Source organism: Lygodium microphyllum, chromosome 2 (genome assembly GCF_053477565.2).
Source record: "Lygodium microphyllum isolate KBCC chromosome 2, Lygodium_microphyllum_v1.1.10, whole genome shotgun sequence".
In the NCBI taxonomy this organism is placed as follows: domain Eukaryota; kingdom Viridiplantae; phylum Streptophyta; class Polypodiopsida; order Schizaeales; family Lygodiaceae; genus Lygodium; species Lygodium microphyllum.
This window is the reverse complement of record NC_141136.1, coordinates 13,327,743-13,399,831: the sequence shown is the minus strand read 5'-3', so window position 1 is coordinate 13,399,831 and position 72,089 is coordinate 13,327,743. Positions and strand designations below refer to the sequence as shown.

The 72,089-nt window shown below is 40.1% G+C and overlaps 1 protein-coding gene and 1 pseudogene across 1 annotated transcript; one reads left to right on the top strand and one right to left on the bottom strand.

Moving 5' to 3' along the window:
• Positions 1-25,536: 25,536 nt before the first annotated feature.
• Positions 25,537-61,508, bottom strand: LOC148039496 (DUF309 domain protein). The gene is made up of 3 exons (XM_087690327.1): positions 60,993-61,508; positions 26,418-26,565; positions 25,537-26,017 (listed from the first exon to the last, which is right to left on the bottom strand). The coding sequence occupies exons 1-3, from the start codon at positions 61,506-61,508 to the stop codon at positions 25,779-25,781; spliced, it is 903 nt and encodes a 300-aa protein (XP_087546453.1). The 3' UTR covers positions 25,537-25,778.
• Positions 28,400-34,515, top strand: LOC148039497 (uncharacterized; annotated as a pseudogene).
• Positions 61,509-72,089: the final 10,581 nt, after the last annotated feature.

The following is a 72,089-nucleotide window of genomic DNA, read 5'->3' as shown; positions in this document are numbered from 1 at the left end:
AGAGAAGAGACCAAGCACAAGCAACACTGATAGAGTAGGAAGCTCAATGCATAACCATCCAAGATGCATACAAACCTGACAAACCTATGACAACAGAGATAGGTGCCTACCCCAATAGGCGTATCAAATCAGCCCACTATAGACTAACTGCAAATATAAAGCTCTCAAGAGAGCAAATGCATGTAACTATCCCACAAGCTCAAGCTCAAGTGTAAATAAGACTTTGTGTATATCCAAATATACCAAGAGGCTCCCACTGGAAGTGAAATCAGATGCAAAGAGAGCAAGCAACGCTCTAATACATCGAATACATAGCATTAGACATGCCAAGTCCCAGTAGGGTACATCCGGAGCATAAATCTCAAGCTATCTCAGACCTGTAAAGCATAAGCCTGAAAGCATTCAAAGAGCATGTAACTGATAACCAAATGTAATGCCCAATAGATCCAAAATGCTCAAATACATATGAAGACAAAGCTCCAAGTAACTATCAAGCATGGGCAAACCAAGTGGCATCCATATCTAACCAAGCATAAATGCAAGAAGCCTAAATGTCAAGCAGTGACAATAGGCATAAACCGGTCCAAAATATGCCAACTGAAGCCAAATCCCAGTGATGATGACCAAGGCAGAGCCTATTCCAAGCTCAAAAGCATTCTGGAACCAAGAAGAAGCATTTGACAACCTCCAAATACATCGGTATGATCATTCAAACCTCCAGTAAGCACCTTGTATCCATGAACCAATACATACACCAAGTAAATGAGCTTCAGTCCACTATATTATAGCAAGTAATTTAATGTTAAATGAATCTCAAACGGTGCTCAAATCTACTCCAAATCAATCCCAAAGCATAAACATAGCATCCCATAACATCCGGGCATCATCGGGCATCAATAGGCATCAAACAGAAAATGCCAAGAAGTATCAAACAGTAGATGTCAAGTGCTACCCTGTTTTGACAGTCCTGGAACTGTGTATACAACAAGGGCTGCAGGGGAAAGCACTCAAACCAATCACCGGGAGTCAAGCACTAATGTCGGGGAGTCCAACAATGATCAGGAAGGTTGCCAAGAGTGCCGAGAAGCCGAGGAAGAGCAAGAAAATGCCAGGAGCACGTCAACCCAGCCCCCTAAAAATTCACCGCAATTTGCGCTGGCTATTCCTGGGGGCTGGGGGGTCTTCAACAGTCCTCGAGGGCACTTGGCAATGTCGAGGGGGCTCAAATGCAGTCCGGGAAGAAGCCAATGAAGGTCCGGAAGCTTAGGGAGGAAATGGGAAATCAAAACATACCTGCAAATGAAGGTGCCATGACTGCCATTGAAGCTCGAGTTGAAGCTCTTCAAGTCCCGGCTAAAGAGAATGTCGGGCAAGCTCCAATGCATTTGCTATGATACCAGTTGAAAGGGAAGTGGAACCCAGGAGAAAGAAGCTTGGCAGTGAGAGCTATGGCGGATAGAGAGCAAGAGTCAAGAGAGAGAGAGACTCAAAAGTGGAAACTCCAACAACCACAATGTGTGGATGGGTCTTCCTTTATTCAAACTATCACTAAAAGAATAAAGAATAAGTGACTGTGACGGGCACCCACCACCTGCAGTGTGTAGTGGCAGGTACTGTCAGTGTAGTAATACACGGGTGGCTAGGCGGAGGCACCTTTACCCCCAACAAAAAGGAACTTTCAAAATTTCATTTTCCTTGTTCTTGATTAAAAAATCAATTACCTCGTATCTATTAATCATTTTGCATTGAAAACAAAGCACCACACTCCCATAACTAACTCCTTTTTTAATATAAAATTTGGCTGAAAAAGACTTTTTGAATTAGGAGAGAGAAGGAATCTGAGTATATATTTGTAGATAATATAAAAAATGTAAAACAAGATTGCAAAAGTGGAGAGAGAAGAGGATTATTTTACTATTCTTCTCTCCCCTTTTCCTTGTTTTAAGGAGGAGAGAGAGGGGGGGCTAAAAGGCCCATTTGTAAGTTTAATTTTTTCCTAATGTAGACTACAATTTGGAATTGGTACTCCTTTTGTGCTTCATTGATGTATGTCATATCCTAGCTTTGACTAAAAGCCTTATTTTAGTTGGACATTGGATGATAATAGGTACCATGTATCTTTTGTTGTCTTTGCATGGAAGATCACTCACAGTACTCTTGTTTTTACTAAAGGTGCCAAGGTTGGCAACCTCTATCCCTTGCTTGTCTCTGGGTCTGCTAACCATGTTTTGACAAATTCCTCTTCCACCTGTATATTTATGCCATCATTGCCTTGGATACATGTCTTTGAAATGAATAAAAAGAATGAAAGTACGTACTCATTTATTTTATCTTCTACATGTTGATTACTCATGTTTTGATTCTTGTAATCATTGTCTTTATGGCTGGCAGAGACATGTAACTCTCATAAAAAGTCTAGTTCCACATACATAGGTGAGTTGTTGGATTCTTGTGTATTTAGATGTTTGTGATCCCATGTCATATAAGTCATTAAATAACATGAAATACTTTGTTATATTCATAAATGATTATTTGCATAAGGTTTGTGACTATCCTATTAAGTAAAATTTGGATGTTTTACTTGTAGGGATTTCTTGTTATGGTTGACAACTAGTCTCAACATAGGTTGAAATGCCTAGATCCAACAATGGGAATGAATATGCCTCTAAGGCATTTGAGTATCTTCATGATGAGAGGAATATCAAATGTCAATTGATCACTCCATACACCCCTCCCTAGAATGGTATTGCAAAGTGTATGAATATGACTATTTAGAAAAGATTCTATAGTATACTTAGTCAGGTAGGCTTACCATGGTATTTTTGGATTGAGGTAGTTACTACTATTATTCATCTCATTAATAAATCCACATACACTACTCTTGGTGGTAGAGTTGTAGAGGAGGTTCGATCTAGTGAACCCCCTCATATGCATACTTATGACTCTTTGAATATGAGACTTTCTACTATATTTCCAAAGACAAGTGCAATAAGTTGGATTCAAAAGTTTATCTTTCTTAGATATAGTGATGCTAATAAGATGGGCTATCACCTTTGGGATCTATAGGCTCAAAAGGATATCCACAACCATGATGTTATATTTTATGAATAAGAATATCTATATGAGACTAGGGTAGGTGATTGAGGTATGTAGGGTGCCTATTGTAGTAGCTAATGATAATATAGTGACCCAAGATCTGCCTATTGTGCAGAATCATGATGTTGGACAGAAAGGACATGGCATACATGCCCCACAGCTAGTCTTAGATATTCCCCTAGAACTGTTGAGATATCAGCTCCATTCGTGATATGCCAGGGTGACCATTGTGCATTTATGTCACCACTTGTCAGTTGTAGATGCGGTTGGTACACCGCCCATGAATAATAGCTAGATGATAGCCATCCTTATCTACTCTAGTTCATGGCTCAGTTAGTATGCCACCTTAGTTATTTGAGTTTGGTTTGAGACCCATATATAGGGTTCTTCTGTTTCTTTGTATTTGAGTTCTTTTTGGCTTACACAACTAAGAAGAGGAAAACTGTTTTCAGCATCCACCTGTGTGTGTATTCCCCCATTGTGCAAGCAAGAAAGCTACAAGTGAGACTCCTTCCTTCTCTCCCACAATCTTGACCTCATATCCTCCTAATCATTTTGAGCCCTCTATATATTATATCATGCGATAGATATTGGTGAGTCTTTCACTTATGAGGAGGTTATATGCAAAGGTAATAGTCCCTCTTGGAATGTCACAAATCGCGTGATGAGGGTACTTGCTTAAATTACTATGCCAAATATATATATAATACACAAGAGAAAGCTCACTCAAGAATTAGAGACCAAAACTTTTTCTTGCTAGTTTTTCTTTCTTCTTTGTCACACAATATAATGTAGACAAACTATTGACTCATCTATCCAAGCACTCTATCATCAATATTTGCATGTGTTGAGGTTGCCATCTCAATACTCCACCTCAAGCTTAACCGCATCTCTACACCCAATGTCCTTGTGAAAAATGTTAGATATCTAATCTTATGTGCTCAATCTCTCCTACAAGTACCTTTTCTCTCACAAAATGGTAATACACCTCAATGTGTTTTGTCCTAGCATGGAATATTAAGTTTCTAGATAAGTATATATTACTCACGTTGTCACAATGAATGACAACTAGACTATCTCCCTACACATCTAAATTACTAATTAACTTTTTCATCCATGCCACCTCACATGCTGTCATAACAGCATCTCTATACTCAACCTCGATACTTGATAAAGCAATTGTTGGTTGCTTTTTGTTGCTCTAAGTAACTGCTACACTACCAAGGGAAAACATGAATCTACTAGTAGATCTTCTACATCTATATACCCAAATACCTACACATCCTTACTTGCCTCATAAAAAAGTCCATAATGCAAGATAGGCTTTACATATCTTAGTATACATCTAACTACATCCAAATGAGGCTCCCTAGATACCTATATAAATTGACCCACAAGTCCAATAGCATAGCTTGATTTTGGCCTTGTGATAGCTATGTTGATCAAACTAAAAGAGGGTTACATGCCATCATATCATACTTGGATAACATATCCAATCTACATTACCTTTGGAATAGCCATAGACGATCAGCACATTTGATCACATTAATAGCAATAAAGTATCTTAGTTCACCCAAGCCTTTCATCTCAAACTTTTTCTTCAAAAGGTCCTTGACATTAGCAATCCCATTATCACTATCACATGTAATAATCAAGTCATCCACATAGATGGCTATGATGATCATACTTGCATCACCCTTTCTCACATAAAGTGAGTGATCTACATCAAAAATGTAAAATCCAATGTTGACAAGATATTCTCCTATTTTCTCATATCATGCTTTAGGTACTTTAGCTTATAGAGTGTGTTCTTTAGCATGCATGCATATGTAGGATGCTCTATATCCTCATAACTTGCTAGCTACTCCATATACATCTCTTCTTATGAAAATTACCATGCAAAGAAGGTATTTTTTACATCCATTTGTTGTAAGCTCCAATCTTTGGTAATTATCAAAGCAACCACACATCTAACAATTGCCATCCTAATAACTAGACTAAATGTCTCTTCATAATCTATGCTATATGTTTGTGCATAGCCTTTTGCAAGAAGCCTGGTCTTATACCTACTAATATTTACATTCATGTTTTGTTTTATAGACCCACTTAAAACCAATAGCTTTATTTCTATGGTACTATATCCCAAGTTACATTGGCCTCTAATACAACCATCTCCTAATCCATTGCTACATCCCAATGAGCATGGCTAGTATATCACAATTTGCATGGTGGGGAGACTTACTTGAGCTACTATGCCAAATGCACACATCATACACACAAGAGAAAGCCCACTCAAGAACACAAGAGAGATGGAGTCCAAAATATTTTCTTGCTAGTTTCTCCTTCTTCTTTCACACACAATACAATGCACACAAAGTATAGATAAGATAGAACAAAAAGAAAAGTATCCTGCTAAGTCAAATAGTACATAATTGACTATAATAATCACTGGTGCTATAACTATGTTAGCTATAGGTAGATGTAGCAAACTAAATATAATAAGTGATAAGTTAGTGGCCATGTGAAGATCATAATGTCCACTGACGTGCTAAGTGTGGATGTGTGGACCCATCCAACCAAGCGGCCCATCATCAATGTCCACACATGTTGAGCTTTCCATCTCAACACTCCCCCTCAAGCTCAATTGTATCTTTGTAACTCCATGTAAGCTTCAAAGTTTTTGAACCTTCTCTATACCCAATGTCTTTGTGAAAATGTTAGCTATCTAATCTTGTGTACTAACATATACCAAGTCAATCTCATTTGCAAGTGCATTCTCTCTCACAAAGTGGTAATGGACCTCAATGTGTTTTGTCCTAGCATGGAACATTGGATTCCTAGCTAGCTGTATATTGCTTGTTGTCACAGTGATGACAACTAGACCATCTCCCTACACATCTAAATCACCCAATAACTTCTGTAGCCATACCAGCTCACATGTTGCAATAGCAGCACCTCTGTACTCAACCTTTGTACTCAATAAAGCAACTATAGATTGCTTTTTACTACTCCACGTAACTATTTTCCGACCAAGGAAAAAATGAATCCATTGGTAGGTCTTCAATTAAACATGTCTCCATCTATATATCTAAATACATATATGTCCTTACCTACCTCATAAAAAATTTCATATTGTAAAGTGGACTTCACATGTCTCCATATACATCTAACTACATCCAAACAAGGCTTTTTAAGCATCTACATAAACTAATTGACAAGGCCAAAAACATAATTCTAAGTCTAACCTTGTGATATTCATGAAAAGAAGACTCTCTACTATTCTCCTAAACATCATAGGGTCTTCTATCTCATCCCCAATATCAACACAACTTCACATTTTGCTCCAATGGCATTGAAAGAGGCTTACATACTGTCATACCATACTTAGACAACATATCCAAGTCATACTACCTTTGGAGAAGCCATATACCATCATCACATTTGATTACCTCGATACCAAGAAAGTATCTTAGCTCACCCAAATCCTTCATCTCAAACTTCTTATTTAAATAGTTCTTGACTTCTGCAATCCCACTATCACTGTCACATGTAATTATCAAGTCATCAACATAGATGACTATGATAACTAAATCCATATCTCCCTTTCTCACATAAAGTGAGTGATCAACATCAGAACATAAAAGCCAGCATTTATAAGATACTCTTTGATCTTGTTATACCATGCTTTAGATACTTGCTTCAGTCCATAGAGCACCTTTTTTAACATGTACACATATGTGGGATACTCTAAATCTTTATAACCTGCTAGCTATTCCATATATATCTCTTTTTGCAATTCACCATGCAAGAAGGTATTCTTGGCATCCATTTGCTGCAAACTCCAGACTTTGGCTCTACTACCCAGGCAATTACATATCTAAGAGTTTCCATCCTAGCAATTGGATTGAATGTATGTGCATAATCCATGTCATATATTTGAGCATAGTCTTTTGTAACCAACCTAGCCTTATACCTACTAATAGAATAATTTACATTATGTTTAATTTTGTAGATCCACTTATGTCCAATAGCTTTCTCACCCTTAGGCAATGGTACTAAATCCTAAGTCTTATTGGCTTCTAATGCAACCATCTCCTCATCCATTGTTGCATCCTAATGAGCATGACTAATAGCCTTCTCAAAAATAATTAGGCCCAACATCCTCAATCACCTTTACTATATAAGCATAATGATGAGCCACATAACCTTCAAAATTAAATCTTTTAATAGGATATTTGACCTTGCTAAACTTGCATACCACTAGATCACTTACTAGAGCCTTTACATTACCATGTACTCTCTATGCACCTTGTATCTTGATTGTTCAAGGAATACCAAGCTCATTATCCAAACTCTCAAAACCATTGAAATCTCCATCAAATCCCAAATGACTAGCAAATGTATCATTACCATCTGACACTTTCTTTTTCCCTTTATCTTTACTTGCAACACTAGTAGATGCACCTGAAGATGTGGGACTGGTCCTTAGTCTCCCAGACTAATGGCTAACTGTAGATGTAGTACCATATGATATTTTTGATCCACTAAGGCTCGATGATTCTTGCTTTTCTTTCTGCACATAACTGTCATCATCATCATCTAATGTATCACCATTAAATTCATACTAATGGCTTATCTCATCAAACATAACATCTCTGCTCACTCTGAACTCACATTTGTGACAGGATTATAACAACGATACTCTTTCTTCTCTAAAGAGTATCTAATAAAAATGTATTTTTTATACTTTGGATCAATCTTCTTTGTCACAGCTCATATGGCACATGAATATATACAATACAACCAAACACTTTCAAGTGTAATACATTCAACTTCTTGTCTGAAAAGCATTCTTCCAGGATCATCCCATGAGTTGCATCTTTGGGGGTTTTTTTCATAATAAAGACAATAGTATGAATAGCTTCAAACCCAAAATGTTTTGGAAAATTCTTTTCATCCATCAATGCCCATACAACTTCTGCAATGTCTATATTTCCTTTCAACAAGTCCATTTTGCTGTGGGATATACATGCACAAGTAGATTGTCTCTTTAATCCATAAGACCTCAAAAGTCACTTAACTTATTAGAGAGGTACTCTTCCCCTCCATCAAATCTCAAATACTTAACTTTCAAGCCTATTTTGTTTCAATAGTAGCCTTAAAAGTTTTGAAGTGCTCAAATACATCACTCTTTTTCTTCATGAAATATACCCATAGATTTTTTGAACAGTCATCAATAAATGATCAAATATTTACTGCCACCAAGAGATATATTTTGTGTAGGCTCCCAAACATCTGTATACATGGCATCAAGTACATTCTTGCTCACATCTCTATGATGCAAAAAAGGTTGTCTGCCTACTATCCAAACTGACATGCTTCACGTACTTTATGAAATTCTATAACTCTAAAATAAAAAAACTCTATAACCAACCCTTTGGATTGTATTAATTTCAACAATTTGCACATTTGAATATCTAATATGTTTGTGCCATATTTCAATGTCTGAAACCATTCCTTTGTCTTTAGCATTCATAGTAGGAATTCTAGAATCTAAAGTGAACATGCTGCCAACTCTACTTCCTTTTACGACCGACCTACTACACTTTTCATTAAAGTTTTTTACAAAATAATATTTTTTATTAAATTGAACTTGTAACCCTTGCTCTACCATTTGACTAACAAATGCTAAAATCTTGGTGATGGATGACACATATAATACATCTGACTAACTCTTTGTTTGGCCATCATACAAGGATAAGAGAACTTTTTCAATGTGAAACTAGGTGGTATAAATCATCACCTGTCTACACATAACCTGGATTTTGTAAATCTTGCATCTCTCTAAATCATTTAGCATAACTAATCATATGATTAGATGCATCTAAATCAACATACCATATATCATCATGTGTTCTCTTTCTTGTAACAGCATTCATCATATGTTGTATAACAAACAAATGCTCATTGTTGTCTTCATTCGATCATGAAGATGATGCATAGTTTCATTGCTTTAATTTATCACTGTGGATATCATCCTTCTTAGCATAACAATGGGCTACAATATGACATATTTTTTCATAATAATGACAAATAATACGAGAACTACCAGAACCTCTATTCTACCATCTGCCTCTTTCCATAATCCCCCTACCTCTAAAGTTTTCACGGCCTCCTAAAAGCTGCATTTCACCAAACTATTGATTCAACCTATTTTATTGGTTATCACCAACACATCCCATACTATGGTCTCTTAAAGAGGAGTTATCATGTCCCCTTCCTGAATTTGAGTAAAATCCTTGGACCTATTCATCATTTGTTTCAAATGATTCACCTTGCATGTTGATCTCTTCAATCAACATGAGAGAGACCACCTCATCTCAAAAATTAGAAACGGCTTCCATACATACACAGAAGTAACAAAGGATCTCTAGGCTTTCTCATCATTAAGGCCACCCAAAGTAGATGAAACCAAATCATCATCATCAGATATTCCATCAATAGCTACTAAGCCATCTGGAATACTTCTCACTTTCAAAACATACCCATTTATAGATATATTTCATTTCTTCAAAGTATTCAATTGTTGCATGAGTTGAATATTTCATGCCTTTGTATTTACTAAAAACATATTCTTAAATATTGTCCAAGGTACATGTGAAGTTTTTGCATTTCGGATATACCCCAACATAGTGTTGTCAATGACTGCAAATAGCCAATACATCACCTTTTTGTATTTTGTATTCCATTCTTTCCACACCTTTAATTCTTCTACAGTCGTAGGATTACTTAGCTCTAGCTCCTTTTCTTCACCTAAAACAAACTCGTAAAGGCATTTTCCAATAAGAAAGTTTATCATACAAAACTTCTATGATGGATAATTATTCTTGTCCAGCTTGTTAATGATGGGATTTGCACTGTTCTTTATCATTTTCACAAAATTGATTATAAACATTAGGCAAGTCTTCTGCAATCTTTTACAACAAGTACATAGCAAGATACCAAATAGCCTCTTTCACTAATTGCTCAATAGTATATATAATCTTCAATCTATTTGCAAATAAAACATAAATGTTTACTTCTTGGCAAACACCTCAAACACAACCAAAACCTAGTATATCTTGAAACTACTATCCAAAACCTTAATGATCTGAAATGAGGCCTGAAACGATCTCAAATGGCGTAAAAAGCAATGGATAATTTACATAGGGCTTATCTGCAAATATACAATGCTCTAGTTGCTCTTCCTTACTTTCAATGCCTCCACATACTCTATCAAAGAGAAAGATTGGAAGAATGGGAGAGCTTCTTACCCATTGCTTGCTTGCTCAAATCTTTGTTTCTTCTCCTTCACTTCAGCCTTCAAAACTAGCCCCTCTCAGTGGAACCACTTTGATATCATATCACGAATCACATGGTGGAGGGACTTGCTTAAGCTATCATGCCAAGCACACACCATACACACAAGAGAAAGCTCACTTAAGAACACAATAAGAGATGACTGAGAAAAATATGCCCAAGCATTTTTTTGTTAGAGGCCATTTATACTATTGCCTACATTATGAATAGGTCTCCCACAACTACAGTTCATGGTATGACTCTTGAAAAATGTTTTATAGGCAAGAAACCTGATGTATCACACTTGAAAGTATTTGGCTATATTGCATATGTTCATGTGCTTGATGAGTTAATGAAGAAATTAGATCCTAAGGATGAAAAATGTATTTTCATTAGATACTCTACTGAGCAGAATGGATATCATTTTTGTAATTCTATTAGTGGTGAGTTTCAAGTAAGCATATATATTATCTTTAATGAGATGAGCAATTGGTATGCATCTACTAGAGATATATTTGATGATGTTGATGATCATAATGTAGTCATGTATGTACAGAAAAGCAAGAATCATGGGCTCTTAGTGGATCGGAGACATCATCTAATAGTAGATCTACATCAAGTCCTTAGTCTTTCACAGACTAAGGAGTAGTTCCACGTCTTCAAGTGTATCTACTAGTGTTACAAGTAATGACAAAGGAAAGAAGAAAGTGCTAGATGATAATAATGCATTTACTAGTCATGTAGTTCTTGATGTTGATTCTAGTGGTTTAGAGAGTTTAGACTATGAGCTTGATATCTCTTCAGTCATAACACCAGGTGTAAAGAGAGCATATGGTAATGTAAAGGCTCCATTGAGTGATTCAGTGTTACATAGATCTAGTAGGTTGAGAATTCATGTTAAAAGGTTTAGTTTTGAGGGCTATGCATCTCACCATTATGCATATATGATCAAGATAGTTGAGAATATTGAGTCCATTTATTTTGAGGAGGTTGTTGTATTGAGATAGCAAGCTCAACACATATAGACATTGAAGATGGACCACCTAGTTAGATGGGTCTACACATCTACACTTAGCACGTTAGTGGTCATTTACGATCCTCACAGGTCACTGACTTATCACTTATTATATTTGGTTTATTGCACCTATCTACAATTGGCATAATTATAGTATCAATCGATTCGTATAGTCGATTGTTCACTCTTTGAGTTAGTAGGCCACTTTCTTTTATGTTGTATCTTATCTATAGTTTGTGTACATTGTATTGTGTATAAAAGAATAAGAAGAAACCAACAAGAAAACATGTTAGCCTTCATCCAATCCCCTTGCAACTTCTACAATATGTATGTTTTTCCTTTCTGCAATCCCATTTTGTTGTGGGGTATACCTACATGTAAACTTTGTTTATCCCATGAGACTTTAAAACGTCACTAAACTCATTAGAGAGGTATTTTCCCTCTCTATCTAATCTCAAATAGTTAACTTTTAATCCTGTTTTTGTTTCAATAACAGCCTTGAAAGTTTTAAAGTGCTCAAACACTTCACTCTTTTTCTTCATGAAATATAAAAGTTTTCTAGAGCAATCATCAAAATGAATGTAACAAAATTACTACCACCGAGAGATACATTTTGGGTAGACCCCCAAATATCTCTATGCATAATAGCAAGTATATTCTTGCTTATGTCTCGATCATGCAAAAAGGGTTGTCTTGCTTGCTTTCTAAACTAACATGCTTTATAAACTTTATGCAATTCTACAACTCTGAATGTAGGCATACCTATAACCAATCTTTTGGATCGTATTAATTTCAACCTTTGTAGATTTGCATGTCTCATACATTTGTATTATATTTCAATGTCTGCAACCACAACTTTGCCTTTAACATACATAGCATTATTTATAGCAAAGATTCCAACATCCAAAGTCTCATACATTTGTATTATATTTCAATGTCTACAACCACAACTTTGCCTTTAACATACATCGCAACATTTATAGTAACAAATATTCCAGCATCCAAAGTAAACATGTGACCAACTCTACTTTCTTTTGCAATTAACATGCACTTATTGTTAAATTGTTCAACAAAACAACCCTTTTCATTAAATCTAACCTGTAGCCCTTACTCTATCATTTGACCAATAGGTACCAAATTCTTTTTTATAAATGACACATATAAAACATCTGACAAATACTTTTTCTAACCATCATGCAAGGACAAAGGGACTTTTCCAAATGTGAAATCACATGACACGAATTATCACCTGTCTCTACATAACTCGGACTTGGTAAATCCATCATCTCTCCAAACCATTCAACATAGCTAGTCATATGATTAGTTGCACCAAAATCAATATACCATAAGATGATCCATAATTTCCTTGCTGGTCTTGTCATTATGAATGTCATTCTTCTTATTAAAAAAATGGGCCGCAATATGACATATTGTTCCATAGTAATGATAAATAATTCTTGAATTATTAGAACCTCTATTATGCCATACATCTCTTCTTCTAGAGCTCCCCCTACCGCTAAAATTACCATGGCCTCTTCAAATATGCATATAACCAAACTATTGATTTAACCTATTTTGCTAGTTGTTACGACTAACACATCCCACACCATGGCCTCTTAAAGAGGATCTACCACATCCCCTTCATGAACTTGAGTAAAAAGCTCAAAATTATTTACCACTTCTTTCAACTGATTCACCTTGCATGTTGATCTCTTCAATGATCATGAGAGAGACTAACTCATCAAATTTTAGAAATGGCTTCTATATATATATAAAAATAACAAATGCTTTAGAGGCCTTCTCATTAAGGCCACCCAAAGTAGATGAAACCAAATCATCATCATTAGATATTACATCAATAGTTACTAAGACATCTGCAATGCTTTCTCACCTTCAAAACATAATCATTTACAAACATGTTTCCTTTCTTCAAGATATTTGACTCTTACTTCAGTTGAATCTTCTGTACTTTTGTATTTACTAAAAACATATTTTCAAAGATTGTCCAAGTTGCATGTGAAGTTTTTACATTTTTTATATGCCCCAACATAGTGTTATCGGTGATGACTACAAATATCCAAAATATTACCTCTTTATATTTTGCATTCCATTCTTTCTATGTCTTTAAATATTCTGGAATCACAGGATTACTTAGCTTTGGTTTCTTTTCTTCACCTAAAACAAACTAGAAGAGGTCTTTTCTAATAAGAAAGTTTGTCATACAAAACTTCCATGATGACTAGTTATTATTATCTAGCTTCTCAATAATAGGATTTCCATTTATCAATCATTATGAAAAAAATGAGTATTAAATAGCAACCAAGTCTTCTACAACCTTTCACAAAATGTATACAGCAATACGTAGGTAGCCTTTTTCACTGATTGCTCAACAATACATGTAATCTATAATATGTTTGCATATAAACATTGTATTTATTTCCTTAAGAAAACCTCACAACTTACAGATCTGAAAAATGTAACGTGTATGCTTGAGAATGGCCGACATAATGGAGATTACACTATACCCTAAAACTGATGTTCACAACCATATGGAGCTAAAACGAGGCTTGAAATGGCCTTCAGTGGCCAAAAGCATAGTTAAAAAGCTCTAAAGGATCTACTTGTAGAATATACACCATTCTACTTACACACCAATCTCACAATAATCTAGGATTTTTACTTTGCCCTTCTCCAAGTGCCTCCACAGGCGCAATTCAAGGAAAAGAGAGAGAGAATGGAAGAGCTTCTTACCGATTGCTTTTTTGCTTGAATCCTTACTCCCTCTCCTTCACTTTAGCCTTTACAACTAGCCTCTTAGTGGTACTATTCTAATACCATGTTATGAATTGCGCGGTGGGGGACTTGCTTGAGCTACTGTGTCGAACATACATAATACACACAAGAGGAAGCTCACTCAAGAACATAAAAAGAGAAATAGAGGCCAAAATGTTTCCGTGCTGGTTTTTCTTTCTTCTTCCTCATGCAATATTATGTACACAAAGTATGGATAAAATAAAATATAAAGAAAAGTGACCTACTAAGTCAAATAGTACATAACTAACTATACTAATCGATTGGTGCAATAACTATGCCATCTATAAGTAGGTGTAACTAGCCAAATATAATAAGTGGTAAGTCAGTGGGTCATGTGAGGATCATAATGACTACAAACATGCTAAGTGTAGATGTGCAAACCATCTAACTAGGTAGCCCATCATCAATGTTCGTACATATTGAGCTTCTCATTTCAACTTGGGAGAGAGCCATGTAGTCTGAGTTTAATTCTCTCACAAAAATCATATATGGAACTTGGTTTTCTTGCCTAATTGAAGCATCATTGCCATGCAAGTGGATATACAAGTTGAAGAGTACCCTTGGTCAGCCTAAGCCAGTATTTAAGGCTAGATTGATTGCTAAGGATTCTAAGCAAGAAAAGAGAGTTGACTTTGATGAGATATTCTTTTTTTGGTTAAGATGACTACCCTATGCTTGGTATTGACATTGATTGCACACATGGATCTAGACCAAGAGAATAGTATCATAATTTTGATACATTTATGCACTCATAGGGTTACTCCTGTAGTAATAAGGATCTGTGTCTTTACACAAAGAAGGCTTGTGATGATAGTCTAATTATTTTTGTATTATATGTTGATGATATGGTGATTTCTAGGAGTACTCATGATGAGCTTGATACTTTGAAGACTCAGCTCAAGAAGAGCTCTGAGATGAAGGACATGGGATATGCATCACATGCTTGGTATGCACATTATGCACAATCGCTCTAAGCGGCTCCTCTACTTATCACAAAAGGAGTGTATTCATAAAATCCTTGAGAGGTTCCATATACAGGGTGGTAGGTTCCATATACAGGGTGGTAAGCCTATTAGCTGCCCGTTACCTTCTCATATGAAGGTTAGTCAAGTGGATTGTCCTCAATCAAATGATGAGAATGTCAAGATGGCCAAGATCTCGTATGCATCCACATTGGGTAGTTTGATATATGCCATAATAGCCACTAGACCTAGCATAGCATTTGCAATGGGAGTTGTGGCTTGTTATATGGTTACACATGGTAGGCAACATTGGGACATCGTGAAGGGTATCATAAGACATCTTAAGGGAATTACATATATGTGCATTTGCTATGGTGGCCAAGACACTAGAGCCGTGAGCTACACAAAATCCGATTATGCAAGACATGTAGATAGTAGGAAGTTCAGATGTGCATTTGCTATGGTAGCTAGGATATTAGAGTCATGGACTATATAGAATCTGATTATGTAGGATATTCAGAGAGTAGAAAGCCTGCCTCTTGCTATTTCTTAACCTTTATTGGAGATGATGTTTCTTAAATGTCTAGGGTGCAGAAATGCACAATCTTGTCTACTACCAAGACTAAGTACATTGCAGCCACTAAGCCTAGTCATCTGGTGGCAGAGACCTTGGTATGATCAAGAACATTGAGGTCCATTTTCACTACATCAACAAGATGATTGAGGACAAGCAAATAGAGCTTGCTAAGATCTTGACTAATAAGAATCTTATAGATCTGATCACTAAAAGTTTCCTCGTGGAACATTATGCCTTCCTTAGAAATATGAGAGGTGTAGGGTGAGATGACATTTATTCCTCATCCTATTGTACTTTTCAATACACTTTGTCACTTTTCTTGTTTTCTCCATACTCAAACGCATTCATCTTTAAGTGTGAGGTTGTTGGGGGTTAAAGGAGGCTGCGTGTGCCTAGCTACCTACATTTAGTTGTACTCACTATCCACACACCTATACACTGCACGTGTCAACCAGCCATTGTTGTCACTTTATTCTTTATTCTTTACATGACAATAAAATAAGGGAAGGCAGGTCACACATTGTGACTATTAGAGTTCCCACACACTGATCTCTGTCTCTTCTTTATTGGAACCTCCATAGCTATTACTATCTTCTTGCTTCCACTCATACTTCCACTCCACCTTTCATTAGGTAGAATTCCACAGTATTTGGGAGGCAGTAGACAACCAAACTATTGAGAATACTATGCTGAATTTTGAATTCAAATTATTACATAGTCTTCTTGCATAAGATCCAATCAATTAGCATATCTTTTGAGCAAACTCAAGTGAGTTCTACTTACTCGATCTAGCTGAGATTTGTTAGGAGACTTGTCCTAAAGACATTGAGATTGCATCTGTATAAGTTTCCTAACAAGCAACTCACATGGTTGACATGGACTTAGTCGGATTACAAGACCAATGACCTTGAAGGAAGCCTCACCCTAGCAAACTCATAAGGGAACTTGGAGTTGATTGTGCCTACCTAGCCTACCAGGGAAACAATGCTATTAACATCTCCTAGCACCAAAGTGCTAAAGACCCCACCACCCTAGTCAAATTCAAGGTAAAAAGTGGGTTCCTTGAGGGAGAAATTTTCATTCATCCCCTTTCTCGATCTAATGAATCTAATTGAGTCCTGAATAATTAGAGAAGAGCCAAACATAATGCCTAAAACAAGCTCAAATGTTGAAAACCTAGGGTTTTGACTCCCATGAAATTCTCAAATACAATGGATTATCGCACAATATGAATAGGAGATTGACATGGATCATGCAGGGAGAGTAGTGGAAGAAATACTAGTGGAAATGGAAATAGAAAGAATCCTAGGTCATCAAGACCTCTTACAACAATTGGCTACATGAGCATAAAGGTCTAATATGTTAGAAAAGAGATGGAGGTAGAACTAATCTAACAAATCCTTGAGCTAGTGGGAGGACCTAAGTCTAAAGAATACGTGAAGGGTGTCAAACGATCACATACAAATCTCACACCCTTGAAACTCCTCATCAAGTGACTAATCTACACAAAAATAGTTGAAAATGGTAGTGTTGTCTTAGTTGCTTCCATTTGAACTAATTAGGAGTTACATCAAGCTAGAGTCCAATAAAAACTCTCTATCTTCACCAAGCAAGTGGGCAAGTATAGAGCAAAGAATAAGAGTAGGTCTTTGAGGCTAGCAACCTCCAAGAAGCTAAAAAAAAAAGAACAAGCTTTTGGCCTATCCTTGGGAGAGAAGTGCAAGACTTGGTTTACAAGTCCTGATGACTTCAAAAAGAATACTTTCAATGTGATCAAGGACTTGTTCATAAAGTGATTCATTGAAGCTGGATATGTGGATAACCTTGTCAAGCTCATGAATGTGAGTCATTAAAAAAAAGAGAGATTACATTACAGAGCTCACATATGTGTAGACTGTATAGGAGAATTTTTGAGACACGACCACCTAATTAGAAGGTAGTAGCCATGATCTTCATACATCACATCAAAAGGTAGAAATTGTACTTTATTCTAAAACATGTGACAAATTAGTAGAGGCATATGAAGAGACCATTACGATGTGACCTATTAAAGGGAAGGAATGGTAAAGCCATTCAATTAGCAAGCATCATGACAGTTCATAGCATGCAAGTTGCCAGTTGTACTGAATGAATTGTTCCTGATGATGAGTAGGAGAAAGGAAAAGGAATAGATCTCTCTCAAGAATTAAAGCTTGCAAAACTCCAAGACATCCTAAAAGGACAGCCTACAAGGTCTAATGTCCAATGCATATGTTACGAAGGCAACCATATTTTGAGCAAAATGCCCCAAACCTCAATCAAGATCTTGCAACAATTTGTGGGAGATTTGGGTATAACACAACTAACTATCGATTGTCAATGAGACTTTTGTATCCTCGACCCTACCATCAAAGACCCTTTTCAAATGAATCAATATTTTTACTATGGTTGAGGAGCTCCCTTAGCCTATCTATACTAAATAATCATAGACAAATAATACCTAGGGCACACATATACCTAACAAGAATACTAAGACCCCTTGGACCAACCATAATGCTTCCACAAAGAGATACTCTTATTCACTATGTGGAAGATTCACTATGCAAAGAATACGATATGAACCTTTATGTTTCATATGATAAAGAGGGAAATGTAGTCCTTATGGATTATAGACTTATTCCACTGATGGCACTAAGTAAAAGAAGGGGTCATAAATTTTGAGGCATGAAACCTCACAACCTAGTAATCTCCTACGATTCTAGCCACTCTTGGCACATCTCATCTCAATGCCCAAAAAATTAGCAAGAAACCAATAGAGATAGGGTGAAACTAATATGCTATGAATACCATTCCACACATCTATGTTGATTTCCCAAAATGAAAATCTTCCACTATCAAGATAAGCATTCCATCTATGCCCTTAAGTCTTTTTGGAGTTGAACTCTTAGGCAAAGAAGTAACCCTGATTCATGTGATAACCAAAGCACAAGCAAAGAAAGTGGGAGTGTTGATACTAGGATTGAGAGACTTGGAAGCTTCTTCAATTGAACTGAAAAACAAAATGAAGAAGAAAAAGAGGTCTAAGGGAAAGATTAACTTGAAGAGTATTAGTGCAACCACACTTACAACGGGAAGACATGTCATTGATGTAGAAGTAGAAACCTCACCTAAAATTACAAAGAAAGGAAGCGCTAAGATAAGGGAATACCCTAACCCTAACTATCATATGAAAATCATGGAGAAGGTTAGATACTTGATACAAGAGGCTTAAGTAAACCCTAACAACATAGAATTAGTGTCAGATAAAGATTGTCATGATTTATTGAAAATAGAACCACCAGTCCCTAACATACCGGCAATCTATTGGAAATCTAGAATCTAACCCACCTTACAAAGGACAAGGAGCATAACTAACCATATTCTTCTACTAGATAGTGTCATAGAATTTAGAGGCTAGGAAGAACAAATCTGACAAACAAGACATTGGCTTTAGCTACCCTAGCCTCCACCCAAGTATCAACGCTAGTTTATTGATGAAGAAAACCTAGTAATTTGACACAATCTTTTGAGGCTTGGATAGATGGACCTTCAAAGTTAGTGATCAACGTAAATATGCAAGAGTCCCAGCTCAACATGTGCATACCTACCTATCTAACACTTAGCCCAGTGCCTAGAGCCTTGTAAATCAATGCTTTCTAGGAAAGTACTAGAATCCATATAGTCCTACCAATAGTGGCCTTAGGAGAGAACGTCACGAGGGATTTTTGACATTGGAACAAGTGTGGGCTTCTAATCTTACAAGCATGGGGTAGCTCCCTTGTAGAGACTGCTTGCTTCAATGTAACATTGGCCAATGGAACAAAGTTGAGACCCCTCCTAGTCTTGAAGGATTAGCCAATCAAAATTGTACATGTCTAATTTTTCATGAGCTTCATCGTAATGAGGAAAGTGGACTATGGCATTCTACTCAATAAACCATGGATGGAGAGTTCTTGAGTAATTAAAGATCGAGGTAATGGACTAATGTTTTTTGAACCAGACACAAGTAGTCCACATAGAGATGAACACTCGGAAGACTTTACCAAATCAATCTGGATGACATTTTTGTGCCACTCAAAGGTGATTCATGAAGCGTGCCTAATTATGAACCACTAACTAAGTACATTCCTTGCCCAAAGGACAAGCACATTTGGATGAATATCCTTACAACCATCAACTTGCTTTTCTTGGATGATGAGAATGATTATGAGAGAGTAGTAAAGAAAGTGAGAAAGCAAGCCTTCAACAAGGTTCTACCCTCATTACCCCTTTGCATGATGGTAGGCAATGTGATTAACAGAAAGTTTTCTGACCTAAATTTTCAAGTATCCACTAGTGGTATAGATAGTTTTCACCAAATTCCTTGAGTTCCACATGAGAGCCTTGAAGAATAACCTAGTAGTGAATTTGAAGGTGCTAAAAGAACTCCTGAAAGCTCACAAATGGAAGTGAATAAATGTGCATGAACTAAACCTCATGTACAACTATGTCCTTCTATAGGAAAAAACGGGGCTTTAGTTGATGATGAACAAAATGGATAAGCAATTCGTCCAAAGAAGGGGCCTCACATGATGAGCACACAAATGATGAATTTAAGGATGAAGCCTGAAATACTAAGACCGTCACAAAACTTGACCCCAACATTGATGTTCTCCTTAATAAGGGATTTGATTACAATATTTTGATGCATGATGCTTGGCTATAAATCGAGCAATCTCAATTGATCTCAAAAACTACAAAAATCAACCCTCGTCGGGATAAGCCACACACTTACTAGGGAAATGCAAGGTAATGATAAGCATCAAAACTAAAAGCCTCCCCAATATTTTTCTGGGCCATTGAATGTAGAGGGAGTTAGGAAGGAAACCTTATTGGGTAGAACCTTCAAATAATAGGCCAAGTGCAATGTCCACTACAACATCAGCACATGCACTTAGCCATGTACTTAACCTGACCCAACATGAAAAACATCACAATTTTCAACCAAGTTAATATTATTCCCACAAAACACAATGCACCATACATGATAATATCTCTAATGAGGGGGGGTAAATCCTTCCTTCCTCAAGGACCTACTAAAAGCATAAAATGACAAATAAAAAATTGGTGAGTAGGATACGTAAACCTAAAGACACCCAAAAGAAGTGGAATCCTAAGGCAAAAGAAGTGGATTCCTGAGGCAAAATGCAATAGCAATGAGGCTACACCTCTCACAAAATAAGCAAGTAGGTTTACTCTCTACAATCTAAACCCGATGCATTGCTGACACTAGAGACAAATTAGCACTAAGCCACTAGATGGGCCTCCAAGACCTTATGTTGTGCCCAATGTCACTATGCTAGAAACAAATGGGTCTAGCTACCCAAGCTTCAATGACCGCCATCTGCTCTTGCTTGAGCTACCAAGACATCCTCAATAACGGCTCAAATCTCTCCATGCTAGCAACAACCACTCTAATAGACCATGCAATCTTAAATGAAGATCCCTAAACCAATTCAAATCCATCCTTCATTATTACCTACAACTACTTAAGGCTGATGAACTTTTTGAACTTGAAATCAACAATATATGTGGACAGTTTACTATTGCTCTTCTTTGAGAATAACACCAAGATTGAACAAATCAAAATGGAATGGCTCCATATTTGAGCATTTCTATTCTCATTTTATTGTATAACTCTACCAAAGGACATGGTTGGCAAAAAGTTCACTTGTTGTACCCATTTATTCTTTTTAGAGTCATCCATTCTATCATGGGAATCATCGAGGGAATATTTGTGGAGCTAAAGCTGCTTGTCTCACAAACATTGCTACCACGCCTTGAGTTGTAAACTTAAATTTTTTTATTTAAATTTTTAAAAAATAAAGAAAAACAATGCATATGCAATACCCCACTTCATAGTTCAATAGACACACCTCCAAGAAGAGCACATGGATTTCTGCATGTGAATTGAAGACAAAGTGTGGTAAACCATAAACTTCAACAACCCCCAATCCTCATCAGCAGCAATCATATTGTACAATTATCCTTCCATCCATTGAGTTCCATGCACATCCAAGACCTAGACCTATTTAAGACCACTACACTGCACCAATGGATCGTGTTATGAGAATAGCACTTGACTAGCAAGGACGCCAAATCTTAACCCTTACAAGAGAAAAGTTGTTGTATACAAGTTGTACGAAGGATTCAAGGTGCAAAGAGGACTAATCAAGGTGTTGGAAATTATTTTTCCAATTTTTGTAAACTTTAAAGAGCTTAATGTATTATCTTAGGTCTTGTCCAACCGTAAGACATGTATGTAATATTTTCTAACCCATCATTTATGGGTGAAACACATCTTAATTTTACAAACATGAAGTGAGAGTTGGTATTACTCCCATACAAATTGTAAATAATTTTTTATGTTACATCCATAAGGCCCTCAATGGATGTGAGGGTTGGGGAAATCTCTATTTACTCTTACTTAAACCATGTCTACGTAGGTTAAAGTGCATGTAAAAAGGAGAAGGACTAGTCACAATCAAGAGGAAAAATATAAGAGGGTGCCCAACTTAACTAAATACTATGGAAAACCCTGGCCCTAACCCTAATGTATATACTATGTGAATCTAATATATATATTGTGTACAAGTAAATAGAGAGCTCATTCTTGTGTGCGCAATTTTTGAGTTTCTACCCTCATTCTTCTTGTCTACTATTTTGTAGTAACCATTGCTTGATAGCAAGGAAGAGAGTGAGTTAAGTCGGACACCAAGTGAGGGTGCACTGTGAGACCATTGAGGAGACCTCCATCCTTTTGGACTATAATGTGGTGAAGATAAGCATGTGATCTTTGAATCTCTAGCCTTCATTGTTCATGAGGAATGAAAAAGAGCTCTTAGAAGGTTTCGAGCAAGACTATGAACCATGTAAGAAAGATATAGTTTCAAGTCATAAGCATATTGACCTCTTGAAACAACAAGAGTCTCCATCCAATGTCCCATTGTTGAGCTCTCACTGAGCCCTATAAGGTGACAAGTCTATCGAGCACACCTAGGGTATCTTACCCTGGGTGTGCCCTATAATATGAAATTGAAAAATGTAGGCTAAGGGGTTGGGGGCAGTCCATCAAGACCATTAAAAGCCTCTGAACTTAAGAACCCAAGTATAGTGTAAATCTATCTAAGTTGACCATTGGCTCTCTTTTCTTTTCTTTTTTCTCTATTTTTGTTCTTTTAAAATAAGAACTCTTCATGATGGTACAAGAGGTTAAAGTGATTTTTCCAAATAAGCTATGCTCATTAGGTAATCTTCTCATGTCCAACTTTGCTCTCAGGTGCATTCTTGGAGGGAATTGATAGCTAGAAAGGGTGATATGACTAGTATTCATGTCTTCCAACAACTCCAAACGAAAGGTCGATAAAGCCTTGCATGTTGTACTTCTGTATCTCAACATTAACATAAAAGAAAAGATGATACATTCCTTCATCTTGCTTTACATATATTTTCTTGAGAAATTTGATAAGAAGCTGGAGGTCATTGTAGGTGGTGATGAAAGAGGAATCAAGGAAATTTTGTGAAGTTCGATACAAAGGCTTAGATTGAAGGCACCATGTCCCTTGGTTGAAACCTAAGACTATCTTCCTCCTTGTTACTTGTAACATTGAAGATCAATGAGAAGTTGTATCTCCCATATTCATATGGGTTGTAATCTCATTTATTTCCTTCAAGGGTATCACTAGACAAGTGGGATCCTCTCTTTGCTTGATTGGCACTTTATGGAAGGCAAACCAAGCATCATTGTCCACATTTAGTGCATTTTGTCTCCATGCTAGTTGCACTCCATATGCTTTCTTTGGCTTCAAAGCATATCTAATCTTTCAAGGCCTAGGGTCCTATCAATTATCAGAAGCTTCTTGACCTAATCTAATTCATTTATATACCCATTGTGAAAGCCCCTATTTGTGGTTTACAACTTCAAGCAATAGATTACTCTTAAGATACACAAGAATGGTAAGGTTAAACAAGATAGGAACATCCAACTTGACCTATGTTAATGAGAACTCCTTGACAACAACCTCCAAGTTTTCCTTTCAATTAGTTTTGCTATCCAAAGAGAGATATTCAAGACTTTCTATATGTTCGTCTCAAGTCTCTCAAAGATCATATCTTCTTATATTAATCAAGTTGAGGGGGCAATAGTGCTACTATAATGGAAGATTTAGATGATTATTATGGTTTTTCATGCACCTAGGTAAAGGTGAACGGTGGTTCTTGTCAATGGTAGGTCCTATGGATGTTTGGATCTCCCATAGGTCATTGGTAAGGCACAATATCCCACTCCCACACAACCACATATGAAGATCTTGTTTTATCTTCTTAGGTTTTGGGATTACTGGCACAACTAGGCCACAATGAATACCTTCATCTTCCATTCAACCTGTAAGGTTCAAAGTCGTTACTAAGCTTAAGAGACTTCTCCATTGACAATTGGATCATTTTCAACATGTTGTTTTCCCTAGGGAGAATTTACTTGCTTGGCATACAACAATTTCTTCTACTTCTCTATCGTGACTCTTGTTTTTCTCATGTGATTAATATAATTACCCATTATGAGAGTGAGAGAGAGAGAGAGAGAGAGAAGAACATGGGCAAATAAGCATAGCTCAATCACTAGATTGAACACACATTGACCTCTCGAGTTCGATTCCTACATGCATAGAGTCTAGTGATGCATATAACTTAGTTTGTGTGCATTCAAATTTTCAATTATCTTCCTACTTAGTACAATTTTGGATTCCTTCATACTTGGTACAAATTTGGATTCACACAATCGTGTTATTGTATTCGTAATTTATTGCATTGGATGATCGTGTCATTTATTTCCTAAGCATTTGAAGGACAATTTTATGTCCTACAGTGTTTCCACACTAGTGTTGAACACCCAGAGTCCCTGAACACAAGTCCGAAGGCTAACAAAGCAAAGATGAAGTGAGCCATGTTGTGAGCTATCGCTTGTACTTGGAGTAAGTGTAGCACACCTCACTATAGACTCGATAATGGGGCAAGGTTTAAAGGGTGATTGCGTCTGCACATCTATAGATTCGTACATGGGCGCATGCTTATCCTCCTCGACATCATGTTGAAGTATGTTTGGAAGCTCATTAGACTGATTTCATGGTGAAGACAGCCCTCTCGAGTGCGTTTTTTGATCCTCATCTTTGTCCAATGCTATAATAATCAAGGGCATAAAGAGCACAATTTAGCACTAGCTCCAGTTTTCGGGTACAAGCTCAAGCCAGAAACACAGACATGCTCAATCAAAAAGACCCGATCTCTCATATCTTGCTTTGCTTGAGATGCCTTGTCCTGAACTCTAGTCTAGAAGGTTTCCTGCCAATTAGATAAGAGCGTTTGACATCTTACTGTCTACTATTCTGATCATGCAAATATGTGATATCCTGTAGCATTCAATTGATGTGAAACCAGCTATTCCAGGTGTAGAGGCAGACACAAGCTCAAGCTAGACAAACAACCAACATGCTTGATAAAAAGACCAATCCCTAACATCTTGCTTTGCTTGAGACGTGTTTGGATGGACTTCTAGTCTCCAAATTTCCCTGTCGTTAGGTGGAAAGTTTTAGCATCTCACTGTCTATTATCATGCTGCAAACACGTTAATATGCAATCTCAGTAAATAGGACTAAAGAAACATGGAAACCATAAGAAGGTCAACTACTAGCTCTTGCCAATGATGTGACGTCTACATGTGCCATAAAGAGATCCGAACCTTTATGTTCATTGGAAATCTAGGAAGCATTTAGTAAGAGAGGCTGGTTTGTATAGCTTCATCAGCACATGGGAAGAAATTTAGGAAGCATTGTGGTAAGAGATAATGTTTTGTATAGCTTCATCAACACATGGGAAGAAATGTTATACTGCAACTATTAGCTTCAAATATACATCATACTGTATGTTATTTCAATTTCCGTAGATCATCCATACTTACATTCAGCAATGGCACTCTTACTTTCAGAGCAGGATCAAGATGGTCCTGAGACTCCAGAGCTTCAGGACCCTGAGCAATGAAATAAATGAACATTTGATTGTCACTGTCCCTCTGTATCTCATACAAAGACTGTCCGGCAGCAAAATTCCCAAGTAACTTATAAGACTGCTCGGATCCATCCATAGTTATACAAAGGTCCTCTGCACCTGATCAGGTGAGACAGTAATTAGAAACAGAAAAAGGGCATGCCAAAGTTCAAAGTCCATTCACAAATCCTATTGAGAACAAGTCCTCGAAAACAAGTCATCTCGGATGCAAAACTAATAGAAAGTTTATCAAAGTACAAGTCCACCTTTATAAAAAATCACAAACAAAGCCTCAAGAAAACTCTGAGATGGAAATGGTCTATGTGCTCTTGTGGTTTCAGTACAGCCATACTAGTCTATGTTACCTAAAATATAAAAGTGAAAGGTGGCTTAAATGGCAGTAAACACTCCAGTACCTTTGCCCTATTTCTGTCTAGCTTTTCATAAATGTAGTCTTCCATGACTCTAAATTCAGAGAAAATTTTCCAAACATTTTTCACATAGGGTATTGGCAACTCACAAGCTGCATACTCCAGCTGAGTGTCATAAATGTACTGTAAAACTTCTGTCATTTCTTGCTGAAATTGCTGGAACGGGCCTTCATTAAATCTTTGCCTACAAAGCTTTGCCAAACCCTCTCCCAACTCAGCCATTGCTCCTTTGTGATTCTGGAACATCAAATGACTACACAAACAAATTTAAAATCTTTATATATATTCAAAAGTATTTATGATCAAGGGTGTCCATCATGGACAGCATTCTATCAACAAAGACGAGCTGGCATTATTCTTAAAAAGACTACAAGACATTAAGATAATAGAACTTCAGGTAGATTATTAGCAGCAATACAAGTGACCAATTATTTCAGGCATTGTTTTTGCCATGAAAACTTTACACCCATTCTGCACTTACACTCACCACAAGAACATTCTGTTAGAATTTACCAATTCTATGGGCAGCGCCCAATGTAATTTGTGTGGTGTGGACACTTATTAAAGAGTCAATGTAAGGTGTGTACACCTAGTGTCTTAGAAACTAAAAGCAGTGACACTAGGCTCTAGAGTAAAATAAACCTAACTCTAGTTAGTTGGTGGAAGGCTGGTTAGGTCAACCCTTGACCTAAACATAAGTTATACTTTCACTCTATCTTTCATTCAAGCAAGTACACTCTACTCTTTTTAGTTCAGCTCACTCTCTTTCTGTCATTGTCTCTCCTCTCTCTCCATAGCTAGCTGCCATTTTCAAACATTTGGTATCAAAGCAACTCGTATGCGCGGATTCCATTCAGCCACCGTCAGCTGGTGCCATCCCGCCCAAGGTCCTACTGCTGCCAGCTTGGTTCTCAGCTCGAGGAAGAGTTTTCAGCTGCTGTGAGGTGCTGCTGAAGTAGAGGAGGAGCTATAGTTGAGCCATCTCTTGTCTACTCCAGATATGTCCAGTTCAGCCATCAGCTCCAAATCTGTACATTTGCTCGAGATCTGTCCAGCTCGGTCATCTGCTCCAGATCTGCAGTTTTCAGCCTGCGTGCAACCCTACACGCAGTCCAACGTGCAGTCCCACACGCAGTCTTGCACGCATCCCGAGGAGCTGGTGTTTTGGAAGAGCTGCTGCTGTTTTCAGCTCTGCCTGCCATTTTCTCAGCTCTACCCGCCATTTTCTCAGTCCTGCCCGTCAATTTCTGCAAACCCTAAAAAGTGCAAAAACCCTAAATTTCAGATTCGGGGTTTTCTCAAAATTTCTGGAATTTCCAGTCTATTTCAAACATCTCTTCTTGAATCTAAGCTTATGCTGCCCAAAAATTTGGGACTTTTGCTAATTTTTGCTCTTGGAGTTTGAATTTATAACCAATTCGAAGAAATTTCTCAATTCTTGAACATTCCCACCAAAAATGTGGGGATTTTGCCTTATTGGAAGCGCTTTGTGCAAATTGTTACCAAACTCATACACATTGCGCAATTCCTTTCACATTGGCTCAAGAAAATATGGGCTTTTCAATTTTTTGGATCCGGCACACATCACAAGGCAGATTTCAGTTGCTATTCACTACTAACACGCATCCCGAGGCGACATTTCTACAGAAATTCCAACTGTAAGATACAAATTCTTCAATTTCTTTGGAATTTTAGAAAGAAATTTGAGGCTTTTTCCCAACACGCACTCCAAGGTAAGCAACAAGCAGTACAGCAATATTTAATTGCTGTTGCAGTCAGATTGGGCAAAGAATTTTGAAAAAATTCAATAGATCTTGGTAAAAATCAATATTAAGTTGCTGTATTTTGTACTTTTGTGGGCACACATTTCGAGGCGGGTGTGGTACAGCAATATAGTGCTGTAATTTACTGGCTGAGTGTTGATTTGGTGGCATTGTGCACACTTTGGCATTTGAGTGACAATTTGGTACTCGTTTCTTAATCCCATGGAGGATTTTGGTACTCTAAGGAGTATACTCTATACTTCAGCATTGAAGTATTTGGCTGCAGATTTTTGTCTATCATTGATAGCATGGCACGTCAGGGGAATAATGATCAGAGCAACATCCTTGGTGTCCTCACTCAGGAGGACAAACTTGATGGCTTAAACTACCCACTATGGAGTTTTATGGTCCGTAACCTTCTTGTGGCGAAGGACTTGTGGGACTATGTTACAGGTGATTTGCAGCAACCAGGAGGTCTTGCACCTCAGACACCTCAGCGTAACGCTCGAGAACAAGTTACTGGTGCTACTGCTGGTGGTATTGGTGCTGCTACTACTGCTGCCCCTCCTCTCCCTCCTTTGGAAATGGGACTCAAAAGATGCACAGGCACTTTCTTTGATTGCCTTGTCAGTGAAAAGGGCAATTATTCCACACATTCGGTCTTGTAAGACCTCAAAATCAGCATGGGATGTACTTGAGCATATGTTTGCAGCACGCAATGAGGCCAAGATATCCTATCTCCGCAGAGAGTTGGCCAATGTGACCATGGATGAAGGTGATAGCATGACAGAGCACCTTACTCAAATACACGATTTGCATGAGCAGCTACTCAATGTTGATGAGGTCATTCAAGATGCTGAATTGGAAAACATCGCATTGAACTCTCTTCTAGAGTCATATCTTGGTTTCAACACCTCTTTGATGTTGTCTTTGAGGAGGGACAGCAACCCCTTACATTTGTGGAGTTGGAAGGCCTTTTGCTACAAGAGGAACAGACTCGGAAGAATGTGGCATTGCATTCAGGTGATGTGGCTATGCTTTCAAGGACAAAGGAAAAGTCAAGCAAAATGTAAAAATCAGCAAAAGGGAGATGTTGGACAGCCATCAAATAAGGTTGTCCAAGACACAGAAAAGGCTAAAAAGAAGGGGGAATGCCATTATTGCAAGAAGCCCGGTCACTATCGATGAATGCAGAAAAAGATTGGCCAAAGACAAGAAAAAGAACTCCAGTTTGGCTGTCTGAGAAACATTAGCCAGCAAATCTATTGATGATGATACTTCGGCCAACTTTGTAGAGGAGGACTATGCATTTCTCACATGCAGTTATGATTCTTCAATGGTTGATTCAACATTTAATACTGCTAAAACGCAGCAAACATGGTATTTTAACAATGGGACGTCAAAGCACATCATTTCCAAGAAGTGTTTTACCTCTTTGCATTCAGCCCCTACTGGGAAGCGTGTTACATGTGAGAACAGTAGCAGTTATGATGTATGTGGTATTGGGACAGTCACTATTACTGCTACAAATGGTTGTGATTTCATGCTTCTAGATATCTTGTTTGTACCTGGCATTACAAAGACCTTGTTGTCTATCTCAACTTTTAATAAGCATGGCTTTCAGGTCATCTTTGAGGATGACAAATGCATTGTTAGAGACAGAGAGATGGATTATGTACTTAGACTGTCTGGCACCCTGCATAAGGGTCTATTTTTGTTGGATATATATGACAGACAGTCTCACGATGCTTTAGCAGTCACTACTCTTTCCCCCGCTATGCAAAATGCGGAGCTATGGCATGCCTGCTATGGACACATGAGCTTTGGGAGTTTGATGATCCTTCAGAGGCGTCATATAGTAGATGCATTGCCTCCAATGGAGACTCCACCTCCTCATGCATGTGAGAGATGTATTTTGGGCAAGATGCATAGGTTTGCCTTCAAAAAGGATAGTACAGTGCATGTTGTCCGAAAAATATAGCTTATTCACTTTGATGTTTGTGGTCCCATGAGGACACGTGCACAGTCATCATGGGACCTTTGTTACATTTATTGATGACTACTCTCGGTATACATGGTGTATGGACTGAAGGCAAAATCCGATGTGTTCATGCATTTCAAACATCTTGTTGCAAAGCTTGAGTTGAAACTGACTTAAAAGTGCAAGACACTTCACACAAATAGAGGGGGGGAGTACACGTCTCGTGCTTTTGAGACATATTTGCTTGATCATCTTAGTTTCCAGAAACGGCGTTTCTCGTGCCCAGAAATGAGATGGCCGTTTCTAGCCGTTTCCGTTTCTGAGAAACGGCGTTTCTACCAGACAGGGGATGGGGAGGGTAAAACCCCCAAAACAGGCTGCGTTTCTTAGTCACCTGCATATTTCATCTCTCCCCCTGCTCGTTTTGGACTCTCCTACTGCTGCACCTGCTCGAACTGAAGCAATCATGCCTGAACTACTGCACATCAGCCCGTGGTCACTCAGTAACGCTGAAAGCTCTCTTCTCGAAAGATAATCTTCAGCTGTGAACATTCAGCTTGTTTTCCTGTATATTTCAGACCTGAATGTCTGCAATTTTCAGCCAAGATATATGAAATTTTTTGTCTTGCCAGTTGTGTGTGCACTATTTCAACCTTGTGTGTCATTTGTTTGTGAACATTCAGCCTGCTTCATGCAGATTTCAGACCTGAATGACTGCGATAATCAATTTTCAGCCAAGATATATGAAATTTTTTATCCTGCCAGTTGTGTGCACACTATTTCAGCCTTGTGTCATTTGTTTGTGAACATCCAGCCTGTTTTATGCAGATTTCAGACCTGAATGTCTGCAATAATCAATTTTCAGCCAAGATATATGAAATTTTTTGTTATGCCAGTTGTGTGCACACATTTCAGCCTTATGTCATTTGTTTGTGAACATTCAGCCTGTTTTCATGGCACATGTAGATTTCAAAACTAGCTTTTTGCAATTTTCAGCCAAAATATAAGAAAATTTTTGTCGTGCCAGCCATGTGCACATTATTTCAGCCTTATGTGTTATTTGTTTGATGTTTGGACAGCTTGCGGCCAAGAAAATACTCGTGATTTTAATTGGCGCCATGTTACTCTCATAACCTCATATGAGGAGTCAGGTGGATCTAAAAAGTGGAAATATATTTATTGTGGCATAGTGAAAACAGGGAGTGTCACTAGGGTCAAAGACCATCTTGCTCATATGCCAAGAAGAGACAACTCCATGTGCGAATGTGCCAAGAGATGTAAAGCTTTCTCTTGATTTATGGAGGAGGCAACGGCTTGGTCTTCCAACAGTTGGTGCAGAACAGGACCAAGACTTAGCCATAGCTCAGCAACAAGAGGGTAGCACAAGTGTGGTTGGACCGTCAAAGAGAAGTAGAGCTGCATCAAATCATGTTGCAAGTGCATCCGCTTCAACCTCGGTCTCTGATTCACGTGCAACGAGGACTCCTTTGCCTCGGCCTGATGTTTCAGGTGCTCCTAGAGGTTCATTATAGAGGGCTAGCATACATGCTGCTATGCAAAAGCAAGCCATAGCTAAGGCAACTCGAGAGTTGATGAGATTGTTCATTAGATGTGCTATTCCCTTCCATGTGGCTAAAACAAAGCAATGGAGGCGAACCATAAAAGCCATCAGCCGCATTGGATGTGAATGGGAGGGCCCATCCTCAGAGGCACTACGCACACGGGAGCTCAAGAAGGAAAAGGCATGCATTGAGGTTCAATTAGGGCCATTGAAAGATGCATGGAAGAAGTATGGGTGCATCGTTTTGTGTGATGGATGGTCTAACACCCGTAGGAGAAATGTGTATAATGTCATGGTCTCATGATATAAGGGCACTATGTTTGTGAAGGCCATTGATGCCTCTTTGCCAGGCCTTGTAGTGACAGGTGCATTTATATGGCAGCATTTGCAGTATGTCATCTTGAAAATCGAGCCTGAATATGTTATGCAGGTTGTGAACGATAATGAAAGCAATTGTGTCTCCATGGGCAGTATGTTAGAGGAGGAGTTTCCAAGCATTGTATGGACACCATGTGCTTCTCATTCCATTGATCTTTTTATTGAGAATATAGGCAAAATTCAATGGGTTGAGGCCATATACAGCACGGCCACAAGTGTGGTCAATTTTGTGAGGAAACCCAAGGTTCTTACCATATTTCGCTCATTTAGCCACCTTGAGCTCTTAAAACCCTCCACCACCAGATTTGCCTACATCTTCATTGTGCTTGAGAGATTGGTGCGCATTCGCAAGGAGTTGGTGCGCACTATATAGTCTCATGAGTTCATGCAGTGGGATGCGTATGATTATCCAAAGACCATGGCATTTTGGTGCAATGTCATGAATGATACTTGATGGAAAGATGTGGAGGCTATGGTGAGAACTCTCAATCCTATCTACACAGTGCTACGCATTACCGATATGGAGGGTAGCACTATGGGTCTTCTTTATGAGTATATGGATACGATAGGAGAGGCTCTAAAAAAATAACTTTTTGCCCTCGGACAAGTAACTCTTGAGTCTTTATTTTACAAATTGATATTGTATGTGTGAATTTTGAAATTTGAATAACTATTCTTAAGACTTGAATTGACATTTCTTCAATGTTGACATCTTAAGGACTGCTCAAATCGTAGCTGTGTGGGAGAGGAGATAGAATTGGTTTCATAGACCAATTCATGCAATCGCCCATATCTTGCATCCTCTTTGGCGAGATGATGAGCAGAGTGAGTGTGAGGAGCTAGAGGAGAAATTCATGGAGAATATGACAAAGGTGACAGGTGGCGATGTGTCAATGCTTCAAAGGATTGAGGATGATCTTTTGACATTCCGCAATGAGAGCTTGCATTTTGGTAGAGAGACTACGAAGTTGAGAGAGACTCAACTTCAGCATGTCTCATGGTGGGAAAAGTATGAAAATTGTGCACCCACATTGGTAATTTGCAACACCCCAAGATTTCTTTTAATAATTATACATAATCACATATTTGTAATTTATTATCACTGGCATTCACTGTAAAAATTACACGGCGCATCAAACAAAATCTAAGAAAGAGATAGAGATAGAGAGTACACAACAGATAAGAGGAGAATTAGAAAATTTCTTTAGCTCCAAACAACTGATACAGAGATGGCTCTGTCCACACGTGCGCTTCCACAGTGAAGCTTACATGGCGATCTAGACAAAAGATAGGTGAAGAGCTTAAGGCTAGCTGGAACAACTCTGACTGGGTGAAAGATAGATGATCAATGGTTGTGAAGGGGTTTAGCTTTTATAGCCTGTGAAGACAGTTAGGTCGGCATGACCGACCTACCATATAAGCCTCCACTAGTCAGCCAGGGAATATTTCCCAGGGGCCACTTCCGCAGCCCCCGGACCCCAAAATAGGGATCCCTTTTAACTCCCTTACCCCGCAACTCGATGCAAAGTGCCTTGAGTTGCTACCAGCTTAACTACTCAGTCCAACTCAATGATTAGACCCACAATGGTCACCTTTTTGCCATCCAATCACATAGACCTCATCTAATATACAAGTCAGGACTCAACCAATGTCCGGACCTCACATTTGGCTTCTCCTCATAATGGGGGCCTTACAACTTTGAGCACCATGGATCATTGGTGGCACCTTATGAGGGTGGGGTATTGAGCATATCTAACATTCACTGCATAGTTTGATTCTTGAAAGTTGAATCTTAGATTCTTATGGCTCCGTTTGTGTTTCTATTTGAATGATGATTTATAGAAACGCATTGCTATACGGGTTCTCTCCCAAGATTGTAGCTCATGCCCTTGTGAGAGAAATTGGAGTACTTGGGTCCTTTTCCATATAAAGAAAAGGAATAAACTTACCACTACTCAATTAAAGAGGTTGGTCTTTCGCCATTGAAATCTCCAATTGCTTGAGAAAAACCATATTCATCCGAAGCTTGCGCAGGTGATTATATTTATATTTTGCTAATAGCTTATGGTCTTTGAAGTTTGACTCTTAAATGTCAACTCTAGAATCTAAAGATGATAACTTTTTTAAATATCTATGTCAAATAAACAAAGGTAAATATTGGCAAGATCGACATAGAGAAGGTGAGGTTTGTTCCAGACATCACTCTAGAGGAGCAGGACATATATACCATGCTCTACCAGGAGATGATAGCCCCGAGCCGTACCATGCGCAACAGGACTGTTGCACAACGTCAAAGAGCTATAGATGGAGCTAGCACTTTAACTGCTCTAGCAAATTCTCTAGCAGATTCAGGGGCTTCTGATAGTTCTGGCTCATCAGCTGATGTGGATAGCGATAAGCCAGAGGAGAATCAGGATGACAACACCTCTATTGGCTTAGATGATGTTGCTACATATACTTCAGCCTTGAGCCTTGATTTTATCGTTGATGTTGAGCATTGTTGACAGTTGTCAGTTGCTTATGTTTTTTCCCATGGCTGGCCAGTGGCCGTTGTTTGAACTTTGAAGTTATCAATTCTTTGAGATCTCATAGATCTATTATCTTACTTTGATATTTGACTCTTGAGACATGTCACGACTCACATGATACATCATATGATCATTGCTATAGCTTGTGGCCTTGACTCTTGAGTCTTTAAATTGGCTTTTGTTGATGTTAGATGTATCTAGATTCTAGAATCTAGGTTGCCTTCTTTTGAAATTTGAATGATGAATGATGAATCTTGATGTATCATGTATCTACTTAGTACTATGATCTATCACCGGTGACTACTCGTATTATCATGAGTGAGGAGTGATGAGTCTCATGAATGATGAACTTGACTTTTAACTTTTAAGTTCTGATCATGATTCTTGAATGACAAATGTTATGATGTTAGTATGTTACACTTTTCTTTCAAAATATTGTAAGTTATTTTGGGTGATTTAAGATTTTTTCAATCTTGTGATTTGTAGCTTGCGAAATTGATAACTATGTGAAATTGTTGCGCAATGTGATTTGTAAAATTTAAATCATGGGTCTTGGAAGTTGGATTTTTGTGCTAAAAGTTAAGATTATTCAGTCACCAGTGACTCTAGTCTCTAGTATACTAAGTATGTGTATATATATGTATATTTAATCATAATTTATTGGTTTCTCCGAAACGTCATTTCTACCAAAATTTCAAATGGCAGAAAATCCAAAACTCCGTTTCTTTCAGTTTCTGAAACTTACGTTTTTGAAACACATAGAAACTATGTTGATCATGGTATTACGCATCAAGCCACTGTTAGAAAAACTCCTCAGCAAAATGGTCTTGCTGAAAGGAAGAATCAGACTCTTATGGAGATGGCTCGTTGTATGCTAAAAAGCAAGAGGCTATATCATAAATTTTGGCTAGAAGGCCTTCAGTGTACAAATCATGTGTTGAATCGTGCACCCACTAAGGCACTGAAGATGATCACACCGTTCGAAGCTTAGCATGGCAAGAAGCCCAAAATAGACTACTTTCGAGTGTTTGGTTGCATAGCATATGCACATGTTTTGAAAGAGCTTCGTGGGAAGCTTGATGACAAGGCTGTAAAATGCATATTTATTGGCTACAGATCGGAGAGCAAGGGCTATCACTTGTATGACCCACGTACGAAGAAAGTCTTTGTCAAGAAAATGCTGCATTTTCACATTATCAGTTTCAAATGCCAGCCACCCATGACATTGGTGATGTCTTTGAGGGTCTTTTGCCACTTACGTTGGAGTCTGTGCCTGCTGTAAATGGCAGGACAGACTTAATACAACAAGCTGTTGCTGCACCATATGCTCCCAAGAAGCAGGGTATCGATGATGGTTTGCCACATGCAATGGAAGAAGCAGTATAGCATGAAAGGGCTACTGTAAATGCAGCCAAAACAGTCCCAAGATGGCTGTTACAGACTCTCCAGGAGAGTAAAATGAATGCTCCTATACCTCAACGCACTAGAAGGGCTACCAGAAATACAGCAAATGATGCAAGGGGGGCACATTCAATTGATTTTACGGAAGTAGATGATTGTGATGAGCATGTGTTTATGAGCTCACTATTGAATGATGATGAGCCTACTTCCTTGGATGAAGCTCAACAAGATGTACATTGGATACAGGCCATGCAGGATGAGTTAGACTCTATTGCCACTAACTCTACATGGGATCTTGTGGATTTACCAGCTGGCAAGAAGGCCATTGGCACAAAATGGGTTTTTAAACTCAAACGCAAGGTTGATGGTACAATTGACAGGTATAGGTATATGCATAGCCCACAGACCATACATTGGCAAGTTATTAAGCAGATCTTCAGATATTTGCAAGGTACTCAATCACATGCATTATTATTTCCTAGGGGAGGAGACTTGCACTTACAGGCTTACAGTGATTCTGATTGGGCTGGTGATGCAGACACTAGGCAGTCTACTAGTGGACACTGTTTCTTTCTAGGCCATTCATGCATTTCATGGCTAAGCAAGAAACAGCCTACACTGGCTACCTCGTCTTGTGAGGTTGAGTACAATGTAGGGACCGGTTAGGCACGGAGATCGAGGCAGACAGTCGTTACGTGTAGTGAGAGTTGAAAGTACAATATGCTAAGGGTATGTTCACACCCGTGCACATATAAAAGGCACGATGGCCCTTTATTCCCAACAACCTCCCACCTAATGTGCCTTGAGAGGAGAAAAGAATCAGCTAAGTTTAAGTATGTACAAAGCTGAAATAAAGATATCTATCCAACTCCCATCATCTGTCGGCAATGAGCAAACCGCTCTGCTAGAAGACCCCTCATGAGAAGGTCTGCAAGGTTATCATCTGTATGCACTTTGACAGCTCAATGCTCTTGCTGTCAAGTATATCTCTAATGAAGTGATACTTCACCTATATGTGCTTTGTCTTTGCATGAAAGACAGGATTCCGTGCTAGTATGATAGCACTCTGACTATCACAATGGAGAACAGGTAACTCTGAGATGCCAAGTTTTCCCACCATACGTGAAAGCCATAAAGCCTCCTTGCATGCCTCAGTGGCAGCCACATACTCTGCCTCTGTAGTAGACAATGCAACACACTTTTGTAGCTTGGAGATCCAAGAGACAACTCCTCCTGTGAAAGTAAACACACTTTGGGGTGGATTATGAGGGACAGTGAGCTCTCTCTTTATCCCTTTGCTGTCACAAAATGCCTGAAAGGCCTTGGACACATATTCCCCACCATTGTCAGAGCGAAGACACTTAATTGTCTTATCTGTCTAATTTTCAACCAATGCCAAGAATTTTTTAAACTTATCAAGCACTTCATCCTTGCTACGAATAGGGTAAACCTATACTTTCCGTGTAGCATCATCAACAAAAGTGACAAAATATTTCTTTCCCCCTAAAGATGATTCTGGCATTTGACATACATCCAAATGTACTAACTCTAGAGGAGAAGATTTCAAAGAAAGAGACTTTTTATGTGACGTCTGTGCATGTTTGCCATAAATGCAATGATCACAATGCTCAAAATTAGCATAACGAAGGCAAGGCAAATAACCCAAACGAGAAAGCACTTTTATTCCTATTTGACTCATGTGTTCCAACCGGCCATGCCACAAAGAAACGCTTGGCTGCTAGGTCACGGCAACAACATGGTCACGCACACTAGATACATGATGTGGATACAAAATATTACTCTTGCAACCTCTAGCAATAACCCTAGATCCCTTACAGATCTTCCATTTTCCATCACCAAAGGTGGTATGAAAACCATCATCATCTAGCTACTCAGTGCTAATAAAGCTCTTCTTGAGCTGAGGTACATGCCATACATGCTGAAGTGTAAAGACAGAGCCATGCTGAAATTGTAGCTGCACACTGCCAATACCTGCAATCTCACATGCATAGTTGTCCCCAAGATGGACAGCACCATGTCGACCCCTTGTATAGGCGGAAAACCACTCACAATGAGGAGTGACATGAAAGGAAGTACCTAAATCAAGAATCCAGGTATACATATCATCATCTGCATCTGCAAGTAAAGCATGTACACCAAAGTGTGAAGAGACAAAGAGTACATCACTCCCATTGTCACTATCATGAGTGACTACATTCACCTCTTCAATTTTTACACTGCTCTTCTTAGGCTGACTGTCCTTCTTCTCTTCCTTGCTATCATCTGTCTTCTTGCCTTTTCCTTTCTCTTTCTTCCATTTGTAGCACTCACGTTTAAAGTGACCCTTCTTTCCACAATGATGGCATTCAACATCTTTGCCGCATGATTTACTGCGTCCCTTGCCATTATAATTGCCCTTTTGCTGTGATCTGCCCCTAATATGCAAAGCACTGGAAGACTTACTGGATGCATTGTTCTGCCGATTCATCTCTTCCATAAGTAGAGCACTCTCTACATCAGCATACAAAAGAATTACATTAGAATTGCTCATAGCAGTCCTGAATGTATCCCAACTCTCTAGTAGAGTGCAAAGCAAGAAAGTAGCCTTAAATTCCTTATCAATCATGAACTTCAAGGCAACCAGCTGGCTGAAAATGGAGTTAAACTCACTCAAGTGAGTAGACATTGCTGTACCTTCTTTCATACGCAAATTCATGAGCTTTTTCAGCCAATACACTTTGCTTGCAGCACTCTTATGTGCATACAGTTCTTCCAGTCTAGTCCATATAGCATATGCAGAATCCAAACCTTCAATGTTGAACAGCAAGGCATCAAAAATCGACAGCTCTATGGTTGAGCGTGCAAGCTCATTCAACTCATCCCAATCATCCCGATCCATGTCTGCGGGCTTTGCGCCTTTGGTTTTGATCGGCTTTGCCTACTTCTTTTGTAACAGGATATTGTAGCACTGCTTTTGCCAAACTGCAAAATTGTGTGCACCTTCAAGCTTCTTTATGTGCATCAGATTACTGTTGTCATTGCTGCCAGCCATGATTTTCAGCCCAAATGTGACCAAAAAAAAACCAGCAAATGCAGGCCCAAACTGTCACCCAAGTGACCAAGGTACAAGTACCAATCAGCAATAAATGACCACGCAGAAGTACAGATTTCAGATCTGTAATTAAATTTTCAGAAGCGCCAAACCATGTGCTACAGCATTATCCAACTGATTATAGCTGTTCCAAGGGCATGTGCATCACATTACATGAGAAATCCCAAAATTTCAGCTGCAATTTCTGTCGTACACGTACCCACATGCATAAAATCTGACACGAATGGTCAAAAGCCCCAAAATTTTGTGCTCAAAAGCGTCAAACACACATCTGCATTTCCTCTTCATGCATAGGACTGTCCAATTTTGCCAAAATAAAGCAATTTCAGCAAAACCCCCAAATTTTACCAAGTGTTGATGTCCAAATTGCGCGGAATTCAACCTGCATGTACATAAAATGACCAAATGCTGCACAAATTTTGCCCAAATCGCAAAAGCCCCAAATTGCACGGGGTCCAATGTGCCTCAATGTCGAGAAATTGGGTAAATTTCAGCCCAATTTGTGCATGTACATGAAAAGCCCCAAATGTCGGGGACGGTATGTCACAAATTCCTGCAATTTCGGAGATAGATATCACTGTTGCATCTTGTTCACATCAAATCGGACAAATCCCCAAATTTTCCAAGTCCTGTGTGCACTAATCTTAGTGAAATTAAAGGAAATTCACTAAAATGTGAAAAGCCCCAAAATTCCCGGGCAAATGTGCACCGACTTTGCAATTTCTGAGTCAGATAGTCCAATTCTGTGTTGAGATCCCCAAATTCGGGAAAAGCCCCAAACCTCTGGCTCAATTTTGCACAAATCTGCACACTGTGCTTGCATGCGCGAACACCCAGAGGAGAGGAGTTTTTTAAAAAAAGATTTTTTGAAGAAGAAAAAAAATTTAGATGACGGGTCCGTTGACCCATCAAGCATGTCCTCGCCCCGCTGGTCCCATCACGCGCTGGACCGTCACGCGCCGACGACTGCTGTCCTTGTGCAGCTGTCGCCCGCAAAGTTGCCGCCACCCGCTGGTCGCACTCGTCAGCGCCTGCCCGCTGGTCCCATCCAGTCCGCTGCAGTCGTTACCACGCCTGCTCCCTGTTCTAGTCGCTGCCCACTGGTCTTTAACTTGACGTTGGTTCCCTAGTCAGCTGGACTGCCCAGTCGCCACACACGCCACTTCCTTTTTTTTGGCACAACCTCAGCTGCGCAGGCCTTTTGCCTCACGACCTATTCAATGGCTGCCAGCATGACCTAGCCACTGCTACTCATCGAGTCCACTTGAGACTCTTGCAACACCTGAGTTGTTCTGATACCAGTTTATAGGGACCGGTTAAGCACGGAGATTGAGGTAGACAGTTGTTACGCGCAGTGAGAGAGACAGAGAGAGTGCGAGAGAGCAGAGTGGAGAGTGAACACGTTTTTCGGTACAATGACGAGTGTACCACTTTAGGTTTTTAGATAGATATATATATATGAAAGTACAATGTGCTAAGGGTGTGTTCACACCCGTGCACATATAAAAGGCACGATGGCCCTTTATTTCCCAACATACAAGGCAGCCTTCACAACAACAGTGGAATGTGTATGATTGCATAGATTGTTGGCTGATCTACATTTACCATTGGAGGGTCCTACACCCATTCTTTCTGATAGTCAAAGTGCTATTGCAGTAGCACAAAATCCTATTTTTCATGCTCGCATGAAAACTACCATGCGAGAAGTTTGAGGCTTTTCGAAATTCCTTAAACTTGTTACCCTTTGGTGATTGATCATCCTTGTACTTCATCACATTGGCACTGTAGGGGAGTGTGTTAGAATTTGCCGATTCTATGGGCTGCACCCAATGTAATTTGTGTGGTGTGGACACTTATTAAAGTGTCAATGTAAGGTGTGTACACCTAGTGTCTTAGAAACTTAAAGTGGTGACACTAGGTTCTAGAGTAAAATAAACCTAACTCTAGTTAGTTGGTGGAAGGCTGGTTAGGTCAACCCTTGACCTAAACATAAGTTGTACTTTCACTCTATCTTTCATTCAAGTAAGTACACTCTACTCTTTTTGCTTCAGCTCACTCTCTTGCCATCATTGTCTCTCCTCTCTCTCCATAGTTGGCTGCCATCTTCCAACACATTCTTACCTTATCATGTGCTATTAGTAGTTGAAACCAACCTTTGATCAATTAAAGGGTGGTAAAACTTCAAACTATAGAACAAATTCAGCACTTCAAAAGAAATGGCAAACACAAAAGAAGTGGAGCTAGAGTGCTCACTCCTCTAGCATGGTTGCACAATGTTCTGGCCCAGATACTAAGACACACTAGCCCAAAAACCTTGTGCCCCTTCTTTAACTTTATCCCATGAACATCAAATACACATGATAGAACTTGGAACGGTTCAAATTTAGCAGCATGTCACCATTACTAGCATGGGCGAATGTTGATCTCTACACCACAGCCTCGTTGAATATTGGAGCTCATGAAAAAGAGGACCACCAACTATTGTGGATGGAACTCAATGAGAGGGAGAGAGAGAAAGAAACAAACAAATATTAACATCTACAAAAGACCAAATTGGCCTATGAGATATATCCATGTATAAGAGAGAGAGAGAGAGAGAGAGAGAGAGAGGGGGGGATCTCATGTGCGCAGACCCGTGTAGATCAGTTGGTTAAGTTGAATGCGTGGTGACCAAAAGGTCCCGGGTTCAACTCCAATATTCCACACCATTGTTTAGTATTGGTGTCCAAAAAAGGGAGATTTAAACTCAAGTCAATGGGTTAATAAAACAAGTGGCTTAGCACTAGGGTAACCACTTGATTACAAAAAGGAGAGAGCGACTAGGGCCTCAATATATAGGCCTACATATACATCCAAAACTTTGACCCTTATATAGATGTTGGGCGGTATAAAAGGTGCTCACTCCCAAACACACTCTGACACACACTAAAGTGTGTTCAAACTTCACCCACAGAGGTGATAAAACAACTAACCAACCCCCCTTCAGGTCATAGTGATGTCAAAGTCAGATGGTGGCATGCAAACAGCAACTCGGTACTTTTGGACAGTACCTGGGAATGAGCAGACACAACTAGGGTTAACGAGCCCAGACCACAATCCCAGAAGTGCAAGATTGCACGTTGAATCAATACAACCAACAATGCACAACCTATATCCAATGCCCCACAACTTACAAGTTCACAAACAACCAATCTTCTTCAAGACTGAGAAATAGCCCTTGCAGTAGGGAAGACAGCCTCACCTCAGCCCAAAACAGCCATGATCTGCCTACAACAGCCCAGACAGCAATGACGATGCCAAAGACATGTTCGACGGCAACCTCAGCAACCATGACTGCTACTTAACATAGTTGCCAGGAGTTTTGGAAACAGGAAAATGGAAACACATTTCAGAGTCCCAAAACAGAGCTTTGGCCTTGATCCGAAACAGTGGAGTAGGGAAAAAGAGGCTAAATGTGAGTGTGTGAGAGTGTCTAAGTGTAGCTGTACTATATTGTATAAGCTACCACTATAGCCTTTACATAATTAGATGCTTACATTGCCAAGCATACGTATTACACTCACTATTTTGTAGCTATTGGTTGCTAGCAAGCTACAAGAACTAAGAGTTAGTACAACCTTCATAGTTACACAAATCTTATGTGTGATTCCATGCATCCTCTCATTATACATGGCTTTAATGAGAGAAACAAGCACGCAACAAATGTAAAATTTGAAGGGTATAAATAAAAGCTGAATTAAAACGCATTGCCTATCTTCCAAAAACACTTAAGAAATGGAATCCATATACCAAACACGAGACAGTCGCATACAATAATAAGTCACTTGCTGCGTGGGCACTAGCACTAGCTCCTCTCTCCAACAGGACCTCCAAGTGATAACTCAACTAATTGAGGAAGAGCAGCTGGCAGACTGGCATCAAAATGCCCTAAAATGACATAAATAATGCACAATAAAAATGCCTAAAATATCTGACATGTGACCAACCCAATCTAACACGCACAAACTCATACATGAGCTGACATACTATGAGCAATGGCATCTCCTAAGCAAGTGCAGGTCCTACCCTCTCTACCCATATCTGACAAGTTGGATGGGATAAGTCACAAACTACCCTCTATGGCTGTGCTGCATAGAGTGCCTCCTCAACGATTGTAACCTTTGGGATTTTGTTTTTGTCCCTATATCCTGACCTATAGTGGATCCTCAACGACTATAACCTTTGGGATTTGTTATTGTCCCTATACCCCGACCTTTAGTGGATCCTCGTGATGGTGTGACCACGGATTCAGCAACGTCATGGGATCGATTGAATGCTAGAGCTTGCTCTTTTCACTTTTGAGTTGTACAAATTCTGAGCTCATGCATGTTAGACATATCCCCACCACTACAGAGGTTTGGCAAAGATTGGCATCTCTCTTCCAGAACTAGACATTTGGGAATCAATTATCTCTTGAGTTAAAGCTACAACAGCATGAGGGATCACATCCATAGGATGGAGAATCATTATCCACTTGGCATTAGCATCTGGACTACTCTACCTGCGTTTGAAAACTCCGACACTCTGGGATTCGCATTTTGCTGCCCAAGTTACTCCCTAGCATCAAAGGACTACAATTCACTCCCTCAATAGCTGGTGATCATCTTCCACATCTCCGATGGCATTAGAGAACTGCAGTTCACTCCCTCGATAGTTGTCCTTCAACTTCGAGTGATTACTTGCATAGCCCATTGCCCAAAGGACTGTGTTTTGCTCCCTTCACTATGCAAATTTCCCACACGTGCTGCCGCTTGATTCGGATAGGACAGTGCAATTATCTTCTAAGCTTCGACTGAACTGTATCATCTTTTCTTCTCATAGCATGATTCAGTACATCATCACTGTGTTGGTCTTGTGTTTCTGAGTTTCTCTTCTCTCTCAAGGTTTGCCATACACACTCTGTATTACTCCTCTCAAACCCTACTATATCTCTCCACTGTTGCTTATTTTAACATGGTATCAGAGCTTACCTGTCATTTTTGACATGGTATCAGAGCATACCTATTATTTTTGACATGGTATCAAAGTGCAAGAGCTCAAAGAGCTAAAGATCTTGTTCATCGGAGAAGGCAAAGATAGGTTGCGGGTTCAGCATCATCTACTAATTTCCCCCTTCATTTCCGCTATATCACCAAGAGATAGAGATATCTTTCTCTTCCTCTCCCACCCACCCACCCTTTTGACAGGTTGACACTCTAGTACTATGACTTCACCCCAGGCAAATGGACAAACCATTGGGTGCTCCTCTTCTAGCATCACCAAAACCCCCACCAATGCTTGCCGACATGGACCTTTGCTCCCTACCCTGCCAGAGTATATGCGTCTACCCCCAAGCACTTGCTATGCTATCTCTCCCTTCTAGGCCATAGAGTTTATTATTGTTGGGTGTAAAGGCACTTTGCTATTCCCATTGTCGCAACGCGTAGGGTTGAAGGTTACCATAGGGGTTTGGCAAGAAAACTGAACAAGATAGATGGAGATGTGTCTTCAAGAGAGAAGTAGGATTCAAATTAATGTTTATAGGTTCAAGACGAACTTCACAACCTTCAGTTCACCATATACTTTGGCTTATCTTGGAAAGACAGATTATACATAAGACAGTTGAATAAATGGGTTAAGACGATGAAAGAGCTTGAAACTTATGATCACAAAGATGGATGATTTGTAAACAGGAGTATAACTTCAACTGATACAAGAAGATACTTGCCCTTCCTTGCCTATGAATATAGCTGCCTATTTCAGCCTAGGCATGAAAAAGATCTTCAAGAAACTTTCTCTTTTCAACTAATTAGTACAATGAAGATAGAGTTTCAAGTTAAAGACTGCCTATATCAGTCTTTAAATGATTCAAGGTTATGGAACTAGCATCATTGTTGCTAGTTTTTCATGAAAAGATCATGAGATTCATGACTTAGATCAACGTAACACGAATAAAGCAATTGCATAAAAGCTTCAGCCTATGGAATGATTGTTATAGACAGCCAAGATTAATTCCAAAGCATGGCAAGAAATCATCAAGAGACTTCTTTGAAACCTCCCTTGAATGAAGAGAAAGCAAGATACTATGTAGAGGGAATTACAAGTCTAGTTTGTACTTGCAATGATTGTAGATGAAGAAGGATCTATGTTTACAGGTTTCAGCCCTGAAATACCCTGTTTTAGGCTGAGAAGAAGAGACCAAAAGTATCACATAATAGTGTCAAAAGATGTCCTTGAAACTTTCTTACAAAGAGTATAGCTTGTAGTCACTCATAAGAACCAAGAACAGCCCATGTTTTACCAAGATTAAAGAAGAGAATCACAAATAAAGCTTCAGCCCATGAATACCCTGTTTTGGGCTGCCAAGGATAATCCAAGATGACACAAATAATCTCCCAAAGAGTACTTTCGATGCCTTTTCAAGGCAAGAGTGATTGTACACAGCAATTACAAGTGAAAGTAGAGCATGTTCTCTTCATAAGCCATAAGAATAGAAATGGAGCATCAAAGAGACATGATTCAGCCCAAAAAGAGTGTTGTGCTGCATATGACAGTCCAAAATTAGAGCTTTATGTCTCCCAAAGATCTCTTCTTAATAGAGAAGAGAGTCTACATCAAGAGGTAGGTACAAAAGACATTGCCCTTCTCTTCTTCTTCACAAATACATGCACCACTTGAACCGTACAAGAGGTGCTTTGTAAAACAGAGATTCAGCCCATAAAAGAGCAAGCTTGGGCCTTTAAGTACAATCCACAAGCCTTGATAATATAGATCAAGAAGTGGAACAAGAGGCTCACTTGATAGGAGAGAGTTACTACTTCATAGACATAGACACAAACAATGTTCAAAGCTTCCTTCTTTCTTCTTCAATGAGCATGAATTCCCCTCATGAATGGGCTGCTGCCCTCCTCTTTATACACATTTGCCCTGTTTCTCACAACCAAGAGTGGCCTTCTATTTCACTTCATGCATGGAAAGAGAGGTACTTACTTGTCGAGTAGAGTCTTCTTATGTTGCTTGTGGTTGCATGGCTTCATCTGCTTTGTGTGGTAGTGCGGCACAAAAAGCGGAAGGTTCATGTCTTTCAAATGAATCACAACTAGGTCACATAAGCAAGGCTATGGTGAACACAATGTCCCACACTTAGCCAACTTAGACAACTCCTTCTTTGTGACTTTTCTTGTCAATACACTTGTAACTCTTGAATACAATAAGTACACAACCACATCATAGGCTACCCAAGGGGACCTACCAAGTCATTTGCTCATGACCATATTTCTCATGTTTAATGTTCCATGACTTACAGAACTCGTAGCAACTTCATGTATACAATGCAAGGAAGGATAAGAGTAAGTAACCAAAATCCAATCATCTTGTTAAGGACCCATGATGATTATATTGTGTTTTAAGGCAAAGAGCCCCATCTTTATTACGCCATGTCATATGCTGGTGGACTTAGGTGTTTAAGTTTTATTGCACTAGGCAAGTCTTTATGTAGCATGTCTAGGATACAAGTGACTAAGCGATACATGTAAAAGATAAAAGCTTTGTTTTTAAACCATGGGCAAGGAATCCCATGACACCGTGTATAAATTTACCTATACATGTGACCACACCCTTGCGGGTGTGAGTGTACTGTACCCTAAGTATAAATACATTCTTTTATTATTTGTGTGTATCACACTAGTACACACCCAACTCAAGTCTCCACTCTTTGTACTCTCTACTACTGAACACACCTCATTTTCTCTCTGCACACACCACCTAGGCACTCTTGCTTCTCTTCAAATTGGTATCAAAGCTGCAACAAGAGTGTGTGTGCTTCCTGAGGACTGTACGGGTCAGTCTCTACGTGTGCGCGCATAGAGACCGGCAGGTTGTCACTTCTATGTACAAACAGCAGTGTCTTCAACAAATGACAGGCAGGTGGCAGTCGGCGTGACCAGTCAGCGATTAGTTCTAACCAACACAACTGCAAGCAAAACTAGCGTTTAACCAGGAATAGGCAAGCATGACCAGGCAACCAGCAGCAAGGAGACAGCACCAGCATTTGACCATCAGTAGGTAGGCATGACCAAGTGACGACCATTGGCAAGCACATGCAGGTCACAAGAGGCTGTCGGCAAGACAACGATAACATTTTCAAGACATTTAAGGCATTTTTCGTCAGTTTTTTTTTCTAACGCAAACCCCTTGTTTACTAATGGGGTTTTTGCACGCGTAAGCACAATGCTCAAATTTGTGAAGATTTGTGCCCAAAAATTTGAGGCTTTTCCCAAATTTGATGTTGCTCATGCTAAACAAAGACATCTAATCCAAAAATTGCAGACATTGCATGCACTTGCCCCGGAAATTTTGGGGCTTTTCATGTACAAGTGAAATTTTGCTCACCTGAGCCAATTTCCCCGAAATTTGTGCACATTTAGACCTCGAAATTTTGAGGTTTTGCAGAAGTTATGAAATTTCTGCAACATTCATCCGTATTTGACACTTGGGATAATGTATTAATGCAATTGGGACAGATTCATTGCAAAAATTTTAGGGCTTTTCACATCAAATTTGTGCTTTGACAGTGAAATTACAGCAGATTCACTACTCAGTGGGAGAAATTTGGACTTGGAATGTATTAAATGTTGTAAAAGGGCAACTTCTCTTGTTATATGTATTGCTAAATGCTCCTTGTGCAATGAAATAGTGGTATATACAGCACTTGGGTTATTGTATTTGGGTGTTATGGTGATGTATTATTGAAGTGGGAGCTGTCTTCTATGCATATGTATCAGATTTGGTTCATATGTATGCTGTAATCAGCCCTTGGGACTAAAATTGCAGCAAAATATCTGCTTCTTGGGCACTTTTGGAAGTACAAGTTTGAATGCTTGCTGTTATATTCAGCAACCTTGCTATTACCTAAAAGTATTCAGCATTTTATTGCAGTTTTTATTGCTATAGATAGCTGGCAGTGCATCTACATCTGACACAAAGAATCTTTTTGAGATTCACAAATTTGACAGCAATGGCTTTGATCTTTGAAAAGATCGTATGCAAGGTATACTTTTTCTCAAGAATTGTGATGATGCTTTGGCAAAACATAAACCTATTGCTTTGTCAAATGAGGATTGGGCTAAAATGAATAAAAAAGCCATCACTTATGTCAAAATGGCAATCATAGATGATATCTTGGTTGATAGCAAGGGACTCACCCTGCATATGCAGTTTGGGAGAAACTCAAGGCTATGTATGAGAATACGACTCTTGTCAATCAAGTCCATCTCATAAGAAAGTTGGTCAACTTGAAGCTTGATGAGTCTTAGCCCGCCTTAGAGCATTTAAATGCTTTCACTCGTATTTTGAGTCAGTTACAGGATGCAAGCTTGCCGGATTTGGATCCTAAGCTAAGGGCTATCTTCTTGCTTATGACTTTGCCGAATTCATGGGAAGCATTGGTTGTGTCATTGAGCAACAACCCCAACTTGACATTTGTTGATGGTATGCATGGTTCTATTCTCAATGAGGAGATTAGACGTAAGGCAAGTGGGAAAAACAGTGAATCAGCCTATAATGTAAGAGAACGAACTGAAAAGAGGTCAAATGATGCAAATAAGCACAAAAATCGCAACAAAAGCAAGGAAAAACAGTAAGATGTCACTTGCTATCAGTGTGGATGCAAAGGAAATTTCTTAATGATGTGACTATCTTTGGTGGTGGGATGTGAAAGATACAGAAAGGATCCATACTAGTCACTAGAGGCAGTAAAAGGGAACTCTATATTATCTTCAATGCAAGGCACTTCCTAGAAAGTTTGTTGCAATTGCACAATTGCATTCACACATGGAGTTATTGTTAGATATGATCAATGCCCCACCCTCATTAGGTGCTACCAATGATCCATGGTGCTCAAAGTTGTAAGGCCCCCATTATGAGGAGAAGCCAAATGTGAGCCCGGACATTGGTTGAGTCCTGACTTGTATATCAGATGAGGTCTATGTGACCGGATGGCAAAAAGGTGACTGTTGTGGGTCTAATCTTTGGGTTAGACGGAGTGGTTAAGCTGGTAGCAACTCGAGGCACATTGCATTGAGTTGCGTGGTAAGGGAGTTAAAAGGGGCCCCTATTGTGGGGTCCGGGGGCCGCGGAAGCGGCCCCTGGCTGGGGGGTCCCAGGGGGGCCAGCGGCCCCCCTGGCGGGGGTCCGGGGGCAGCGCCCCCGGCCCGATGGTAAAGGGAATATTCCCTGGAATATTCCCTGGCCGACTAGTGGAGGCTCATATGGTAGGTCGGTCAGCAGGCCGACCTAACGACCTTCGCGGGCTATAAAAGCTAAACCCCTTCGCAGCCATCTTACACTCATCTTTCACCCAGTCAGAGTTGTTGTTCCAGCTAGCCTTAAGCTCTTCACCTATCTTCTGTCTAGATCGCCATCTAAGCTTCATTCATTGGAAGCGCACGGGTGGACAGAGCCATCTTTGTATCAGTTGTTTGGAGTTAAAGAATTTTACTGATTCTCCTCTTATCTGTTGTGTACTCTCTATCTCTTTCTCAGATTCTGTTCGCTGCGCCGTGTAATATTTTACATGGTATCAGAGCCCAGGGGGCTCTAGAGATCGGAGAGAGTGCAAGAGGCAAAGGCTTCAACAGCAAAGAGAAACGATGTCGACTCCGGGAAGCAGTTCTGGCGCATCAGGAAGCGGTGCAGGAGGTGGTGCTGCTGTACCGGCTATTCAAACACTGAGGATTCGTCCACCAACCTTCAGCGAAGGCAAGTTAGATGGTACAAACTACACCTTGTGGAAGTTCAAAATTACTACTATCCTTGATTCTTATGAGCTTCTGGAGACTGTGCTGGGGACTGACGCAGAACCACAGCCTACCCCCGACCCATCAAATCCTAGTGTGATGATTCCTCCGAATGCAGATCTTCTACGAGCTTGGAAACGAAGGAATGCAGATGCATTGTGTGCCTTAGTTACAAGCTGTTCTGACAGTGTTTTGACTCTGATTCAGCATACAACCAAAGCGTCAGAGGCTTGGAATGTACTAAGGAGTCAGTATGAAACACGAAACCAAACAAGGATTCAAAACTTGGAGAATCAACTAGCAGCGGAGAAGTTTGCTGAAGGAGAGACGGTTGAAGCATTCATCACTCGGATTAAGAATCTGCGCGACCAGATGGCTGGCGCTGGGATACAAAAGAGTAGCGAAGAGCTAGCTCGGAGGTGTCTTCGGATTTGTCCACAAAAGTTTGATGGACTAGTAACTGCCCTTAATACTCAGGTGAGACCTCAAGCTTTGACTTTTGAGGAGTTTTGTGCATTATTAATGGAGGAGGAGTTGAGGCTGAAAGCTCGAGAAGGAAGCAACAATGGAGATGCTGCATTCTCTGCCAATGCAAAAGGCAAAGGTGTTTCCTCTACCAAAAATGATGGTGACAAAAAGAAAAAGGGCGGCAAGAAGAAGTTTCAAGGAGAGTGCTTCTACTGTAAGAAGAAAGGACATGCAATTGCAGATTGTCGTGTCAAGAAGGCAGATGAAAAGAATGGTACCCTTAAAACTAAAGGGAAAGAGACAGCCAATACGGCTGAAGCAGAGTTGGAATTATTCATGGCGACCATTGAGGAAGTGTGCTCCTCGGCGCAAGAAGAATCTACCACTGACTCTTGGGTGTTGGATAGTGGGGCCTCCCGTCACATGACCAACAAGAAAGGTCTATACAGTTCTATGCAGCCTCTACAAGAATCCATCACTGTGACGGTTGGAAATGATGCTAAATGCCCTGCTGCGGGCACAGGTACTATTTCTTTTGTTGCTGCAAATGGTGAAGTCAAAAAGCTTTCAAATGTGTTGTATGTTCCCGAAATCAGGAGAAATCTCTTATCAGTTGCTGCCATAACTGATCTTGGTCATGAAGTGAGGTTCAAGAAGACAGGTGCAGAAATTATTGATAGTGCTGGCACAATTGTTGGCAAAGGAGAAAGAAGGAACAACCTGTATGAGCTAAGTGCTCTTACAGCCACCGCTGGAGTGGGCACAAGTAAGCTTTGGCATGAAAGGTTTGGACACATCGGATTTGCAGTATTGAAGGAGATGCAAAAGCAAGGTATGGTTGCTCACCTACCTACAATAACTGAATTGAAGGAACCATGTGAAGCTTGTATGATGGGCAAGCAACAGAGAAAGGCATTTCCACAAGAAAGCAAGAATAGAGCACATGCTCCTCTAGAGTTGGTGCATGCTGACTTGTGTGGTAAGATGCCTACACAGGCCTTGGGGGGATCTTCTTATTTTATGTTGATTGTCGACGACTACAGTAGGAAGATGTGGGTGTACTTCCTTCGTGATAAGGCTCAAGCTTTTGGTAAGTTTAAAGAATGGCTAATACTTGTTGAGAATGAAACAGGGAAAAGTGTGAAGAAATTTAGAACAGATGGTGGTGGTGAGTTCAACTCAAAGGAGTTTGAAGGCTTTTGCAAGAGCAAAGGGATCAAGCGTCAATTGACGACGCCTCACACACCTCAGCAGAATGGTGTTGTGGAACGCAGGAATCGTACCATTGTGGAGATGGCAAGATGCATGCTAAAGGGCAAGGGATTGCCTAACCATTTTTGGGCTGAAGCTGTTAATACTGCAGTCTACATTCTAAATCGGAGCTACACAAAGGCTCTCAAGGGAAAAACACCTCATGAGGCTTACACTGGTAAGAAACCATCTGTTTCACATTTCAGAATTTTTGGATGTGAATGTTATGCACATGTTCCAGATGAGAAGAGAAACAAGTTACAACCAAAAAGCAGAAAATGTATCTTCTTGGGTTATAGTGATGAGCAGAAGGCTTACAAGTTATATGACCAAGAGGCAAAGAAGATCATCGCGAGCCGTGATGTGGTGTTCAAGGAGGAGCCGCATACAGTGGAGGAGGAGAAGGCAAGGTCTTCCACTTTATCATCAAGCGAAGAAGTAGTCCACTATGAACCTGTCCCGAGAGCTATCCCTATCCTTAAGGAGGAGGAAGCATCATCTTCAGATGATGAGGAAAAAGTTCACCAACCTGACATCACCCCACCGGAAAAGCCATTGCCGCGCTGGGTGAAGCAGCTCTATGACCACAATAATCCTATGCCTGCATCTGTTGAGGAGAAGGCAGACGGACCAAGGAGGTCTCAGAGAATAGAGGAGCAAAGGAGGGCTTCTGCTCACATAGTCAACATGGCCTTGATGGTTGAGATTATGAGAGAAGTAAAGGAGCCAACTGACTTAGAAGAAGCACTTGCAGATCCATCATGGAAGGCTGCTATGCAGGCGGAGTATGACAGCATAATGAAGAATGACACTTGGGAGCTAGTGGATCGGCCAGCAAAGCGGAAGATTATTGGCACCAAGTGGATCTGGAAGGTAAAGTACAAGGCTGATGGTACCTTAGAAAAGTACAAAGCTAGACTGGTTGCCCAAGGATTTTCACAAGTTGAAGGGTTTGATTTTCAAGAGTCATTTGCCCCAACTGCCAGAATGACCACTATTCGCACGGTACTTGCAGTGGCTGCCCACAAGAAGTGGCCAGTGTACCAAATGGATGTTAAGTCAGCGTTCTTAAATGGTGACCTCAAGGAGGAGGTGTACGTGGCTCAGCCACCAGGGTTTGAGGCCCCCCATTCTGAGAACAAAGTGTGTAAACTAAAGAAGGCATTGTATGGGCTGAAACAAGCCCCCAGAGCATGGTACCAGCGGATAGATAAGTTCTTTTTAAACCTAAACTTCAAAAGATGTGCCTCAGATGCTAACTTGTATGTTTACAGGGATGGTAAAAAGTCTGTAGTGATTGTCCTATATGTGGACGACCTTCTTATTACAGGTGACTATGAAGATATGATCAACCAAACTCGAAAGGCTTTGAGTTTTGAGTTTGAAATGACAGACTTGGGCTTGCTGCACTATTGTTTGGGGATTGAAGTCTGGCAAGAGCCAGGAAAGATCTTCATCTCTCAGAAGAAGTATGCATGGGAGATCTTGAAGGCATTTGGCATGACCGAGTGCAAGGAGATAGCTACACCTATGGAGGTGAATGTAAAGTTATCCGTTGAGGATACATCAGCACTAGCAGACATTGGGAGGTATAGGAGGTTGGTCGGCAGTCTAATCTACTTGTGTAACACCAGACCAGATATCAGTTTTGCTGTTGGTGTTTTGAGCAGGTTCTCAAACAAACCTCATGAGAGTCATTGGAAGGCTGGGATGCGGGTGCTCAGATACTTGAAGAAAACTCTTGACTATGGTATCACATACAGTTTCGGAACTTCTCTTGTGGGGAACTGTGACTCAGATTGGGCAGGAGACATTGATTCCAGGAAGTCAGTTTCTGGTTATTGTTTCTCTTTGGGTTCAGGAATTTTCTCTTGGATTAGTAAGAAGCAACCAACAGTGGCATTGTCTTCTACCGAAGCAGAGTACAAGGCAGCTTGTTTTGCTGCATGTGAGGCCGTATGGTTGAGAAGGATTCTATGGCATATGGGAGTGCAGGATGAAGAACCAACTGTGCTGAGATGTGACAATCAGAGTTGCATCGCCATTGCCAAAAATCCAGTGTTTCATGCACGCACCAAACATATAGAGATCCAGTATCACTATGTGCGTGATTTGATGGAGGATGGGATAGTGGAATTGGTCTACTGTCCAACAGAGGAGAATGGAGCAGATATCTTCACCAAAGCACTTACGAAGGATCTGCTTCAAGTTCATCTTCAGAGACTCGGCATTGGGCCGAGGAGATAGTTCACCTATGGGTGGACATTGAGGGGGGGTGTTAGATATGATCAATGCCCCACCCTCATTAGGTGCTACCAATGATCCATGGTGCTCAAAGTTGTAAGGCCCCCATTATGAGGAGAAGCCAAATGTGAGCCCGGACATTGGTTGAGTCCTGACTTGTATATCAGATGAGGTCTATGTGACCGGATGGCAAAAAGGTGACTGTTGTGGGTCTAATCTTTGGGTTAGACGGAGTGGTTAAGCTGGTAGCAACTCGAGGCACATTGCATTGAGTTGCGTGGTAAGGGAGTTAAAAGGGGCCCCTATTGTGGGGTCCGGGGGCCGCGGAAGCGGCCCCTGGCTGGGGGGTCCCAGGGGGGCCAGCGGCCCCCCTGGCGGGGGTCCGGGGGCAGCGCCCCCGGCCCGATGGTAAAGGGAATATTCCCTGGAATATTCCCTGGCCGACTAGTGGAGGCTCATATGGTAGGTCGGTCAGCAGGCCGACCTAACGACCTTCGCGGGCTATAAAAGCTAAACCCCTTCGCAGCCATCTTACACTCATCTTTCACCCAGTCAGAGTTGTTGTTCCAGCTAGCCTTAAGCTCTTCACCTATCTTCTGTCTAGATCGCCATCTAAGCTTCATTCATTGGAAGCGCACGGGTGGACAGAGCCATCTTTGTATCAGTTGTTTGGAGTTAAAGAATTTTACTGATTCTCCTCTTATCTGTTGTGTACTCTCTATCTCTTTCTCAGATTCTGTTCGCTGCGCCGTGTAATATTTTACAGTTATGGCACAAGTGTCTTGGACACATGAACCAAAAGGGTTTACAGATACTTTTTTCACTTGAAAGACTTGATGTGAAAAACTCAAAGCTTGACTTTTGTGATGACTGTGTTTTGAAAAAACATGTAATATTTCGACATGGCATCCAAGCATACATGTTATTCTGGACATGATATCAAAGCATACCTATTATTTTTGACACATCTAGGATCGAAGGGTGGATCTACATCAAAGCCTTCATCTACCTCTACTTCGTCACCTGCTATTTACCACTAAGTCAATGTTCCTACACATTTATCAAGTGGAGGAGCCTTCTTCGATTGTCTCGTCGTATGAGTAGCCTTGGCTCATTGACAGTGGCGCATCGAGTCATATGAATCCCTAAGGTGATTTATTGCAAGATCTCCGTCCGTCAAAGGATATCATCACTACTAGTGATCTCTCTTTGGTGCCTATTAGCGGTATTGGCACCTTGCCTCTATTGTCTGACTATCCATCAAGCTCCATTTCCAAGGCCCTACAAGTTTCAAACTTCAGCTTCCCTCTCCTCTCAATTTATGGCCTTCCTAGACTCAAGACCCGCATTGTCTTCACCAAGCAAGCCATCTTTATTGAAAAATTCTTCTGTTGGAGCCACTCTTGCGACAGGTTGGCCAAAGAGGGAGCCAAATATGCTCTATTCCCCTTCCGTTGTGCAAGGCCCTCCGAGGCAACTTTCTATTGCCGCACTTATTCCCGATTGTGCACCATTTATCTTGCAAGTTCCATCCCATCCCCCATCATCTCCTCTTGTGGTTCCCTCGTGTCTCCCATCCCTTTCAGAGGGAAACAATATCAATGATATAGCTATGGATTTCCTGGCCCTTTGTGTCTCAAAGGGGACTTCCCAAGATCATGAGGAGTTTCTTCACAATTTCCATTCTACTTTAGGCCTTTTCTTTATGCAGGCATCTCTTTTCTTCATCATCAAGCAACCATCCCCTGCAACTTGAGCCTTGGCCCTTGGTCCCTATTGTTATAGATCCTCACTATCGTCTCATACTTGGATTGTATGCTTGGCTCACCCATCCCCGACCAAGGTTTCAAGAGTGATCCACTTGAGGCCTCTCTGTTTCTATTGCCCTTTGGTGACCTTCCATTTGTTTGGATTTTAATATGGAGAGGGGGTCTTGCTCCTTGGCCAGCTTTCTTCATCGACAAACTTCATCAACATTGGCACTCTTCTTGCCACCCTCAAATCCATATCTCCTTTGGCCTTCCACCCCATCTAAGATCTAAGAGGGGGGTGTTCGTAGTTATGTGTGTCTTGTGTGGTCATCTCCTAGACTCCTTGTGAGCCTCAATCTGAGTTAGGCAAGAACATTAGGAGCTCTAACATTATATTTGTCTGTCATTTTATATGTCTTGGACACTTTAGATGGAGGGCACATTAGTGCATTTCTTTTTGGGCACTTTCGGCCATTTTTAGGCTTTTTCCACTTTTTCCATATATATAGGCGGCCTGCCCTTCCCCTTTCATTATCCATCATTGATCCTTCGTGATCAGCCAGCCCTCCTCATTCTCTCATTTCCCTGCTACTACCTAGCGCCCACACTAACACAGAGCTACATGTTTGGGCTGACTGTTGCAACCTTGTATCTTCAACCATTGTAGTCACATTGTCCATTCTCTCTCTTGCATTCTCTCTTTGTCTCCTCTCCGTGTTCACTTTCCTCTTTCCGTTGCGCACTCTCACAAAAACAGCCCCAATGCAATTACCACATCCATCGCATTGTACTACAAAAGACTATGTGAGTCTATGCATGTTTCAATGCGCTAGGCATTTCATGGCGTAGCCTATTTATATGGGCACCTGATTATTTTATTAATTTTTATATGGTTAAGTGCATTATGGCTGGCCAACTTGTTTATTTGTGACCTCCAAATGCTAGCAGACCTAATCATGATTTTGCACCTATTTATAAGCTAGTCATTTCCTCCTCCAATCATTCACTCTATATAGTCCTACAGCACATCCGTTGGAGAGAGGAAGCCAATGCCAATGCCCACACAGTCCATGACTTGTGTTGTTTCTATACTCTCTCATGTCTTGGTATATGGATTCCATTTCCCAAGCATCTCTTTTCTTCTTCTTTGTGCAATGTTCTTCTTTTTCCTTTGCAATCTTTCTCCTCTATTCTCTCTTATGTTACGCAGTCTATTACAGCAGTTTTCTACACTTCCATCGCTGCATCCACTTCTGACATAGTATCAGATTTCAGGGTTGGGGTCCTACTCATGCCTGGTATCAGCCATTTGAGGTGTGCTGCCGCTGATTTGTTCTGCTGCAGACCTGCATTTTGATTTCTTTGCTGCTGATTGGACCTGTCTTGACTGCTGCAATTGATTTACAGCCTAGGACCATCTGCTGACCCAAAATGGCCTGATTTTTCCCTCACCTGACTGTGTTTTGCCTGCAGCACTCTGGGTTTACTGGTCCTGCATTGTTCCAGGGCTGAGGTGACTTGTTTTCACTGTTGTACAGTCGCATTTAATGCCTGCTACATCTGCCCTTTTGTTCTCGGAATCTGCATTTTGCTTTTTTGCTACTGTGCAAGCCTATGCGAAAATGTCTTCTGGCTGGTTTCAGTCTCTAGTAGCTGCAAACTCTGTGTTTTGCACTGTGTTGGCTGTGTTTGATATGGTCTTTCATGTTCAATCTGTTTTTGCAGCAAGTGTCTTGTTTTCTAATCAGCTTCTGCGTGATCCACTCCTCAACTTTAGAGAGGGTTCATGTGTATCCATTGTGTTCTTTCCACTACACTCTGGTTATTGTTGATCCTTTCTCTATGTGCTTTCTTTACTCCTTGAACTCTTGAAACTATTGTGAGTCTATTTTGTTGGCACAAATCTATCCCTCAAGATCCCTTGCCTCCATTCATCTTCTTTGTATTTACCTCCTCGTGGCTCCTCCAGCTTCTCCTACTGATGCTTAGCATGCAAACATTTACGAGTATTATGTTGGAGAATTGTTGTGTTCAGATCCAGGTCTCAATGAGGAAGTTGTCTCTAGGTACTCCAAGTTCCAATTTCAGATAGGGATGAAACACAAACGATGATGAAAAAGTCTATGAGTCCTCATCTACATGTCCAAGTTTAGGCTCTAGCCATGCGGCCTCAGCGATGTTTGCAAGGGCCTCTCTTCTAGTTGGCTAGTATTGAGCTAAAAATACATTAGCCTAACTTAAACAACCCCAAAACACGCTTAACCAATGAAGAAACCTTCTTATTTTAAAAAGAAACACAATCCTAGAGAGTTATTGTGTCCCATATGCAAAACCCTAATTCAAGTGCCCGAAACTTTCTATAAATATGCATGCAGCCCACCACTCTCCCCTAATCTCGTTTTTGCAGGTCTCAAGAGTCATCTCTCTATTGCCCACACCCGGTTGTGGAGGACACTGCAGTTAGAGCTTCCCACAATCATATGCTACCACCTGGTGCTTGATTTCAGCCTCCATCTCCTTTATCCATTGCTCGCGACTATATCTGGAGGCTCTCCTGTTATGAGGACATGTATTTTTTAAACCTCACTTCAAGTAAATGTTGCACATGTGAGATGCAAATGGGGTTAGAGTAAATTTACGAGCCCGGGACCCGAGAAAATCATGTGATGCCAAAGGCAAAAGTTACTATAAGTTATGTTGCACAGGTACTTGGTAGTATCTGGTGTCAATTGTTGGCCTAGGTCATTCAGTTGGCCTTAAGTGTCAATTGGTGACACTAGAGATGTAGCGTTTAATGGTACCTAACGCCGATCCAATGGTCAAAGATGGCACAGAGAGACTTGAGAGTGAAAAATGCCTAGCCAATTTAATTATTGGCCTGTCAGATTATTTTTTTGGGCACCAAAATAATTATTAGATTAATTTTTAATAATTAAAGGCAAAAAATTAATATTTAATGATGGATAATGTTGGAAAAACCATTTGGGAAGGCTGCCACTTGGCAAACTTGCCCATACAGGCTGTTAAAAGGCTGAAAAAGAGGAAAAACGAGATCGTTCTTGTTATAGAAAATGTGAAAGGGTTGTGAGCAACCATGGCCAACCTATTTTCAACCTATTTTCAGCCATTGCAACCAACCACGAGTGAGTTTTAAGGAGACGATTGCAGATTCGGACCCTCCACAACGGGCAATTGCATCCATGTACAAGGTGACAGCTGATTTGGATGTCTCAACTATAGGCAACAGCATTTAATGCTGTTGTGGCAGGGCAGCAGCTGCATTCGACTGATTTTCAGTCATTCTTCGCAACAAAACTCTAAATTATCTCTCTACAACTTTCTCTCTCATCTCCCAAACATTTCACAATCTTGCTCCAAAGATCTCAGCATCTGGATCCTTGGAGGCTAAGAAATTGCAAATTTATCTACTGTTATTAGAGTTTAGCAGCAGCCTCGAGAAGCGTACCAAAATTTGGAAGCTCCAAGACTTGGATTTTTTAGGGTTGAAGGTGAATTTCAGCTAAATTCAAGTGGAGGACTAGCCAGCCATTGAATTTAGGGCATTTCCATCGTCTATGAAGTGGGTGAAGGTCAATTAAGTACCCAAATCAAGGGGCAAATCAGATTGAAGACTTGCTAGTCACTTTGGACGACAGCAAAGGGAGTTTGGATTGCACAGGGGATCGGAAGAATCCCATTGTAAATCAACTTCTTCTTCAATAGAGCTAAAGAAATGCCGAAAGGGGTGCCAATTTTGGGGCCAATCGAGTGTGCATTTTTTAAGAACAATAGGTAAATTTATATTTTCAAATTTGCATTTATTGTTTGCTGTTGTAATTAAGTTGTAATCAAGGATTTACCACCCATCCACAGAAGGAAGGCTAGTTTCACTCTCCTACTACTATCGACTGCTCTACACTGACATTATGTTGTTTTCACCTATCGCCTAGCTGCATATACCCTTCTAGAGGCTGTGTTTACAGTCTAGAACTATCGCTTGACATTCTCTCTCCTCCCCAAGCTACGTTTACTATCTGTGTGGCTATCGCCTTTTCTCTCTCTTCTCTTTACTACATTCGCATCCTACAACTGTTGCCTAGATTTTCTCTCGCCTCAAGTACCTGCGTTTTTAGTCTTTCTCTCTCCTGCCCTACTTGTCTACATCAAATCTAGCCTCTGGCTGCGCTTGCTGGTGTTCAACACACGCAGGCTGCCCTGCTATGCTTTGAGATCCATTTAGAGTATAACACACTCTCTAGCTCATAGTAGCCTCCGCCTTGATCCCAAAGATACAAGAGTTCAAGGTTCAGTATTTACTACACAATGTGTTTGTTGCATGAGCATTGTATATTCAGGCTCTTCCTCCTAGAGCTATGCCGACATAGGGACCACCTTCTATGGGTCCGGGACCAGACAGTCAGGAACACACATCAACGCACCCTCCAAGAGTTCTACAAACCCTCGGCCACCCCCTCTACAATGCGGACTGCAGCAACCAATGGCCCCACCCCGAGGAGTCACCTTGGATAGAGCTACAGAGAGAGGCAAAGCTTGCCGCCCACACCCAGTAGGCCCACGCCCCTGCAGGAGATATCACCTACAGATACAACGGATACTGCAATGCCACCGGGGAGCCATACCTCGCCGCTTCAACCTCTCCATGCTAGACAGGCCCATGCAGGACATCTTAAGATAACCACGCTTCATGAGCAGTTCCACACTGCACTTGAAGTGCATCTAGATTGTATCGAGTTTGTATACCATTTTGTACCTACTCACCTAGTTCACCATAACACCAGATAGTAGCTTTACTGGGACTTGGAAAACTTCCCAGACATTTTGTATGTAACCTTTTGGTCTCATAGGCCAACTTGGCCTCTTGTAGACATTAATATAGCTTTCTTTCTTTCTCACTCGCTTCATGGGAGGAGATTGAGACTATGCTTCAATGACTTGATGATACTACCCACTAGTTTCTTTTGTTATCAAGCATTTGGATTTAGATTTCTTTTGTTGTATTGTTCATCTCCATACAATTGCATTGATATACAAACAGCTGTGACTTATAGTCTCGCAAGTCAATTTGGCCTCTTGCAAACATTAATAAATCATTTCCTCTCTCTCTCTCTCTCTCTCTCTCTCTCTCTCTCTCTCTCTCATGTTTAGGGTGTAATGACCACAGGTTCTCTGATTTTTAGCAACCATGAATGGCATCTCCTTCGCAAGAGCACACCTAAAGGTTGGTCTTGACAAAATGCTTAGTGCCCCGGGGAGGCTCTATGGAGGTTTGGACCCTCCCATAGCCACAACGAAGATTAGATACAGTATTACGCATAATAGCCAAAGAATCCAATGATTGGATTCACAGGCCCGATCTGCACAAAGCAAGTCCGATGGAAGAGAGGAACTTACCCGATCGAGAAGGTGATGCAGGCCGACGGAGCACTGAAGGATGCCGTGCAGGACGCTGCGGCGAGGCTCGGGGGAGGTGTACCACATCCTCTCGAGGACGTCGTGGCATTCGTAGAAATGCCCTTGGTTGAACAGCCTCACGCCCTCTTCAAAGCCTCCACCTCCGACTCCAAAGGGGCTCTTCTCCTGCTGCTCCTGCCCCTCCTCCTCCGCCTCGTCATCGTCATCGTCTCCCCACCTCCATGCGCCAGCACGCGACAGCGACGACTCGCCCCTTCTAGCTTCCCTCCGCCCCCATCGCAGCCTGTGCAGCCCACAGTACAACAGTTCATCCCTCCTAGCTGATGATGATGATGATGCACACGCTCTCGATGCTGATGATACTAGTGATGATAGTGTGGTGGTGGTGGTGGTGGTGGTGGTTGCGGTTGTTGTTCTTATCTGGAAACATGCACATCCCACTGTGGTTGCGGTTGTTGTTCTTATCTGGAAACATGCACATCCCACTGGCACCATTGTGTGTCTAATTGTCTCAATTCATATACCAACCACGTCCTAATGCAATACGCGTGTGTTCTGTTTGGACATCAACAAGCTCACAGGCAGTATTTGGCATTTTCCCATGTGGGTGACGGGACTCCTTTCCCTCGTTTGTCTAATGTTCAACACCCTTGGGAGGCATCACAAATCTAGATAGGTGTGATCAAGGGCATGAGGTTGCCAATCCCCCCCACCCCCCAATCAACAGCCCTTACCCCCAACCACACCTTCCTCCTTTGCAAAAGCTCATGATATTGTCATAATTCACAATGTGGGAATCTAATTAAAACTTCTTATGGAGAGCATCTACGCCTCCCATGCTAGCTTGGCATTAGTTTCACTCTACCTTGGATCCCATAGTTATACCATCATTATTATCTATTGTTTCTATACATATACCACATTGTAACATAAGTATGTATGTGTCCCCTTTAGACATCAACAAGAGGACATGTGGGCCTCCCAAAAGGTATATTATTATCGTGTTAAGTACATGAGAGCCACATACCCTTCCATTTCAAAAAATACATGAGTGAGAGTACTCGCACTTTGAGTTTATGGGAGGGAGAATCACACATGTTTGTGCTCATCTGATGAAACTAGTATTACCATTAGGGTAAATTAGGGTGCTCACTCTCTTATCTGCTATTTTTGCCATCAAGTTCAAAGGGCTTATTAATAGGTGGGGAGGCTTGAGTTCTATGTTGGAAGGGCACTATGACATGTATATTTCTTTATGCTAGTATTCCAATGTTAATCTCGAAACTACAAGGAAGTTTTATAGTGGCACCTTGATGGGCTAAACAAAATGTTTTAATCAAATGTGTCCAATAATGAATCAAAGTAAACCTAAGGTGATGATCTTCAACACTTCTCTAGAAGCAAGTAAAATAGCTCTAATACTTCTTTGTATAAATGGAGCATTGGAGAGGAAAATCTTTTAAGCAAATGGATCCAATAAGGGGTCTACATGAATGGATTAAATAGCGAACTAGGTAGAACTAACACAATAATCTTCAACACTTCTAGAGGACAACAAAATAGCTCTAAATTATTTATTTATACATCTTACTACTATATTATTTTCGCTATAGGTTCGAAAAGCCCAAACCTCAAAGGGCTTCCCGAACTTATCCCCTTTTCCAAACCTCCTTTTTTCAATCAAAACTCCCTTCCCTCCCCTCTTTCTCACATGTAATCTCTCATTTTCTCTTCCCCCTCCCTTTTTGCATTAAAGCCTTCCCCCCTCTCTCACCTCCCTTTTTTAAATTAAAACCCCTTCCCCTCTCTCTCACTTATAACCTCTCTCTTTCTTTTCCTCCTCTCCTTTTTAATTAACTCTCTCTCTTATGTGTAGGACCTAAGTTCTCTCTCTCTCTCTCTCTCTCTCTCTCTCTCTCTCTCTCTCTCTCTCTCTCTCTCTCTCTCTCTCTCTCTCATATTAAATTTTTTAATTTAACATTTTCTTTTAATTAAATATTTAAAAAAAATAATTTAAAGTTTTTCGAACATAGTTTTTCACATACTTTGAGAGGGAGAGAAGTGTTAAGATAAAGTTCTAGATAATGATAAAAGTTTGGATAAGATAAGGACAAGCCAATATGTGGACAAAAGGATCTCATAAATATCCACTTTGTCAATATCTTAGATATTTAGAGATAAAGCTCACCTACCTCATTTAATGTACCTTGTATATATATAACCACTAGCAATGAAATGCTCAACTGCAGTTCACTCCTTTATCTATATTGTCTCTATCTCTTTCTCTTATTGTGCACATTATCCTCTTATCTTCAAGTTCCTGGTTTTCACTACATGGTATCAGAGCACCAGGTCCTATCTTTCTAGCTCATTATACTCTCCTCAAATTCACAAACTACTCATCCTCCTTTACTCTCATTCTTCCAATGCTCTCATTAATGCCACCACCTCCTACAACTGACACATCAAGATCGACAAACTCAATGGCAGCAACTGTCAAGTATGGAAGCTAAGGATGGAACTTTACCTATCTCAAGCAAATCTATGGAATATTATCAATGGCAAAGAAGACGACCTTGAACAAGAAGGAGCAGACAAGGAAGATTGGATGCAAAGAGATGTAGTTGTGAGAATGGAAATACTTGTCCATTGTGGAGATCAACAAGTACAACTAGTAAGAACAATACCCGCTACAAAAGGTATTTGGGAATTCTTCAACAATACATATGAACACACATATATTGTTTATCAAATGACCATGTTCTACTGCCACTATGCGTGAAGAACAATCTGCCACTAAGTTCTTAGAACAGTGGCAATCTTTGCTAGATGAAACCATAATATCTGGTTTAGTCATCTCAGAAGAATTACAAGCCATGTTTCTTATCTCTTCCCTACCTCTATCTTGGAGAGCTTTTATTACTACTCAAACTTCCACTGATAAACTCAAGCTTCAACCACTCATTAATAGAATCAAGCAAGAGTAAGTCATGAGAGATACCCTTTCTACTTCTTCAAATCAAGAATCCAAGGCTCTAACTGTAACTGCTTACAACCCAAAACATCTTCACAAAAGAACTCAACAATTTCATCATCAAAAGCCCAAGTTTCCTTCTCGGTCTGATTTCAAAGGGATTCTTGGTAATCCTCAACATAAGCCCAACTCTTACCAGGTTCTTACCATTCTTCTCAATCCCTATCCTTAACAAGAAACCCTCATTATCATCTCATATGTAATGCTTGCAAAAGGCAAGGTCATATTGAAAAGGATTGTCGTCAAAAAAATAGATTCAACAAATATCAATCAAAAGGTCAGGCTCACTTTATTAGCATCGGTAATTATGACATTGAAGAGGAACCAGAAACAATCATCAGCCTAGCCACAAGTGTTTGGGCACCTTCATCAAACTCCAAAGAAGAATATACACGGTTTCTAGATTCTGGAGCTACTCATCATATGACTTTTCACAAGGAATGGGTAGTCGTCTTCAAAGAAATCTCCACTCCACTCCGTGTTTCCATGGGGGACAACAGCATTCAACAAGCTCAAGGGTACAGCACCATTCAAGTGGAGCTTCCCTCCAATCACATAATCAAGGTACATAGAGTCTATTATGTTCCCAATCTCAAGAAAAAAATATTAATTATCAATGAGATCACTTCTCAATCCTCTCTCACTGCTCACTTCTATAAAGACCACTGCATCTTAAAGCTACTCTCACCTTCTCTCAAACTTACATGTCCCAAAGAAGGTCGGCTTTATACACTTGGGTATTCACTACTACAACCTTCTTCAAATGCTTCAGCTAACTCCACTTCACTCACAAGTCTACCACAGAACGCACTCCTATGGCACTCTAGGCTTGGTCATGCCTCTCAGAATGTTCTCCAACAACTTATTCACAAGAAGCTTATTCGCAGCATTCCACCTGCTCTCTCTTAACTTCCATTTTGTCCAAATTGTGCTCTCAGTAAGGCCACACATCTTCCTTATCCCAAATCTTACTCCATTATGACTCAACCACTTTAATTAGTACACTCTGACATTTGTGGTCCAATAAATCATGTTTCTCTCACCGAAGCAAAATACTTTATGGTGCTTATTGATGATTATTCAAGATATATTATTGTATATTTTCTCACGAGGAAGTCACCAGTCTTCTCCAAGTTCCAAGAATATAAGAAAACAGTTGAAAATAAGCACGAGTTACGACTCAAAGCTCTTCATACCGACAATGGAGAATAATATACTTCAAATGAATTCAAAGATTATTACAAGGCCTTTGGCATTCAACATGAGCTTACCATACCACATCACCCATAGCAAAATGGAGTTGCCGAAAGAAAGAATCGTATACACTACTCAATGCTGCAAGAGCTATGCTATCATTAGCTCGTCGTCTGGGAAAAGACTACTGGGAGGAAGTAATTGCTACAACAACATATCTTCAAAACAAGTTGTATTCCAACTCCCTACAGAATAATACTCCTTACGGATTGTGGTTTAGTCACCCTCCTAACTTATCACATCTTAAAGTCTTTGGATGCACTACGTTTCTTGTCGATCAAGATCACAAATCCAAGTTTTCTCCTAGAGCCACACAACTAATTTTTACAGGATATGGAGAGCCACATGGTCACAAGGCCTATCGCTTCTATGATCCAACTGATAAATTTTTTATTTATGGCCGAAGTGCCATCTTTTATGAAGATAATCTTCTTCCGTCCAACACCACAAAATGTCCATATCTCACACTTTTTCCTGTTAAAGAATCTCCGACATTAGACATGCCTCATACAAATCCAAACATATCTTCGACAGAATCCTCTCCGTCCAGTTCTAGCCACTCTAGCTCTTCACCTTTTTAATCATCCTTATCTTCCTATAGAAGTTCAAACTCCCTTAAATCATGTGAACAACCCTCATCTCAAAAGGCTTCAAACCTTAAATATCAAGCCTTGTCAAAATTTTCAGAAGTCATTAAAGCTGCAGCCCGTCAACCAGCACATTACGCATGCTCTCCAAAAATGGCATGATAATCACGCCTACTGCCCCTTCAAACGGCGCTGATCGCCGTCGGGTAGCAACTTGCTCATTGAACGCCACGCAGTAACTCCTGGACTCTTCACTTAGTCCAAATTCGCGGGCTACTCCAATCCATCAGCAACAACAGGCGACTACATTACATCCCAAACAGCAGCATTTGGCACAGTATGACAACTCCAATAATCCCTCTACAAGCCAACAAGCTGCCATCATTGCCAAAATCAAATCTCACGCTCCACTTCAGCCCCATTCTCTCAATCTTCCACAGTTTGGAAGTTCTCAACATACTACAGAAAATCTATATAAAGATCAAGTTTCCTATCTTTCAATTCCACAAGCTTCATTTCCTCATGAAAACTCAGCTCCTCTCCATGCCTCTATTCCCAACTTGGCTCCATAATGAACAAAAAACCTCGAAGGTCTGCTCGCATAGCCACAATGTCTTCAACATCAAGCAATACTTCTCCTACGGCTCTCATTTTTACAACTCTACGGCCTCCATCTCTAGCTTCTCCATCAATGTCGATTACTCCATTCAGTACATCCGACTCCAACATTGAAGAGGTACAATCACAATCAACTCCTTGCTTCAAAAACTTACATGATCTTCATCTTCAAGCCAACATTGCCCTTGGCCAAGCTCGAGATTCACCTCCAATCACTATTCCTGAAGCTCCAATTTGCCCTACTATTACTCAAGCACTTCAAAGTATTGAAGCCTCTCAATGGCAAGCCACAATGCTTGATGAATAAAAAGCTCTACTTCACAATAACACTTGGAAATTAGTACCCATTTCTCTTGGAGAATCTGCAATAAGCTACAAATGGGTACTTCGCAAAAAGCTCAAACCAGATGGCTCCATCGACAAGTACAAAGCTTGACTTGTGGCTCGTGGTTTGGAAGAAATTGAAGGCCTCCATTATGGAAGTACATTCTCTCTTGTACTTTCTTTGTCTTATTTACGGGTATTACTCTCCATGGCAGCTCATTTTAAATTAAATCTTCACCACATTGATGTCAAGGCTACCTTCTTGCATGGTCACTTAGAAGAAAAAATCTATATGTCTCAACCACCAACTTTGTTGATCCCAAATTTCCTACACACGTTTGCCTACTGCATAAAGCTCTTTATGGCCTAAAACAGGCACCAAGGCAGTGGTACACTCATATTCATTCTCACTTACTACACCATGGCTTTCGGAGGCTAGAAATAGATCACAACATTTATACTCTTCTTCAGGGCAACATTGTCATTATCTTAGGTCTCTATGTTGATGGCATTCCTATTCTTGCCAACACTCCTCATGCAATGTCCAAAGCCAAATCTATCATATCATCATAGTTTGCTATAACAGACAATGGCCCTATGCATTACTGTCTTGGCATTGAAATTGAACAGTCACACATATCCATCAAAATGCATCAACATACCTACATTATGTGTATTCTCTCCCGTTATTCCATGCTAAAATGTAATCCCATGGTCACTCCACTTGCCCAAAATCTCCAATTGAATCCATCCTCCTCCCATTCTCTTTCAACTAATCAGGCTCGTGAAATGGAGATTATTCCTTATATGGAAGCACTTGGATATCTTCGATATCTAATTACTTGCACCCATCCAGATTTGTCTTATGCAAGACACATTCTCTCCAAGGCCATGCATCAACCCTCTTATGAACATTGGAAGCAGCTCAAACGGACCTTGCAATATCTAAAAGCAACATCAAATGTGGGAATTTATTTTACAAAAGACAACAATGATTTTCTATTACGAGCCTATTCCGATGCAGATTGGGGTGGTGATCTTGCTACCCGAAGATCTCTCACTAGTTTTATCATTACTCTAGCAGGAGGTCCCATCTCTTGGAGTACCAAACAACAACACTCCATTGCACTTTCTACTACTGAAGTCGAATATGTGGCATGCAGCATGGTCGCCCACTAAAGAAACTCTTAGAAGACATCAGTTTTGGGTATCAGCCTCAACAAATTACAATCTTCACCGACAATAAAGCATCAATCTCTATTATTCAAGGACCAAAATTAAGCATTAAACTTCGCCATATTGATAGGAGATATCATTTTGTACGTGAATTAGTTGAAAATTCCCATATCATCCTTCAATATGTACCATCATGTGATAATGTTGTTGATTTCCTCACCAAATTAGTTCCTCACTTAAAGCACAAAATTGCCATGCAAATCCTTTGCATGATTTGATCGGGAGGGGAAAACATCTAGCTAAATTGATGAATTGAATGTAATCCTTTTATTTCTCTATAGATAGCTATGGAATCCTTTTTGAGGGGGGGATGTTAAGATAAAGTTTTGGATAAGGGTAAAAGTTTGGATAAGATAAGGACAAGTCAATATGTGGACAAAAGAATCTCATAGATATCCACTTTGTCAATATCTCAGATATTTAGAGATAAAGCTCATCTACCTCATTGAATGTACCTTGTATATATACATCCACTAGCAATGAAATGCTCAACTGCAATTCACTTCTTTATCTATATTGTCTCTATCTCTTTCTCTTATTGTGCACATTATTCTCTTATCTTCAAGTTCCTGGTTTTCACTACAAGGAGAGAGAGAGAGAGAGAGAGAGAGAGAGAGAGAGAGAGAGAGAGAGAGAGAGAGAGGAGGAGGAGGAGGAGGAGGATAAAAAGAAGACGTACAGAGGAGGGGGGAAGATGAAAGAGAATAGTTTTTTTTAAATTAAACATTTTTCTTCTCCCCTCCCCCTCTCTCTCTCTCATGTGTAGGGCCTAAGTTCTCTCTCTCTCTCTCTCTCTCTCTCTCATTTTAATTAAAAAGAAAGTTTAAATTAAAAAGTTTAATCTAATTGAGAGAGAGAGAGAGAGAGAGTCTCCCCTTATTTTAATTATAATTTAAATTAAAAATTTTAATCTTATTGATATATATATATATATATATATATACAAAGAGCAAAAAAGAAAGAGGAGAGGGAGGGAGAGAGAGGGGGAACAAAGAGAAAGAGAATTATAGAGAGAAAAAATATAAAATTTAATAGAGAGAGAGAGAGAGGAAAAGAAAAAAAGAAAAGAGAGGAGAGGGGGGAGAGACAGAGAGAAGAAAAGGAGAGAGAGAAAATAAGAAGAAGAAGAGAGAGAATTTGAACACAAAGAGAGACTTATAGAGAGAGGAAAGATTAAATTTAAAAGAAAGAGAAAAGAAATAAATTTAAAGAGAAAAAAAGAAAAAAAGAAAAAAAGAGGAGAGAGAAGGAAAAGAGAGGAGAGGGGGAGAGAGAGAGAAGAAAAATAAGAAAAAGAAAGAGGAAGAGAGATGGGAAAAAAGAAAAAAAGAAGTATTTTTTTAATTTAAACATTTTTTGAGAGAGAGAGAGGAGAAGGAAAGAGGGGGGAAGAGAGAGAGAAGGAGAGAGTGGAGAAGAGAGAAGAAGAGAGAGAGAGGGGGAAGAGAGAGAGAATATATAAAATTTAAAAGAGAGATAGAGGGAGAGAAGAAAAAGATAAATTTTAAAAGAGAGAGAGGGGAGAAGAAAAAAAAGAAAATTAGGACAAAGGGGAGGAGAAGAAAAGGGGACGGAGAGAGATAGAGAGAGAGAATGCTTCACCAACACAAGAATGGGTATCAAAATGCATACATAGTAAGGATGTGCATCCCCCTCTCCCCTTGTGTGTGTGTGTGTGTGTCTTTGTGTACATTCTCTACTAATTTATGTTATAACCCTTTTGCAACTTGCTTCTTGTAACATGAGACATGGGATCGACACAAGCATGTATGTCCAAGCACCTAATATATACATAACACATAAGGCATTGATCGACACAAGCATGGTGTCCAAGTGCCTATATAGTGTTGATGTGTACCTCTCTCTCTCTCTCTCTCTCTCTCTCTCTCTCTCTCTCTCTCAAAATGCAAGTCTGTTTCATAAAGATGTGCCACATAATGATCAAGCATATACTACAAAGAATCCAAATACTCTAGTCCATCATGTATGTCCATTCTAAACATTTTGTTCACTCTAGCCCAAACCATAGTGTGCAAGGGAAATTGTTGTGGAGATCCAATATTTATGAGATGCCAAGCCTAATTGGCATTGTTGCAAAGCTCGCAATGCTATGTCTTACTGGCTTCACTTTTTGTAAGTGAAGGGATGCAATTAGTGAAAGGAATTAGTCCTAAAGTGGAAGCACAGAGCGAAAGCAAGAGCTATGGTGGAAGGAGTAAGAGCAATAGAGAGAGACACAAACAATGTGGGAACTTCAACAGTCACAATGTGTGATCAACCTTCCCTTTATTCAAATGTCACTGAAAGAATAAATAATGAAGTGACAGTGATGGACACCCACCACCTGCAGTGTATAGGTGTGCGAGTATGTGGGTATTGTCAGTGTAACTAATACATTGGTGTCAGCTAGGCATAGGCGCCTTTACCCCCAACAACCTCCCACTTAAAGGTGAATGTGCCCCTAGTGAGGAGAGAACAAGAAAAATGTGACAAAGTACATACATAAGTACAACAGAATGAGAAAAGACGCCATCTCATCCAATGCCCATCAGCTTCCTAAGGAAGGCGGAACACTTCACTAAGAGACTCTTAGTGAGCAGATTTGTAGGATTTTGAGATTTTGAGAAGCTCAATGGTCTTGTCCTCAATGACCTCTCGAATAAAGTGGTAATGTACCTCAATGTGCTTCGTCTTCACATGGAAGACCATATTCTTGGCCAATTAAATAACACTCATAGAATTCAAATGCATTATAGGGACCACATTAGTAATACCAAGGTCTGCCACCAGGTGGCCTAACCAAAGAGCCTCCTTGCAAGACTCAATGGTTGCAATATACTCTACCTTTGTAGTAGATAGGGCTGTGCATTTCTATACCTTAGACATCCAAGAAACAACACCTCCAACAAAGGTGAAGACATAGCTAGAGGTGGACTTCATATTGTCTGCATGTCTTGCATAATTAGAGTCAGTGTATCCCATGACTCCTATATCCTGGCCACCATAACAGATGCACATAGCTACTATGCCCTTCAGGTACCTCATAATATCCTTGACAGCATCCCAATGTCATTTGCCATGTGTAGCCATATAGCGTACCACAATTCCCACTGCAAATGCTATGTTAGGACAAGTGGCTATCATGGCATACATCAAACTACCACCATTGCATATGCATAAGGAATCTTGGCCATCTCAGCCTTCTACTCATCAAATTGCAAACAATCAGTGTGACTAACTTTCACGTGAGAAAGTAAAGGACAACCAATAGGCTTAACATTTTGCAAATGAAACCACTCAAGGACCTTTTCCCCTTAGAGTAATTGTGCATAATGTGCATCCTAAGAATATGTGAAGCATGTCCCATGCCCTTCATCTCAAAGCTTGCAAGGCAATGTACGCTTGCCACTAGGCAAAGGAACCAAATCCCAAATATGATTTTTTTGCTATGAGTTATACTCTGATTGCATGTCTCTCTCCCAAGAGTGACTATCACGTTGACGCATGGCCTCATATTAAGTGAGAGGCTCACTAGTATCTATCACCATAACATAATCCATAGAGGGCTCCAACCACGCAAGCTATCGTCTATCTCTAGTAGACTACCTCAAAACTAGTTGTGGGGCCTGTACATCCTATGGAGCATTAGGGACCTGGGCCACTAGGGTATCAACTGTTGTAGAAAGATGCATTTCCTAGACTTAAGATCCATCTTATTGCACTTATCCTTGGGTACATGGCATAAAGCCTCACAACCAAAGACGTGCAAATGAGCATGTGAGGGAGGTTTTCTAGACCATACCTCCTCTGCAACAACCTGATAATCAAGAGCAATACATGGGGACCAATTTATCGAGTGTGCAACAATAGTAACTGCCTCAATCCAAAAATATTGTGGTAAGCCTGTTTGGCTAAGCATATTGCGAATTCACTCTTGAATTGTCATGTTCATGCGCTCAGCCATACCATTCTAGGGTGGGGTGCACAGGGTGGTCAAATGAAGCTTAATATCCCTCTCGTCAC

Coding starts and splice junctions, on each gene's coding strand:
- LOC148039496 (XM_087690327.1), bottom strand. CDS start 61,508: ATGGTGCCAGTGGGATGTGCATGTTTCCAGATAAGAACAACAACCGCA. Junction 26,566..60,992: donor TGCATCACCTTCTCGATCGG/GTAAGTTCCTCT, acceptor TTGATGTTCCAG/AATCACAAAGGAGCAATGGC. Junction 26,018..26,417: donor TCAGCTGGAGTATGCAGCTT/GTGAGTTGCCAA, acceptor TCACCTGATCAG/GTGCAGAGGACCTTTGTATA.